General features: G+C 40.5%; 5 protein-coding genes and 1 long non-coding RNA gene across 7 annotated transcripts; 2 read left to right on the top strand and 4 right to left on the bottom strand.

The window, feature by feature from the left end:
• Positions 1 to 1,098: 1,098 nt before the first annotated feature.
• LOC145446875 (uncharacterized) lies at positions 1,099 to 2,030 on the top strand. Of its 2 annotated transcripts, XR_013917378.1 has the most exons (3): positions 1,103 to 1,393; positions 1,452 to 1,541; positions 1,806 to 2,030. It is a non-coding gene; the product is annotated as an uncharacterized LOC145446875 (long non-coding RNA). The 2 variants fall into 2 exon arrangements; XR_013917377.1 differs by having other exon boundaries at positions 1,099 to 1,541.
• A 15,337-nt stretch (positions 2,031 to 17,367) lies between these two features.
• LOC145446332 (uncharacterized) lies at positions 17,368 to 32,135 on the bottom strand. Its single transcript, XM_080324593.1, has 5 exons — positions 32,036 to 32,135; positions 28,010 to 28,918; positions 27,807 to 27,944; positions 26,804 to 26,912; positions 17,368 to 18,198 (listed from the first exon to the last, which is right to left on the bottom strand). Exons 2-5 carry the CDS (start codon positions 28,865 to 28,867, stop codon positions 17,987 to 17,989), a joined length of 1,317 nt encoding a protein of 438 aa, XP_080180719.1. The 5' UTR covers positions 28,868 to 28,918; positions 32,036 to 32,135; the 3' UTR covers positions 17,368 to 17,986.
• Positions 32,136 to 35,131: 2,996 nt separating this feature from the next.
• LOC145447210 (BTB/POZ domain-containing adapter for CUL3-mediated RhoA degradation protein 3-like) lies at positions 35,132 to 39,812 on the bottom strand. Its single transcript, XM_080325626.1, has 6 exons — positions 38,847 to 39,812; positions 38,638 to 38,778; positions 38,390 to 38,527; positions 38,145 to 38,319; positions 37,577 to 37,772; positions 35,132 to 37,136 (listed from the first exon to the last, which is right to left on the bottom strand). The coding sequence occupies exons 1-6, from the start codon at positions 39,037 to 39,039 to the stop codon at positions 36,888 to 36,890; spliced, it is 1,092 nt and encodes a 363-aa protein (XP_080181752.1). The 5' UTR covers positions 39,040 to 39,812; the 3' UTR covers positions 35,132 to 36,887.
• A 203-nt stretch (positions 39,813 to 40,015) lies between these two features.
• Positions 40,016 to 40,970, top strand: LOC145447216 (coiled-coil domain-containing protein 152-like). Its single transcript, XM_080325635.1, has one exon. The coding sequence runs from the start codon at positions 40,102 to 40,104 to the stop codon at positions 40,894 to 40,896; it is 795 nt and encodes a 264-aa protein (XP_080181761.1). The 5' UTR covers positions 40,016 to 40,101; the 3' UTR covers positions 40,897 to 40,970.
• Positions 40,677 to 50,001, bottom strand: LOC145447193 (elongation factor-like GTPase 1). Its single transcript, XM_080325599.1, has 21 exons — positions 49,830 to 50,001; positions 49,694 to 49,761; positions 49,036 to 49,120; positions 48,832 to 48,968; positions 48,393 to 48,530; positions 48,170 to 48,268; positions 46,671 to 46,783; positions 46,133 to 46,256; positions 45,975 to 46,054; positions 45,777 to 45,919; positions 45,559 to 45,681; positions 44,518 to 44,611; positions 44,213 to 44,459; positions 44,020 to 44,149; positions 43,275 to 43,406; positions 43,056 to 43,203; positions 42,851 to 42,996; positions 42,121 to 42,784; positions 41,908 to 42,047; positions 41,659 to 41,843; positions 40,677 to 41,207 (listed from the first exon to the last, which is right to left on the bottom strand). Exons 1-21 carry the CDS (start codon positions 49,915 to 49,917, stop codon positions 41,019 to 41,021), a joined length of 3,273 nt encoding a protein of 1,090 aa, XP_080181725.1. The 5' UTR covers positions 49,918 to 50,001; the 3' UTR covers positions 40,677 to 41,018.
• Positions 49,982 to 51,137, bottom strand: LOC145447213 (L-seryl-tRNA(Sec) kinase-like). The gene has a single exon (XM_080325631.1). The coding sequence runs from the start codon at positions 51,010 to 51,012 to the stop codon at positions 50,044 to 50,046; it is 969 nt and encodes a 322-aa protein (XP_080181757.1). The 5' UTR covers positions 51,013 to 51,137; the 3' UTR covers positions 49,982 to 50,043.
• Positions 51,138 to 65,559: the final 14,422 nt, after the last annotated feature.

Consider the following 65,559-nt stretch of genomic DNA (forward strand, 5'->3'; position numbering starts at 1 on the left):
CTTCCATAACCGCACCATATAGTATCAAGTAATGTTCCCCATGACCACCATAACCCGCGTCCGCTGGCTCCAATCGATTCGGTTACGAATATGATATGACTATGGTTACGAGACATGGGAAGTGATATTTGGGGTAAGGCGTAAAGGTGCCTAGCGTTGGACTTGCGAATCCCGCCCATTTTGGCAAAGATAGGTCAGCGATAAGAATCCGCTACGGGTAATGATGCTGATCAGTGGTCATGGGGAACATCAGTTAATATAGTGCATGTATCGAAGAAGCCCCAAGATGAGATTTTAGGTTGCGGCAGATCAACAGATCCTTTATTGATAGCCTACATGCTACGTCAACTCATCATTATAGTTTTCTCGACTGGTTACGTCTTTTAACGTAGGCACGTTGACGTTTTGACAGTTTGGCTTTGCTGTGGTTATAGCCAAAAAGTGAACACATGACGCATCACCAGAAAATGGAAAATATGTATCATGCTCATTTTGTTGAGCCTAATCAATGTTGCACCACTTGCACGCAACTGTGATTGATTGCAGGGTTCCCCTCAATATCCATTTTCGCTCCACCCCTATGAGCATTGTCATAAATATGTTTAACTGCTTCTTTCTAGAATAGTGCCGACTACATGGAACTTTGATCAATATGTGTCTATTCAACCAGCATTGTATTGATATTCCGTTCACTGCACGCGCACCGAATTTCAGCATACTGGATAAAGATCCAGAAGTTTCGGAAAGAAAAATGACATGACTTTGCATGAAGTTGTTAGTGAATTGCTATAGATGTGAAGCAATGTTCCCTCTAATTTTTGACGAGTCTGTGCGTACACTCAAGAACTCACTACGCAGACCCTCGGAAAACAGTGCGTAACGACTAAAAAAGGGTCATGACTTCAGATTTTCTGTGTGCATAAACCGTGTCAGCACTGCGCATTTGTGCATGTATGCAGCTTAAAGGGGCCATTGATGTGAAGTGATATATGCCAATAATATTCAAAGTGCAGTACATGCTAACGCTTCAGTAATCCAAATGTTTTGAGATATATGTCAATTCAACATTGATTTTCACAGATTTGCTACCAAGTCATAGTATCGACATAGCAGCATAATCAGTCCATGTAAAAATTATTATATAGCTGTGCAATGTGCCACCAGAGTGAGCTGCCGGCTGTGAAACAAATGATAGCACCATTCTTTTGGAACACAGAGAAAATCAAACGAGCAGTGATGTGCCAAGCCATCAAATAGGTATTTATCTATCTATCCGTATATGTGAGTGTGAATGCGCATACCAATATCCAGTTCCTTTTATATTAAGGTTTTTCTGAAAGCACTTTGCTCGAGCTTTATCCAGTTCCTCGCACCATGATACCAACACTGGGCTGTAAGTATGTCATTTCCATTCATATTTATACCATGCTTGATAAGTTGTTTTGTGATAGATGCTGACCCATCTGATGTGCCTACTTATGGAGTAGCAGTTGGGAGCTGCATCTGCTAGTTGTTTGGGCAACATTTCCAACCAGATCAAGGTAAGTTTGCATTCATTACTAGGCCATCAATTGTCTGTTTGTTATCTCATTATTATTGCTATTAATTATTATCTCATTATTATTGCTATTAATTATTATCTCATTATTATTGCTATTAATTATTATCTCATTATTATTGCTATTAACATTCGTATAGTTTGCTGATGCTATGTATTACAATAGACTATTGAGTTTTGTATGGATAGCAACAGTATAAAATTTAAAAAATTCGTTCGAAATTTATCAGTTATATCTCTACAACAGCTCACCGAAGTCCAGGCCCGAAGTCAACTATGAAGCAGCGAAGATTTGAAAATCAGTGATAAAGCAGAAGAGAATGAAACAAGTTGAGCATGGTCTCAACGTTAATAATTATAGAAGATGCTGAACAACATTAATTTGACGCTAGCCGAATCTAGAGTCAAAACATGTCTTTTGTACATTTGATTCAATTTTGTTCAGCCGTTCATGTTCGCCTGCTCCAGTTTTCCAAGCCCCTTGCAATAACTTCGCTATCTTGTGTCCAAATTTATGAACTTGAACTTACTTAAAGCCATAATGCACATTTTACCTCATTTTAATGTGTCACAAGAAATAAAGCACGAGTATGTTTTGGAATGTTCCTTGAATATAGCCAATGCGCGAGATATTTTCTTCAGCACAAAGCACTGAGCTCTGCCAGAGGGTAACGATATGCATGAAAACAATAGTGACTTTTTTCGGTCAAAGTTCTTGGGCATAATAGTGGCCTGAGTAATAAGTCCTCAGTGGATATTCAGCATCTCCAAGAGCATAATCTTCATCAATTAATATGCCAAAATGCTGGGCAGTTGTGTCTTCAAAAATCGGTATCACAGCCGCACTATTTCTTCGAATACTTTGCGATAACGTGCTGATCATTTGCCAGATACTTCCTCGGGGTTCCGTTCTGATCATCCGTCCGTAAATTTCAACAACTCAAGCAATTCCGTATTCCTTCACTGCATCGCTACCATACTATACGACATCAGCAAGCAACTCAAAACAATAACAACTGGCCTCGGTTCCATGTTGAACTCGCTACAGCGACGAAGTAGACAGTAATTACTCGCAACTAACGGACTTGGCCGAGCGCGGCGCCAAATTGACATTTGAAACCGAATTAAGACCGCCGACGTCTGGCGTCTTGAGCAAGTCAATCACTGGCCTTAAGCCAGGTCTAAATTAAGACAACTTTTTGAAACCCACCCTAAAGGTTGCTGTCTAGCACAATCAATTAATCATCAATCATTCACATTACAACATATAATACTGAGCAAGAAAAGTTGTCACATCTGAGGTATTTAGGGTAGATGTGTCATATAGGTCCCAGGGTCGTGTGCCATTGGACCCACCGAGTGGGGACCGATGACACGTTCGAGCAACAAATTTTGAACGTCCATAAATATTTGAAAAGACGGATATTCATGTATATGTGCGTGATAGGTAGAGCTTGTATCAAAGTGCTGAGCCAGCAAAAGACCTGCTGTTTTCGGCTGAACATTTTGTGGCCAGCGATCCTTTTCCAATTTTTGATCCATCGGTACCACATCTCCCCTACTTGAAACTACGAATATTAATCAAGAAATTAATTCGTGAATCTGAAAAACTTTTCGCGCTTGGCGCGATATAACCGATCCAAGTAATGATTCAACATGACCATGACCACTAGCCTATGTAGCGATTTCGGTGCGTATAGTAAGACGATATGACAAAGTAGATTAGTTCGGATTTCACGGTTCACCAAAAATGGACATGGAAACTGGACAGATTAACATGTTTGGTAGTTGCTTGTTCGCAACTATGTTCTGGAATGGGGCCGTATAGGCCATATATGCGTAATCGGAAGGCGGCCGTCAATAGCAAAAATGGTTGGCCACCACTGCTCTACCTGCAGAAAAACTGCTGCATATATTACATTTTCTGTTGGTTTCAATGTTTTAGGGCCCACCGGTCCGCCATCTTTTGAAATTTCACCGGTCCGCGAGGTGAAAAAGGTTGAGAACCACTGGCCTATGACACGGTTCGACAAACCCCGGCACGCGTGCCATTTGTGACACGAAAGATGATTTTTCATGGCACGCCAAATGATTTCACGAAAACGACATATTGAGATTTGAGACCATGTTTTTGCAAAAAGTGAAACAGAAGTTTTCAAAATATAAAAAAAACTCATAGGCGATCCAAAATTATTTCGTAAATCAACATAAAGTAGAGTCTTTTAGGGCAGATTTCACTTATCTTGTTTTGTTTTCTTCCGCGCCTCGCGCCATTTTCTGGATCCTGATGTCTTGATTATAATGTGGGAACCCTCATTAAATGAATACGATTATAGAAAATGTTTTTAAAAACTATGCATAATGTACAGAAAGGAGACAACCGTATTATATTAACCGAATATCGTATGAAACCGTTTGGATGCTTTAGTCAGGAGTGCTATTCACTGTGTACAGCAGTGGTTCCCAACGTGGGCGATATCGCCCTCCCCAGGGGGCGTTTAGGCGGTCCAGGGGGCGGAAATAACGAAGGGGGCGATAGGGGGGCAAAAATGGACGTAGGGGGCGATGGCGCGTTAAAACGGCTATATCCCAACGGCATCCCAAACTCCCCAATTGGGGTGGGGGCCCAAAATTATATCGTGAATTAGCAATAATTATAGAGTAATCTTTTAGAAATTCATGCAACTTTTTCAGAAATTTTTCGCGCTGCGCGCGATTCAATAGTGTCAAATATCTTGATTTTGGGGTACCCGTCACCCAACAAAAATACGCATGATTTATGGAAATGGGAGACCTCGGCGTCGGCCATTACTGCGCCACGACGCACCAACACATATGAAGTTAGAGGCCATGTATCATGAGACTCCGATAAGTGTGCCAGAACGATCAGCAGCGAGAAAGCTTCGCCGAAAAGGAATGCCCTTGTGCTGACCGAAAACTTCGATATATATAGGCTACATATATGTTTAATTGTCCAATGTTCATAGGCGCCTCAATGGCTGGCGTCGAATGTTCCTGTCCTGACGACCTTAACCCTACAGGACAAATGCCATCCCGCAAGGAAAAAATTATTTGCCAGTACAGAAATACCAATTTGAAATCATGTGCGTCTTTTAGTTTGGTACGTTTTGACGATTTCCATATCTTCTGACATAGCAGATATAGGAGGTCACAAAATAGCATCATGTAACGAAGTCATTATAACAGCGATTCCGCCCGAAGATGTTTATTTATTATTTAGGGGTCCTACCTTTTCCAGCACACCACACTCAGCTCTACCGGTAAATCTTTACGCGAGCAGAAAGAGGATAAAAAATTGATAGCAATATATATGCGATCCCGACCATATTGACCGATTCAAACATGAGTTATATATATTTGTCGCGCTTCGCGCGTTTAGGCGAAATACGGTGACTCACCAAACAGTACATGAAATAGGGTATAGCTGATATGTAGCGACAAAAGGCCCACTGGCTGAGGGCGGTCTGGGGTTTGGTTTATCACCCTATGGGGCCAAATACCAATGTTTTGGGGGCTGACGAAGTGCTGTTTTTATTTTCCTAATATTCGGGGGGCGATGATCAGTGTGGAGCTTCACAAGGGGGCGATGAGTCGAAAAAGGTTGGAAACCACTGGTGTACAGTGTGCAGCCTACGGGAGCGCAACTTGGAACGGGCATTCTGGCGCTGGGCATTTTCACGCCGTATAGAAAAGACACGGCCTAGACGGAAAGTTTCGGACAACATACGACGATGCGACTCCCATGCGGTGTATGAGTTGCCAAAATGATTGGCGGCAATAAAACCTTGAAACAAAATAACCGCCGCATGCTGGCCAAAACGTTCGACATTGATAGGTCCTGTCCACTGTCAAGGCGCCGAATAGTCCAGCGGAAGTCTCTCGGAAAGAGATATACTTTTGGTTTGGTCCAGTGAGCAAGCGATTCCATTATATCTGAAGCAACAATCTTTGCCGCGACAGGCAGGCCAATCTATAGTGTCAGACCGACCTTAATGTGACACCAAACAGACTTGAATGATACAATGGGCATATTTCTCATCATCATCAGACCAGTGTAGGGATGGCTCGAGTCATGACTTGACTCGAGTCAGACTCGAGTCACCTTTTTCGTATGACTTGACTTGAGTCATTTTGCTAAAATGACTTGACCTGACTTGACTCGGCGTATCAAAAATGGGGATTGACTCGTGACTCGGAGCAAAATTCACGAGTCAATTTCAAGTCATCAAGTAATCGGTGTCGACAAAAATCATTGTATCTTGTATATGGTCGGATTGCTCGCGAAACGCTCGTGTAACCCGTGACAGTGAATTATCATTCAATGATTGTGCGTTTCACTGTGACTCCATTATTCTTTCACAAATAAATTGTCCGCAAACGAAGTGATCGAAGCTTATAGCTTACGATGTCGAAAACTAGTATAGTAAAGTAATTTAATAGCAAAATGTATATTTCTGTTTTCTGTTCTTACCTTAACCAAACCAAATATGGTTTATATAGTCATCAACCATTAGCGCAGGCTCGAATTGTATCATATCAATCTGTAAATGTGTAATGTATTGCATTTTATCAATTCGTTTCTCTATTCTCTATTTTGGCTGGTAACTATAAACTGAGGCTATGCAATTACTTATGCAGTTTAGTCGTTCTACGTATATGTGAGCGATACAGCGCCTTCTTGCGTGTATATTCTACTCTTTATTCGTTCATTGGTTCAGATTCAATCACCACTCAATCTGTATTTCAGGCAGCTAGCAAAATGCAATGTCGTAATCATGCCCCATAGCCTACTTCGAAAAGGCAACTTGACTTGAATTGTGACTCGACTCGTGACTTGACTTGACTTGACTCGAGTCACCTCCGAAAATCGAGTGACTTGACTTGACTCGAGTCACCTTCGAAAATCGATTGACTTGACTTGACTCGAGTCAAAATGTGCAATGACTCGAAATGACTCGTGACTCGAAAGTAGTGACTTTGATCCCAACACTGCATCAGACCATATCATCGTAACACCACTGATTGGCCTGTCACTTATTAGATATGGTACCGAACACAGTGGACTTGGAAACGACTAAATCAACCACAGAAGAACGATCATTGCCCCATTGCGCGACTGAAAATAAATCATGCAAATATCACGTACATGTACGTGACAGGTCGGGCGCGGTAGCGACCAAAATTTATTCCCTTCGCGACCAATCAAAAATCACCGGCGTGGCGGATGCCGTTGCCAGCAGCAGAAAAACGGTTGGTGGTATTCCTTGCTTGAAACGCAAATATTAATAAATTGAATGTTTGGCACGCAAGCTGGTAAATAATTGACCTTTTTTGATATTTTGGCACGGTGCACTCGAAAAGTTGCCGGCCCCTGGTCTGTGGTACCAGAGTGAGAATTTTAGATACTACACCCATCAGTAGCATTTGCTGTAACTAGCAGTGTTGGGATCAAGTCTCTACCTTCGAGTCACGATTCATTGCTTTTTTGCTCGAGTCAAGTCAATCGATATTCGTAGGTGACTCGAGTCGAGTCAAATCACGACTCCAGTCACAATTCAAGTCAAATTGAATTTTCATAGTATAAGTCAGTGCTTGTCAACCTGTGTGATGGTTCGCACCTGTGCGAATGAAAAAAATGCTGTGCGAATGACGAAGGTGGTGCGAATAGTGCGAATTAAAATCATCCGGATCGAGTGCGAATGAAAATAGTGAATAATTCTTAATTTTTCTGACGTGGAATAATTCAAATAAACCTAATATCAAATGTAAGGTCAGCTCAACTTTCGTAGTAGCGAGTGGTGACACAATTGTAAAAACTTGTTTACCGTACGACTCACCACTAATCGTAGCTCTCACAAGCCGTAGTGAATTAATATTTTCACACTATAATTGTTACGTAACCAAAAGCCAAGTTTGAAAGCTGGTATGGTGCCAGACATACAGTGTATATTAGGGTTGTCCAAAATTTGAAAAATCTTACAAATCCCCCGTTGTAATGTCTTATTCTATAGATTATTGATAAAAAAACGACACTGAGTCTGAAAGAAGCTCACAGGAAGGCCGTTAAGATTTTGTGCAAAGCGTTTGAAAGTAGCTGCCGAAGAATGGGCGTGCCACCGACCATAGAAGGGCGAGAAGACTAGCAATCACGAAACCACGGCTCTTGATTGGGTAATCGGCTATGCTTCAATGACCATGGCAGCAGCATCTTGCTGTGTAGGTGATCAAAGAGTCTGCTACCGGCGGCGATTCTGAAAGCGCATTGTATGTAGGTTGACAGATAATGATTTAGGATTGATTCAGGGTATGTTGAGGTACGAAATACATGATGAACAAACAACAGCTGCTTCACAAAAACGTCTAAAGTGTGACCGCTTTATTGTGAAGGGAACCGCCGTAGCCTATATGCCTGGTTTTCAACGAGGAAAAGCATAGGCGCTTATGCAAGTAGCGACGGATTCCGGGTTTCAGAAAGAATATATCATTATTGAATACAAAGATTGTTTGCGATTGCGCATGTTATTTGTTCTTTATTTAATGTTTTTAAGAGGAATCAGTTTTCAATTCAACTGTCCTTTTTCTAGTTCGCTTTATCATTCTAATCGTCTCATTTAATCCTGATTATTTGATTACTGTTCTATCATTCTAATTGTCTGATTATTTGATTACTGTTCTAATTTCCTATTCGCTTGCCTATATATTTTCCTTGTTGCTGTTGCATCATTCTCCATTCCATCGAGCAACGGACGAGCAAGCACTATTACGAATCTCTCTCGATTACGCATCTTCATTCTTCATGTTTGAACCAAAGCCTTGTTCAATTCGGAGTGCTTGGTTGTGTAAGATTGAATACAAGACTGATACATAAGGTTTGCCTAGTCCACGGTAGCAGATTTTAGTGCAGCAGACAGGATTCGACGCCTGGTAAATCGGCACTCATTAGATCGGAGTGTCGCGTCGAAACAATTCGTAATAATGCTGGTCTGGAATCAATTCGCCATGGTGAGTCTGGAAGCAATTCGCATTGGAGCTCATTCAAGCCGGTCTCTTTAAGACTCCCTTCGAATCGGGCGCAGGCATTTAGTCTATATTCAGGACTCTGCTGCTCATCGAGGATTGGCCGACTCTCTGCTTGGCACCGAATCTGCTATATCTTTTGTTACATTCAGTTGAATGATGTCGTTTTCTATTTGAACGGAACGGACGATTGCGACCAATTTCCCAATCTACGTTTACCGTTGCGACAATCAAGATTCATTCGTTTTCGTCTTATAACGTTTGGTGAACAGTCATTTCGATTGACTGCTATATTCAAGATCGTTACACAGTTGGATGCTGTCAGCGCCGCCTCCACGATTGCGACGATGGATTCATCGTTTCAAACGGCAACTAAGTTTTTGCGACAGTGACAGTATTCTTCTGACATTGCTTACCGCTATCAAGCACTTGGGACAAACGTTCTCGTCGGAGCCCACGTTCTATTCCCCGTCATATAACGTTCTCAACGCTTGCAGATCTGCTGGACGCTTCTCTACCATTTTAAGGTGGTATATTCTCGTCACTTGTAGAGTTGCTGGACGCCTCCGTACGATTGCAGTTGATTTATTAGTATCACTAGTATAGAGTGCTGAACGCCTCTCTACGATTTTAAAGTGATTGGTTTTCATCACTAGTAGAGTTGCTGAACGCCTGTCTACCATTCAGAAGTGATTTATTGAACGTCGATATGGTCGAAGGTTGTATAGCTTCTAATACTATGGACATTTGTCATTTAACCTCGTGTGTATTGTATTGAAATGTTGTATTGAAATGTAACTGTAACAGTCGGGGATTGCATCATCTGTTCGCCACTTCAGACCAAATTTAGTCGATCTGGGATCGAGTCGCTTATCCCGATGGCTTTAATCGGCTGATCCACAGAACTATTTTGTATCGACGTGTACTGGATGTGATATAAGTATTACTTGGCTCTTTTTGTTCCGCTTTAAAAACCCCATGGTTCTCAAGAAGTTGTGACGTGACCCAAAGGAACGTGCCATTTCGAATTGACATTTGTATTGTACAGACGTCTTACCTGTGCGGTTACAGATTTGTGTACGCTTCTGAGTACTAACTCATCCGATCGTTTACATATTGGAGCGATTCTGTTGACTGGGTTCAGTCAAATGGGGGAGTGTTTGCGATTGCGCATGTTATTTGTTCTTTATTTAATGTTTTTAAGAGGAATCAGTTTTCAATTCAACTGTCCTTTTTCTAGTTCGCTTTATCATTCTAATCGCCTCATTTAATCCTGATTATTTGATTACTGTTCTATCATTCTAATTGTCTGATTATTTGATTACTGTTCTAATATCCTATTCGCTTGCCTATATATTTTCCTTGTTGCTGTTGCATCATTCTCCATTCCATCGAGCAACGGACGAGCAAGCACTATTACGAATCTCTCTCGATTACGCATCTTCATTCTTCATGTTTGAACCAAAGCCTTGTTCAATTCGGAGTGCTTGGTTGTGTAAGATTGAATACAAGACTGATACGTAAGGTTTGCCTAGTCCACGGTAGCAGATTTTAGTGCAGCAGACAGGATTCGACGCCTGGTAAATCGGCAAAGCTTAACAATGACACTATAATTTGTGTGATCTTATTGGGCTCAGGTTGTAGTACATGGTTGGAGTCTTGAAAGCTCAAGGATCGGCTGAATCAGCGGGTTACGCTTGGCATTTGTCAGATGCTTGCATCAAAATGTATTCACTTGCAAGTGTTGTCAAAGTGCTTGATGATGACGCAGAAAACAGGTGTAAAAGTAAGCACATACTATGCTGGACATCATATGTCAAAGTCCTCAATAGCGCGCAGAAAAGGGGTGTAAAAGTAGGCACAGACAATGCTGCATAGTGCATAGCATCCAGCATAGTTTGTACATCATATCAAGCATAGTCTGTGCTTGCATTTAAACATCGTTTCTGCGGCATCATTAGGGACTTTGAAAACACTAACAAGTTAATTCAATTTGCTGTAAACATCTGGCAAGTGCCAAGCCTAAGCGACGTTTGATTCAGCCGATCCCTAGAGCATTCAAAACTTCAATTATGTACTACAACCTGAGCCCAATAAGATCACACAAATTGTAGTGTCATTGTTAAGCTTTATCTTTGTATTCAATATTGATATAGCCTTTCTGAAACTAGGAATCCGTCGCTATTTGCATAAGCGCCTATGCTTTCCCTCGTTGAAAACAAGGCATATAGGCTACGCCGGTTTCCTTCACAATAAAGCGGTCACGCTTTAGACGTTTTAGTGAAGCAGCTGTTGTTGTTCATCATGTATTTCATACCTCAACATACCCTGAATCAATCCTAAATCATTATCTGTCAACCTACATGGATACAATGCGCTTTCAGAATCGCCGCCGGTAGCAGACTCCTTGATCACCTACACAGCAAGCTGCAGCTGTCGTGGTCATTGAAGCACAGCCGATTAGCCAATCAAGAGCCGTGGTTTCGTGATTGCTAGTCTTCTCGTCCTTCTATGGTCGGTGGCACGCCCATTCTTCGGCAGCTACTTTCAAACGCTTTGCACGAAATCTTAACGGCCTTCCTGTGAGCTTCTTTCAGGCTCAGTGTCGTTTTTTATCAATAATCTATAGAATAAGACATTACAACGGAGGATTCGTAAGATTTTCCAAATTATGGACAACCCTAGTGTATATCTATAGATAACTAACCTACGGGTACGGATCACTGAGCTATATAAACACGGATAGATACCCAACACCCGTCGTCACGCTTGCTTGCCCGGAGGAAATTACTGCTCAGCAATCTGAACGCAGCATTATTGCTAATCCCATAGCTGACGACCCGCGCGCCCAAATTCAATAAAGTTGATCTTATTTGAAAGCTACTGTCGCACTAATTCCGGAAATATACATTAAAATCTGATCAGGGCAATGAAACCCCCTTGAAATACACCTCAAAGTCTGAAAATCGGCATTGTTCTGAACAATCGCAGCGACGCTCACAATGACCCTAACAATGGTCCTTGCGTGGTTGCGATTGTTCAGAACAATGCAGATTTTCAGACTTTTAGGTGTATTTCAAGGGGATTTCATTGCCCTGGTGAGATTTTAATGTATATTTTCGGAATAATTGAAATCAAAACGAGCGAAAAAAGTTGCCTTTTTAATGAGACACCTTTTTTATTATTATTTGTTGATAAAATCATGTTTTGGTGCTTATAACAGCGTGGTCTTTTGCACTACAAGACAATAAATTCCATCAATAACACAAGCTAGTAAGACACCTGATAGCTTAAGCTAGTAGTCAATATGTTGCACATCTGAACAAAATGTTGCGAAGTAGGCTATCTTCATCTTGTTTTTGTATGACAATTTTCGATTAGTTTGTGCGAATGAGATTTATTTTACAAAAAAAGTGTGAATGGAGCTCAAAAAGGTTGAAAAGCACTGGTTTAAGTGATGGCGGTTCAAAGTCATTAGATATTTCTAGCTGTGTGAAAGACAGAATAATTGGCCATTTATCTTGAGTCAAATAACGAATATGCATACAAGAGGCGTTGTATCGCTCATGCACAGCACACGTATACCTGCAAATAAAATACCTTGACTCATCCGCTCAAGTTTGATGCGGAACAATCAAAGGCCATAATATCTGCAATTGGCAAACACTTGTTGGATAATCCCGCCTGTGCGAAAAATTATCGGGACGACAGATTTCCACGTCGTCGGAAGGGGCCGTTCACACTTTCATTTGCATGCCGTGGAGTCGACTTTCATCAAAATACACGAGCCAAGGCTGTGTCAACAAAAGAAGTTCGTGTACCATCTAAAAATAGAAGCCTAGTCTACATTGAACGCTCTAGTATTCGACATTTCATGCTGGTGACGTCATTTGTCGCGATACGATTGTTGATAGAGGATGTTCTTTTGAATTCTCTACTAGTTTCTGACGAATACCCTGAAGAGTGTGAGCCGAAAATATTCGGGTTCATCTCAATGTGAATATATAGGCCTACTATTAAAATAAAATCCGTGAGTAACTGTATAGCTAGAGCTACATATGCGACAGTCTGTTATTATCAGTCAAGAGGATCGAATACGAAGCCTCGAGAAGTTGAAACCAATCGCGCGGGCCCTGTGGATACAGCTGTATCACTCAAGTATCAGATCTATCACTCAAGTATCAGCTGTATCACTCATGTATCACCTGTATCACTCAAGTATCAGCTGTATCACTCATGTATCGCCTGTATCACTCAAGTATCAGCTATATTGAAACAAATTGACCCATGTATTGAAACAAATTGGGCCCAGTGGATGTACACTGTACAGCTGTAAAGGCTCTATCACTCAAGTACCAGGATGCATCACTCAGATATCAGCTGTATCACTCAAGTATCAGCTGCAATCACGCAGGTATCACTCAATGATCACTCTGTATAATAAACGTGAGCTTTCTACACCATATTTAACGTGCAATTGCGTGAATATAACTTTATTAGTTACACGAGCTTTCTGAGCTCTGCTCCTCCATCATCGCATATTCACAAGCTCCTCACTAGATTTAACATTTGCAAACATAATTTATCTCTGTATTGGTATATTGTGTGTGTTAAGAGAAATGGGAAATTTGGAAAATCGGGTGGAAATGCAAAACACGCACCACGGATTCACGTTGATCATACACATCCCACCATTGGCATTTGGAAACACAAACATGTCTTCGTATATAATGTTAATGCGTGTGCGTGTTCACTGCATTGTTGCATAATGCACGCTCCTGGATTTGGGTGGAAAGAGAAGAATTTCAAGCATGGATTCACATCTAACATCAATATAGGCGCGTTTAACATTTTCAATTAAAAATATCTTTTCCTATATATGTTGTTTATGTGATATGGAAGACTGTCGCTTTAACACCTGGTGAAGGAGGAGAGCTCCAAAAGCTCGTGTAACTAATAAAGTTATATTCATACAAGTTGACGTTGAATAGGATGTGGAAGCTATTAAAGTCTCACGTTTATATTAATATATATATCGTCTGCTATCGGCGCAATAAAGTATTCTGCAAAATAAGTATCACGTCTAGGCTACATCTGGGATGCGCGAAATAGTCAGGTATCACTCAAGTATCAGCTGTATCACTCGGGTATCAGCTGCATCACTCAGGTATCAGCTATATCACCCAGGTATCACTCAGTTATCGCTCTGCATCTGCATAATTAGTATCACGTCTAGACTACGTCTGGGATGCGTCAGGTATCTGGAGTCAGGTATCAGAACATAAGGGCATCGTCTCCTACAGTAAAATATACAAACAGGCCAATTGTCGCATTGCGAGCAATGTCAGGCGTAAACTAGATCCAAGACGCAGTATAGCAAGGCAACAATGATTTGTGCGATGATGAAGTAGACCAAGATTCACCCACTCAACAATAATCATTCATATAACAACTGGCCATCATGTTCGAACATATATCTCAATGTAGTATCATATCTGGACTGCGCTCAAACCTGCATTTAAGTTTCATAATCCCCACTACTCCTGTGCTTGTCTACATCCGCCTCTAGACCCAGATATTTACGATACTGTATTTTTCTCCTAAAAGGAATAAGTTTCATGAACGAAAATAACGTAACCCCGGAACGAAATTAATTGAAATCAATATCAATCTAACTAAAAATTGCTATTTGGTTTCTTTTTCGGCGGCTGCGGCCTGGTTTCGATCCAGCATTTTTATTTGGAGCCGTGATCCGTATAGCTTCCCGTCGGAGGAAACTTTCAAGTTAGCATCCGCAGGCAATTGCTTCCTCAAGAAATCTTGCAAATATCACATCTCTTCTTCCTCCTTCGATGTTTTGTCCCGTTCATATAAATGGAATTCGTACTTTAGAAATTTCTCCTTGATTCCTTGATTATAAAATGCCCTGTGTACAATCCAAATACATTGTCGTGACCATTTCATGAATAGCTGATCAACCAATTTCGTCAGTTTACATTTCTGCCATTGCGTCTTTATCATGAAATTCACTGCACTGTTTCGCAATTATTGTTTGTATAGATGTATACAGTCCTTCAGAGCACGAATACCGATTTAATATTCCATTCGACGCCCAAACCTTCTCACGAGCTTTCGCGAGTAATGCCTTATCCAAGTACGAAAGTATCTGTGGACAGTTTTCCTTGCAGTATACTTTTAATGCGTATTCTGCTGACGAGAAGGATGCAACAGGCTAGGCGACTTCATAAATTGCAAAATTTCTACAATTATGAATCTCCGAGTGTTGTCATTTGCCCCGACCATGATCAATTGATCAGAGATATTTTTTATGAGATTGTAACATAAAATGTGAGAAGCCCCCGAGCAGGCCATCTAATAAGCCATTATACCAGTGGTTCCCAACCTTTTTCGACTCATCGCCCCCTTTTCAAACTCAACGCCGATCATCGCCCCCCAGATTTTGTGAACTGAAAAATCGGTATGGTAATCATCGGTGGCCGGGTTGACTAAAAAAAGAGGTCAAATTCGGCTCGCTGTCGAATTTTACACTTTTACAACTAAATTTCCGTGGGTTGACTAAAAAAAATCATTTCTCCGACTTGACTCCTATATAGCCGTTTTAACGCGTCATCGCCCCCTTCGCTATTTTCGCCCCCTTTGTCCATTTTTGCCCCCCTATCGCCCCCTTCGTCATTTTCGCCCCCCTAGGCCGCCAAATCGCCCACGTTGGGAACCACTGCATTATACATTGCCCTCTCGTCGTCGTTTCCGATTGTTAGATTATCTGCAGCTGGAAATGCTTTTCTTACCGGCTTGCTTAAACTTGCCATCGAGTTTGTATGCGATTTTTAAACGGTTGCTGTCGACGCTTTTCATGTAATATATACTGTATCTATGATGTCGGCACCAAGATCCACATTCCACAATCATCGATGAAAGTATATTTTAGGCCGTTTTCCTTCCTACTTTTATTGATATAGTTTTTCACGACAAAATATACATTTTCTTTCGGTCCTCGCGGAACTTCTGTCAGAGGTTTGTCGCTCCGTGACAGCTCCTCGAAAACCTTTCGCCGTAAAGAAATGAGCCATGCGGAAGTAGTCTGCCATGCCCTATTATTTTGGCTTTTTTATTGCCAAGACTATATCTGGACTGGATTCCTTTGCCTCTAATTTTATGCGCTTTTGCTCTTTTTCTTCGTCAATCGAATCATTTTCATCATGGTCGTAGTCTAGACGTGATACTTATCATGCAGAAGCAGATTGCAGAGTGATATATGGGTGATACAGCTGGTACTTGAGTGATACGGCACCTGACACCTGGGTGATACAGCTGATATACTTGAGTGATGGGCCTACAGCTGATACAGCTGTAGTGTATATCCACAGGCCGAACAAATTGATATGGTACAATACACAACCAATCCACGCATCCGTGAGAATGTAACCGCATAAACTATATTCGCTCGATTTAAATCATACAAGATGGCTGTGAGCCGTCTAAGAAACAGAGTTACGTTGCTGTTAGCTTAATCTACTGCTACTACGACAACGTAAGCTGTGATCATTTCGTTTCTTGTTAACTAATTTCTTATATAATAATAATAGAGGATCAGTAAAACTATAGATAACTAAACTACGTAACTAACTAATTTCTTATATAATCTTAATAGAGGATCAGTAAAACTATAGATAACTAACCTACGCAACTAACCTAACTCGTAAATTTTGCTTCGAGTCACTAGTCAATCCGCATTTTTGAAGCGCCGAGTCAAGTCAATTTTGCAAACTGACTCGAGCCAAGTCAAGTCATACAACACTGTTATTATCTCGTGACCTTCCGTCTGCTATATAGTCAAAAGATTTCGGAATCGCTGAAACGCACCAGAACTAAATAACTTCTGTGCGAAGCACGCGACTCAATATGGTATTTTTTCACGCGATAACATTTCTGTACAGGGGCTAAGATTTCTAGGACAAGAATATTAGGCGCCTATGGACAAGGGAAGAATCGACAGTGGTTTCGGCCAACAGGAGGCGGTCCTTTTGGGTCAAGGTTTCTTCGCCGAAACGTCATTGTCATCGCCTTGGTGTGTCGTGACGCGGTAATGGCCGACAACGAAATGTCCATCTTTATTATAAATTAAGCATTTTTTCACAGTGGAAGGGGTACCCATATTAATATCAAGACAGCTAGGGACAATAAATCACGCCAAGCACGAAGAAAATTTGAAAAAAATTTCCCTAAATATTCGAAAAATACTCTTGTCCATTCTGCAACGCGATCCCATTAAGATTATTTTATTGATGGCGAGCCTGTCATTTACGATGTTATCGCACACCCTCTATCGATCTCAATACATCAAGAATATCTTGATTATATACAATTCAAAACTGATGACGCAAAGCGTAAACCTGTCAGCAGAGTAAAAAAAGTTTCCGGCCCCATCTCTGTAGGCAATGTTTCCTGTAATTTTTGACGAGGCTGCGCGCACTCACCAACTCTCTGCGGGTCCCTTGGACAACAGTTCGTAACGACTAAAAAAATTGGTTATCACTTCGGACTCTTCGCGCGCAGCTAATTTTCTATGTGCGCAGACACCATGTCAGCACTGCGCACGTGCGCTGCGCAGCTTAGAAGGAACATTATCTATAGACCCCTCCCCGAGCAGCAGGAGTACTCAATCGCTACAAAAGCAGTCCGCTGATCATGGAGACCAGCACATTCCCTAAATAACGATGTTAACCAGCATGTCCAAAGCAAGCACGTCATCGATATCAATCAATCTATTTCATTTGTCAGTGTTTGCAAATCGAATGACAAAACGCAGCAAGATAGCACTTGAACGTTTTCATTTCATTTCATACCAAGCGCGAATAGTTGATTACCAAACCTCGTCGGTCTACAGATACATTTCACGGACTTGAAAAACCAGTCGTAAAAATTTCACTGAATCACACTGCTTACAAGGCTACACACTACTAAAATGTCCGCAAAGGGTGAATGAAGAGGACGATAAATTAGAAATACTGCAGTACAACACTGCAGCGATATAAGCGACGATGATTCGGTAAACGCATGGCAGTTTGCAAAGTCACGATTTAATCACGGTGAAGCCTTGCTATAAAAATGTGTGATTTGGTGCAGAATGTAAAAAGAAAAAGGAATCTTAATAAAGTAAGTGTGTCAGAGAAATTATTCCTTTGGAATGCAGAAAATTACGCAAACGTCCCACTCTATACAGTTCACAGAGCCGCACGCTCAATCTGACGTACGAAGGATAGTAAGCGGTATATAAAAGATTTATGATAGTACACAGAAGTGGTAAAATTTGAAAAATGATAAATCGACGTTGAAGTAAGAATAGGTGACAAAAAGTTTCGCGGGCGTTCATTCCGCCTCTGACTTGACAGAAGGTCCGAGGTCTAAAGTCGGAGACGGCGCAGGCTCGCTGGGACTCGGTTGGCTTTGGTCCAAGACCGCCGCCGCCACGTTGTTGCTCGCTAGTCTGCGAGCGGCGCCGTACATTTGCGCAGATAACTCGCTCCAATCCAGATTTGGCGGAAACGAGAACAACCTCGCGCCCGGATCGTGGTCCGTGACTGTAAAAAGAGGAGAAATGTAGGAGGAATTATGATCAAGTCCCTATCAAAGATGGGGTTTTCGCATATGGATTCACTAAGGCTGGGAACAACAACTATATCGAGGTCGACTCCAGAATTCCTACCCAAGTGTTGAAGGTTTACCTAGGCTCCTCCTTGTCATGTCTTATAAAACCCCAGCAGTGAGCCGTGCTACAAGTCGACAGCTACAGAATAAAAATGAAGAATATCGGCCTGGTGTAGATGACCAATTGACCATGGTAGTCAACAAACACCATGAAAACAACAAACAAACCAGAAATATCGCCAGCCTATCCGGATTACATTAGAATTAGAATTGGAATTACACCTTTTTAGTGTTTTACAAATTAGATTACAATTAGAATTACCCAATTCACCAGAAAATCAAATTCAGTTCATATCAAATCAGAATTCTTTCCCATAAGCGTGAGAATGGCGAATATCAGTAAACCAAGCTTGGTTCGTTTTGCACTATACAGCTCTCTGGTAGCATTTTCAGGATAACAAGAAATTTGATGAGCAGGAAATCTGCGGCAGTGCTCAAAACCTGATATTCTTGAATATTGAACTGTTCAGGTACTCGATGTTGCCTAACCCCGCTCACTATCAGGACTGGGAATGTTGAGTAAGCGAGTGAGACTGGTCGTTAGGGTTAGGGTTGTTCAAAATTGACCTACTTCCAAAAAGTCCTGGTTTTCACTCCGTTTCCCATGCCTTATGCCCTAAAAACATATTCTACTTTTATCTGTAACTCATCGTTTGCATCTGTGTGTGTGCATGAGGAGCTGGAACAATATCGGCAGAAAATGGGCGATTCCCCTAAAATTTCAGCGCTGCTATCTTACTTGGCCCAGTGGATATACAGCTGTATCAACAGGCCCTGTGGATATAAAGCTGTATCAGCTGTATCACCCTGTGGATATAAAGCTGTATCAGCTGTATTTCTTGGGGAAGCAATATTGCCTGCTGATACTAACTTGCAAGCTTCTGCCGACGGAAGCTACGCATCACGGTTCCAAATAACAATGCTGGATCGAAAGCAGGCCGCAGCCGCCGAAAAAGAAAGAAAATGGCAATTTTTAGTGAGTGCTGTTTCGTTCCTGCCAACGGGTACACACCCGGAGATGTTTAATTAATTAATTATTATTCGAGGGGTCCTACCTTTTCAAACACACCTCACTCAGCTCTACCGGTCGGTAGCCTAAATCAGATTATGTGAGCAGTGAGAGGAAAAAAATTGATAGCAATCTATATGCAATTCCCGATCATATATTGACCGACTCAATCATGAAATATAGAAATTTCTCTTGCTTCGCAGGTTTAGGCGAGAAGAGGTGACTCACTAAATGGACACCCAATGTAGATGATATGTAGCGATAAACAGCGTATAGCCTGAGTGGGGTCAGTTTATCACCCTATAGTGGGCCCACCCAAGACCAACGTTTTTTTTTTTGGGGGGGGGGGGAATGACGAAGTGCAGTTACGGCCCTGGCTATAATGCTTCCTGATAATGCTAATAAACCAATGATGATGATGATCTAGTTTACGTCTGACATTGCGTGTTTGCATAATCACTGTAGGGGACGATACCCTTGTGTTTCGATACCTGACTATTTTGCATCCCAGACGTAGTCTTGGCGTGATACTTTTTAAGCAGAGAAAAACCTGGATGATAAAGCTGATAATTGAGTGATACAGCTCAAACCTGGGTGACATGGTTGATACTTGAGTGATAGCCTACCAGACTATTTCACGCATCCCAGACATAGTATAGACGTGGTACTTATTGCAGAGTGATACCTGGGTGAATCTCGGTTTGGTTTGTCTTATATAACATAGGAGCAGCGATGATTCTCAAAGTTGAGGTGATTAAAAAAATAATGATAAAAAAAATCAAGAATTGTTTGAACACAAGACACCGATTCCATACAGGTAGAGTGATACAGCTGATAGAACTGATACAGCTGATACAGCTTTATATTCACAGGCTGATACAGCTGATACAGCTTTATATCCACAGGGTGATACAGCTGATACAGCTTTATATCCACAGGGTGATATAGCTGATACAGCTTTATATCCACAGGGTGATACAGCTGACACAGCTTTATATCCACAGGGCCATATCAACAGATGTATCACAGTTGTATCAGATGTATCAGCCTTGTATCCTTCTCGTCAGCAGAAGACGTGTTAAAAGTATACTGCAAGGAAAACTGTCCACAGATACTTTCGTACTTGGATAATACATTTCTCGCGAAGGCTCGTGAGAAGGTTTAGGCGTCGAATGGAATATTAAATCGGCATTCGTACTCTTAAGAACTGTTTACGAACAATAATTGCAAAACAGTGAATTTCAAAATAAAGGTACAAACGCAATGGCAAAAATGTAAACTGAATAAATTAATTTGCTACATGAAATCGTCACGACAATGTATTTGGATGCACAGAGCACATTCTATAGTCAAGTAATTTACCGAAGGAAGGGAAAATTTCTAAAGTATGAATTCCATACGGTATATATGAATGGGACAAAAAATTGGACAAGGAAAAAGAAATGGTATTTGCAAGGTTTCTTGGTGAAGCAATATTGCCTTGCTGATGCTAACTTGCAATTTTCTTCCGACGGGAAGCTACGAATCACGGCTCCAAATAAAAATGCCGGATCGAAACGGGGTCGCAGCCGCCGAAAAAGAAACAAATGGCAATTTTTAGTTGAATTGATATTGATTGCAATTAATTTCGTTCCATGGTTACGGTATTTTCGTTTACGAAACTTATTCCTTTTATTAGAAAAAAACAGTATCTGGGTCTAGAGGCGGATGTGGGTACATCGCAAAAATCATCTTTTTTCCTTGCTATACAGCAGGGGCGGGCAACCTCTTGTGTGCAGCGTGCCAAAATGTCAAAAATGTCAACTTTATACCAGCTTGCGTGCCATGCATTCAATTTATTAATATTTAGCCTACCGTTTCAGGCAAGGAATACCACCAACCGTTTTTATGCAGATGGCAACAGCATCCGTTACGCCAGTGTTTCCTCAATTATTGGTCGCGAAAGGATTAAATTTTGGTCGCTGCCGCACCCGACCTATCGTTTACATGTACGTAATATTTACATAATTTATTTTCAGTCGCGCAATGATAGATCTTCTGCTTCCTCAGAGAACGCCCAAATGTCCTCTTTTATGAGAATTTGTCCTCTTTTTTGAAAATCTTGGTTAAATGTATGTTAAAATTCTACTGAGATATAGGAAATCAGTACTCAGTGATGGTCCGGCAGGGCTTTTAGGAGTTGAGCCTCCTTTTGCCTTTTTTTCATTTTTTTTAGTCAATCAATTACAAAGTCGCACCAAATTTAGCAAATTTTACTCCAGTATTGTAAGTGTGGAAATGTCTTGAAAAGTGTCCTCTTTTAAGATCTCAAAATATCGTAACCCTAGATAAAGATTGTCGTAGCTGCAGATATATTGGAACCACTTGCCACCAGTCGAAACTAAAAGAATATCTCCTTCTGAGAGACAAACGCGATTTCAAATTCGCATTTCGACACGGGGCTCATTATTTTCCTCAACCTCGACAGGTGTCATTTGATACATGCGGCTCAAGCTGCGGGCACTGGACCATTCGGCACTGGTCATTTCGGCGCCTGGAACTGCGGACATATCAATATCGAACGTTTTGAATAGCATACGGTGATTATTTTGTTTCAAGGTTTTATCGTCGTCAATCATTTTGGCAAAGCATAAATCGCACAGGAGTCGCATGTTGTCCGAAACTTTATGTCTAGGTCGTGCCTTCTATAGCGTGAAAATGCCCAGCGCCGGAATGCCGGTTCATAAGTTTCGCTCCCGTAGGCTGCACAGTGAACACTATTAGACTGAAGCATCCAAACGGTTTCATACGATATTCAGATGACGTTCTTTCATAACTGCTAATACGTTTGACTCATTTCTGTACATTATGCATAGCTTTTAAAAACATTTTCTATATAGGCTACATAAAAATTTATTTATTGGGGGTTCCCGCATTATAATCAAGACATCAGGTCCAATAAATCGCGCGAAGCGCGGAAATTAATTTCAAGATAAGTAAAATCTGCTGTAAAAGACTCTATTTTATGTCAATTTACGAAATAATTTTGGATCGCCTACGAGCTTGGAACATTTTGAAAACTTTTGTTTCATTTTTTGCAAAAAACATGGTTATAATAGTTTGCGTCAAATCATTTGTCGTGCCATGAAAAATCATATCGCGTGCCAGGGTTTGCCGACCCCTGCTATACAGCGTCCTGAATCTGAATCTAGTTTACGCCTGATGATTGGCGTGTTTGCATAATCACAGGTAGTAGACAATACCCTTTTGTTCTGCTACCTGACTATTTCGCATCTCTGGCGTAGTCTTGACGTGATACTTTTTATGCGGAGAGATACCTGGATGATACCTGAGTGATACAGCTGATACCTGAGTGATACCGCTGATACCTGAGTGATACAGCTGATATTTGAGTGATACCTGGGCGATACCTTCAAGTGATGCAGCTGATACCTGAGTGATACAGCTGGTACTTGACTGATACAGCTGATACAGCTGTAACAGCTGTATATCCACAGGGCCATTTTACTTAGCCTACTAAAAGTCCATATATGTCAGGGTTTAAGCAGCTGATGTGGTCAGGGGTGATGCAAAACCTCACTGTACATATTTTTCCGAGTTCATGACACCATTTTCATATTGCACAGTGCCTTGGAAATCCTCAAACATACCAAAACTGAGCATCATTTAGCACGATTCACCATGTAAAAGAATACAACTGTAAATGCACCCTATGTCTACAAGACACATACCCTCCTACCATGATTTGGGAAGTCACAGATTAGGAATGCTTGGCGGCAAAGATAAAGTGTTGAAAGTTAAAATCAGACAAGAATAAGAGTGAACCTGACTAGAACACGGTCTGCACCAGCATGAAGTAACGAAGGTGAACTTACAGCTAGAGCATATCTATATCTCAGTCACAGGCAGCTGACACCCCCATAGCAGGGATTTCGAATTTGCACAAAATGCGCAATCGTCTACATTTGCGACTCTGAAAGCTAATGTAGACCTATTCAATGACAGACAGAGACCTATGTCATGTTTTAATTGTGCATTTGATTAGTACATGACCGTGGTTCATATTGATGCTATAGCTGTGTAACGCCAACAGGTCGAGTCTTCCAGTGTCAGGATAGCATAGTGATCTGCGTTTCATGAGTGCTCGGGAATTCGTGAATAGTGGTCAAAAACTTAACGATGCAGCAGCACGTATTATGAAATTAAATACCGACCACGCTATGTAAATACCTGACGACAGAAAACACGAGACTGTCTCTTACAAGCCATGGAAGATCTCCGGCAAAGATTTCAAATTTTCGAGAAATCAACCCATTCATCCATCTAATTGGTATTGGATTTTTGTCAAATAAATCCATTTCTTTGTTTTGTTGTTTCGCTTCGTTATCCATTTCCCCTTTATATTCTTACGTTTCATTGAATAATAATATATTTACAATGTCGCTGTGCAATTGGATGGTGTATTTACAGTTATATTATTTTGCTAAGTTTTAGGTAAGTTTGAGGATTTCCAAGACAGTGTGCAATATGAAAATGGTGTCCTGAGCTCGGAAAAATATCTACAGTGAGGTCTTGTATCACCCCAAACCACAACAGCTGCGTAAACCATGGCATATATGGCATCATAGTGTCCTATATGGTGTCGACACAGGCAAATCTCACGCCTCAGTGAAATTGTATCACGTCACAACTTCCATTTGGCTGCAGGCAATTTGACGGTCATTTTTGACCAGCTTGCCGAGCATTAAATTTGGTAAAAAGGGTATCAATCGAAAGCTGACTCTGCACTGATTACGATAATATAAATTTTATTCCGATCGTGGCCCTGGAACTCCCACAATCAGCCTCGAATTTTTCATTGTTATGGAGATTGGCATTGGGACGCAACAATGCTGAACAATGCTGTCTGGCCTTTTTTCTCTTTGAGCTACTCTCTCGTTTCGCCAGACAGCATTGTTGCGTCCCAATGCCAATCTCCGTAACAATGAAAAATTCGAGGCTGATTGTGGGAGTTCCAGGGTCACGAGCGGAATAAAATTTATATTTTCGTAATCAGTGCAGAGTCAGCTTTCGATTGATACCCGTTTTACCAAATTTAATGCTCGGCAAGCCGGTCAAAAATGACCGTCAAATTGCCTGTAGCCAAATGGAAATTGTGACATGATACAATTTCACTGAGGCGTGAGATTTGCCTGTGTTGACACCATATAGGACACTATGATGGCATTTTAAACCATGGCATATATGGCATTTTAGTAGGTTAAGTAAAATTGTGGCACTCAAATTTTTAGGGAGTCCGCCGTTTTCAGCCGGTATTCTTCCAGCTTAACACGCACACAGATGCAAGGGATGAGTTACAGAAAAAAGTACCGTAAACCAGGGTAACTTTGGACTTAAGGGTAACTTTGGACACTGAGCAGTAAAAGATTTAAATGGTTATTGATGGAAAAGGGTTGCCGCTGGATGTCCAATTCTTTTTCATGAGGCAACAGTACCACAAGTAGTCTCGATAAAAGGCGGATTCATTTCACAGATAAACTTGACCCAACATTGAGAAATTAATGGCGGGGGTCAATTTCATCGAAATCAATGGCCATTTAATTCTTACAACCAAACATAGATAGCATGTGATTCATACATTCAAAATTTGGCAGTAGACACCTCTACGTAGTCTTAATCCATGGCAAAATTCTCAGTGGGCTCACCCTTAGATCAATACAAGAAAATGTGATGCCTAAAGTTACCGCGTCAAATTTTATCAGAACGGGGTAACTTTGGACAGTGGAAAATGTGAAATTTAGAGCTCTGGAAAGTGGCTGCTTCTTCTGTGTCAAAGTGCATCGTCAACTATATTCCTTATGACTGGCCTGATGGCTTCTTAAAACGGGTAGGCAATGAGCTGCGAGATTGTAATCGAGATTGTAATCGGATGTAAGCTACTTCAAAAACTTATCACATACTCCTAAAGATGCGCCTGCTGAATATTGGATATCGTAAATTAAGACAAATATATTCATCAGAGGACATAGGAAAGGGAAAGTGTATCTTTTAAAGAACAGTAATATATTTGATATCGGTAATAAATCACAGTAACATGCTTAATGTTTGCTTTCGATTGCTGACACCACCAGTGGGATACCCCTTATCACCATATGTAATTTATAAGTCCTAATTGGTGAAGGCATGAGGGAAAATTGAGATAAGGGATGAATAAGGGGGCATTAGCCTTCATAAACTACCTATTTATTTATTTTTTTTGGGGGGGACTAGGTAAAAATCATGCAATAGGCCAGACATATACTATTTTGTTTCAGTTTAACCCACTGCTCTCATGAACTCTTACCAAATAAGCCTCATTTACGAGGTTACATGAACAATAGAGTGTAAAGACATACAAGAAACTACATTGTCCAAAGTTACGCCTCATGCAGGGGCAACTTTGGACACGGATAATTTACAAAAATAAGGTACTTATTTATGACCATGAAGATTTTGGATTAGGTAATTCTAATCTTTGCTCCATGACCCATTAAAAACATAAAACTTGCCTCCCCTATACCCTAACAATTCCAAGATACAAAGGGGAATTGTTGAAAATTGTCCAAAGTCACCCCGGTTTACGGTAGCTAGAATATGTTAAGGCATAAAGCATGGGAAACGGACTGAAAACCATGATTTTATCAAAGTCGGTGAATTCTGAACAGCCCTACTGGTCGTGCATAACCACTGATAAATGACCACATGTGTGTTAGTGGAGTTTTGCGAACAGGAACTTTACCACGTGTCACAACAGGTACTGCATGTTGGTAACAATACCATAGAAGTGCTGTTCCCATGCGATGCATAACCATAACATGTTCTAATTATTGTCACAAGCAGTACAGAGAATCATGCTTCCATCTCACCCATAGGAATAAGACATATTAGTAGCTAATCAAAATAGCTTTGGCACTAAAAAATTTGGAAAGCTTTAGAGGCCATATTGTAATGACTGCAGTCTAGTAAGAACTAAAGTTATTTTTCTGTGCCAAGCTATTCATCAACAAGGCTTGTCAGCAGTTTAACAATGACAAATGTTATTTTTCTGTGCCATCAACGAGGCTGGCGATTTTGATAGGGTAGGCCTTTCCGTTATCGCCATGGGTGAGATAGAACCTCGATTCGCTGACATCAACAAAAGAATGTTATGCACGGGAACAACATTTCTATGAACTGATGACAAGTCTCCAAATTGAACAATCAATAGTCCCCTATTAATGTGCAGTAAATGCAGGCTACTTGATGCGAAATTGAAAACACTGGAATTTGTTAATCGAGCTCCAGTCTGAGATTTCCTGCCATAATTCGAATTTTGAAATCACAAACTGGCCAAAATTGCACACCAAGCCTGTTAGTTATCATCGTGATCTGACTTTTATCAGGATGAATTTGATAAGAACATTCGAAGACAGAGCAATCTGATCTCTCACCGGTCGTGGCTGATAAGTTATGCTGCGGTTTGGACGCCTTTCTCCCTTTCTTCTCTTTCCGAGTTCTCGTCTGCACGCCGTTCTTTTTCATCGCGAGGGGACGAGGCACCTGCGATAAATTATGCATATTCCAGAAAAAGTATCGTTCGATGCATCGGACGAGAAACATCTCCTTGTTCTTAATTTATCGAGTGGTGAATTCATGAGAAAAACAACACAGCGAATTGAACAGTTTATCAGTTTCTTATCAAGATATGCAAATTTTTCTGATAATGAAGTGATAAAGGAAACTCCCATCATTGAAGTATCTTTGGGGTCACTACTCGATTATCCTTCTCATCATCATTTTTTATAAATTCAACATCAAGAAAACTATCCGGTTTTCTTTATGTCAATTGTTATTCCAGTTAAGTCGCTCGATTAAAATGAACGACTGTGCAATTGCGGTATTTGCTAAGTTGAATTGCTAATAACTTGATAAATCACAAGCAATCAAATACTTTCAAAATCACCAACAAAAGTAAGGGTGAGAAAATGAAACGTTGTCACAGCGCATCAATCATAACAGTGGGCGTTTGTCGTGAGAAGCAAATCTCAATATAATATCATGGAATCGTTGACATAATGTCGAATTTACAACACAAAAGTAAACATTAGGCCTACTATGGTATCTCTTTGATTTATTCTGGCTCATAGGTAGAACAAGAATGAGAGAGAGTCTTTTGGCCTCTTCTGAGGGTGGGTCGAAACAGTGGATCAGTGTACAAAGATATGGCTGAAGTTCTATGCTGGATCCCCATTACTGCGGCTACCATACCCATTTAGCAAGGCTTGGGCTACTGGCTTTGCGCGACTGGATATCTTGGGAGACAGCCTAAACGGCACTCAAACTGCAACTGCAGACCTCTACAACCACTGAACTCGGGTGAACGATAAATGTGTGTATGGGTGGAACTTAATATTACCATAATATTAAAGTGTAACAACATTACAAGTAACTCACCCCGTGTAACCTGTAATAAAGACCGCATGCATTGCACACCAAATCACCCTTCATGCTCCTTCTCCACAACGTGGTCTGAGACGTGTGACAGTTGGCACACGTCACCCCGTTTTCAGCAGCCTTGCGAGATTCCTTCATCTGTTACATTCAAGTTAACATATCATGAGACAACATCGAGGGTAGTTTCATAAATTTCGTCTTACTTGAGCTAGCTCGTCCGTTAGGCCTAACTGCTGATGCGTCTTTGTCAGTTTGCTCTGCCACGGTAGTGTCCGTTTCATTTTTTTCACGGTCAGAGCTTGAAATGAGTCAGATTCGTGTCCCGACAGGACAGCCCCGGGCTGAGAAAGTAGTACATCATGAGGATTCGGCATGGAATCGGCCTTCTCCGCGTCCGCTTGCTGAGGTATGGTGTTAGAATGTACTAAATTTGTTGGTGAACTGCATGACGTTGAAGCCGAGCTTGATTTGTCCCCTTGCTGAGCAAAGTCATCATCCAGTAATCTTTCGGGCATGTCGTTATCACAGAAGCCGGAACCCCGCTTGATCGAATTTTTTTTCACGTTCGTGATCTTTCGGCCGAGATCGAATATTTTTTCTTGCATCGGCAACAACGTTGCCACCACTGACGACAGATCTGTTTGCAAACCGGATATCGAGTCGAACAGAGAGGTCACATCCAAATCATTGATTTCGTTGTGTGGCACAGTCGGGAAAATATTAATGTCATCCGCTACGAACTTCACATTCATCTTTGTAGAGCTCAGAAGAGATAATAAGTTGACCATGTTTTCAATGTTGTCCTGCCGGACTTGTAGACCTTCCCTCGTGAATCCGCACGATTCCGGGGCACAGTGAGCCCACAGTACTACTCTAGCTTGTCTTATCATGTCATCGGTGAAAGCTCCATGCTTCATGATGATATCGATCAGTTTACCGCGGGGGATGTCGTGTATTTTGCCCGTGAGGAAAGTTAATACATTGTTGACGACAAGCTTCTTTTCCCGCTGAGAATGTTGATTCCAATGAATATCTGGACTCGAAGACGTCGCCTCATTCATTATCACGCGGAGATATGGGGTACCATTAAGAAGAAACAACTTTCTGAATATCTGGAACGAGTGAAATGATGGTATCGTTGAGTAATTTTGTTAAGATAGATTTCTAGTCTATTTTTTATCAGTGCCATAATCTCAAACTGCTTACTTACAATATTTTGATTGTCTCATTTTAGCATCGGTTGATTTGTGGTTGGGACCAAGGAGGCAGTATCGCTAACAGCTAATGTACCAGAGGAAAGTAGGCCTATATATGCTATACTTCCTCGGCAAACATTGACAGGTAAAAACATACCGTGATCAATTATCAAAAACAAAAATATCACATTAAATATTAATAATTGAAAATATAAGATACAGAAATGACACACTATAGACACAGACTGTGAAGTCTCAGCCGTCAACACCGATACCACTATAGGGTTTCTTACTGAAAATAACCAAGGTATACGTTTAGCGTAATATCCTAGCAATGCTAGCATCACACCAGTGTGCTGTGAGCCAATATGGAATCGGTGTCTCGTGCACACCAAAGATTCTACTGACTGCACACAGGTGTGACGCCGAGAACCGCCTTGGCACACCAAAGATATTGCGCTAAGCGTACCGGGATTCCAACCTGGGCTGTGAGTAGTATCTTTGTTGTGCACAAGACACCGATTCCATATTGGAAAATAACATGGGCGAGCGAGAGTGCTGTGGTATGCGTTTTAGGGACATGTTGAAATTTCCCAAACAGCTTACTTGCTATACTGTATAGTGTATAAAATATCTTTTCGGAGTTATTTCAATTGATATATGACAGCGGTTCTCAACCTTTTTGGCCCGCGGACTATTCTCAAGCTCGCCTATATATTCGCGGACTCAAGCTATATATTAATGAAAATTAGTTTTTTTAAAATTTCTATCCAAGAGAGTGCGGTATCAACGAAAAAATCAAGCACTGTTTTTCACTCAACACACACTCAATTAGAGCCTTGTCCTTGAAATTGCTTGACAAGTTTATCGAATTCCGGAATTGTGGTTGGTTATGTAGGCTTACATCTGATGTCATCTACCGGTTGAAGTCTATTGCGATACTTCTTTTGATCATCGTCAGCGTTGAAAAGTCAGATTTTCACAGGTATGTGGTTGGAAATGGCAAAAGAGCTGTTGCAGCTTGCTAGCAAAGATCTGAAAGACTATGCTCCATCGACTGCACAATTGCCCAAAACTGAGTCAAAGAAGCCTTTTTAAAGTTGTCTTTCCATATCTGTCGGCTTTGCAATGCAAACAACTGTTCATGTTCAGTAATGTAGTCCATATTTCGAGTTCTACTGTTAATAGACAACTTTAGATTGTTTCTGTGATGAGCCCATGTCCCTACGATTTATCAATATCCAAATAACGTCTACAAGTGGACCATAAGTCTCAGCGTATATCGCGCCGAAAACGCGTGCATACGTGTGTATGAAGAGCTGTCATAGGGGTTTATACCTGGCATTTTCGGTATGTGAATACTCAGCGTCAAATTCCGCATCCAAGCGTACCAAATTCAAGTCAATCCGTCCAAAATTGTACATTTATAACCAGGATGGAATAGGTTATGACAATTTTACCAATGGGCCACCTCGGGCATAAATGTAGGGCATTTTGAAAAATTCCAGTTGGCGATAATAAGGGTTTATAGGCACACCTGACATATTTGGTATCAAGCCAGGAAGATGCTAGCGATGCGCAGAGCATACCCGTCTTGCCTGTGACACTTGCAACCAAATGGATTGCCCAAGACACAGAACATTTCAGGAGAACGAATATTGCTTGGAATGCTGAACAATTTGTTGTAGAGCTTGATGTTTCGTTGTTCATGCGTTTGAAATATACGTGGCGTAACATCGCTTATTGAGGTATCTCTGATATTGCTTTCCAAACTACATTCATTGTAGTATAATTTATTAACTTGAAGGCATTTCGTATGACCCTCATCAAGAGTTAACGGCACAATAAGAAGCATACAACGAAAACCAAATTGGCAAGATATGACGTAACAATGTAATAATAAAAAGGAACGCTAGCTGGCCAGAGTCAGCTGTACCGGTAGTCTAATAAAGGGACAAGAGAAAATAAAATTATACAATACACAGAAGACGTTACACAGACAATTAGCGGTATATATTTATGGCATACTTAACGATTGTAGACAAACTCTTTCTCCTTCTTATTGTATCTCTTGATAAGGGGAACGCGAAAAGTCTTCGAGGTAATAAATTCTACTACAATGAATATAGTTCTGAAAGCACTATTCAAGCTCAGTACCACTAGTCACATATTTGGGTATCTTTGCATTTTATATGACAGCTATTAAGGTGACTAACAGTTCAAGAGTTGTATTTTGCGAATCACCCATCAAGGTTGAAGCCCAAGTATCAAATCTGAATTTGACGAACCCGGACCAGTACGGGGCTCATGCACTTTCGGACCAAAAAGCTATTTTCTCCGTAAGGTTGTGATGACTTTGGTCCGAAAGTGAACGAGCCCCGTAGGTCCGTCAATTTCATGTTCCGAAATCATATCGGAAATTGAAGAAAAAACTCTAAATTTCGATATTTTATGTGGATATTCGACATGCTCAAGCTAAGACTATGTCCGTGGACCTCCAAATTAAGATCTATGATCGTTTGGTAAGGTTTTATCAATATAAAATCATCTAATATAACACATTCAAAATGAGACTTCCGCTTTTCCATTGAAAAACATGGGGAAATATCAGGTTGACAATTTGTCAACGTGTGTGTCGATTAATTTACCGAAAATCCCTGTGCTCACGGACTCATCCATGTCCTTCCACGGACTCATTTGAGTCCGCGGACTCGGGGTTGAGAAACACTGATATATGAGGACGAGGACGATTTCAAAATAAATGGTTCAAAGCTAAATGATACCATTCTCAATGAATGAATCACTGTCTCCAATGAACCATGGTGCTATTCTTTTATCGAAAAAACAAAACCGACCGGCAACCGAATATCTTAAGGGTCACAATTTCCTTCAATACAATCCATTGTTATTCTCCGACAGCGGAATGCAAGCACTATACCACAGATGTGAATGTCGTACCGCATACGAAAACGCTAGAGCATCGATTGCTTATGGTCATCACGCTTTAATTGATCCTCGTGATCTATAGTACACCTGATGATCCTGCCATCTCGCTTTGATGTTATTTCCTTGAAGGTAGACAAGTAAACATACTCCCCGTCTATGATGCGCTTTCAATCGTTGTTGTTCCTATAGCTAAATCGCTCATCTCTTCTCCCTCGCAGATATTTGAAGGGGGTTCTCATAAACGAATAGGCTGCACAGTTACACACCATCGCCGTTCTGGTGTATTCTATCATATCCGTGAAAGATCGTCACCATATACTGACACTGTATTTGTGACCTACATTTACTACGTAATTGATTATGCTATACTATGACTGAGTACATACACCCCGAATGCACTGAAAGATTTCCTAACGAGTTCTGACGATACAACGGTCACTGATTGAAATATCACTACCTCGGCTTTCATAGCGCTTTTTCACGAATAACAGCTGCCCTCACATTGTCTTCCTACTTACCAAGATTGCGCGTGTCGTTATCCGGTTATCTGTGCGATATCATTAGTTCGGACAACTCACGACCCCTTGGTCTCTAGTAAAATACATTCAAAGAAGGCGAATGGTCGCTCGAACGTCACGTTTGCTGGTAACGAGTGTAAGTGCTCTACATCAGATAAGCTGATGTATTTTCCCATGACAGGCTTTCTCGAATCGGGAGTAATGCAAACAAAATGTAAATGGAGTAGATAACTGACTCAACACAGCGCGAGATAAGGCCCATTTCTTAGCGATCAAATCATTCCGAGATATATATTCTGTGATAAAATCAACAAATTTGGTAGCGTTCAAACGAGATAGATACATCATCGAAGATATATCATACATATTGATGCGCAGTGATTGGTTCCCTTATCTATATGTTTGACCTTCCACATTCAGTTGAGATAACCCGCGTTCGAAAAAACATCACATGCGACATGTGTTTCGCACATTTCCCATTTGGGCACCGACCGTTTACAGTTTGATTGGAAGCTCGATAAGAATGCTTTCATGATAATAAACACGCTCGTACAGAGCTGTCTCGCAGTCCTGACTGCGAGCGGCGCCAACCTTATCGGCTTTACGTTTCCTCAAGATAAGATCATTGGTGATGGATTACGTTGTGTATCACGCCGGGCTGACGGTCACACAAAAGACGGCGCTTTCACACAATGTTGCGTAATTAGGCTGCAATTGCTGTCTTCATTATTCATTACACCTCTTGTGGTGATAATAGTTACGCTGCTTCACAGCACCAGTTACTATACGCGACTTGTATATGCACAATGACCCATCGGAATAATGATAATCCAAAAGACTATTCACAGCATGGAGACTGCTGTCGCTGGCGACAAACCATATCGACATTTTCAATCTTTTCATCACTAGGCATTTCGATTTTGCGCATTTTTCATTTGATAAGCATGAGTAATGATTAGGGCGTTTTTTTTACCTAAAAAAAGGAAAATTTTGACCTAAAGAATCTAAATTTTGACTTTTTTTGACCTAAACAAACTGAATTTTGACCAAATTTTGACATGACGTATGCAAATTAGGTGTTTTCCCACATCATGTTAAAATTGTACCACTTATCTTCATTTTGGTTGGAACTGACTGTCCTAACAAAGTAGTTTGGCCTGAAAAAACGTTTTTGGCTTAGAAACAGGCAACTTTTTACATGAAAAAAACAATATTTTAACGAAATCTGACCCTATGACGAATTCCAGTGGTTACAATACGTATTTTGGTAGAAGTAATCAAAATATTTTGCAGTACAACGAGAGATACTTTCCTATATTCTTGGGTAGAAAGTGCCTGTCCTTACTAAAAAGCTTGCCAAGGACGTTCAACAGCAGCAGTTGTTGGCTGACAACACTCAAGTTGTGAATACACGGCTGGTGACACACCGTGTTGCTTCATTCTGACAATGTTGTCTACTACTCTACATCACAATTTTTCATCATGCGCTTCTTAATATAAGAATATGATGCAATGCCCAAGAAGTCTTGCTTCAGTTAGGATATTGCGGTACGTTGCCCTACTTGACCATACCACCATGTCTACCTATTTGTTATATTTGACCGTTTATGCTTCGCAATGAGCAGACAATCAGCCGTTTACAACGCTAGGCCTATAAATTAGGCTACAAGCTGTAAAATATCAAATGATGAGTTCACCGACAGTGCAAAATCTACGATACAAACGAAATGCAGACGTCAAAATAATTTTGACTTTATGAACAATTTTGACAAATTTTGACCTAACGCTACAGTTTTGTCATAATTTTGACATGTAAAAAAAACCGCCCAAGTAATGATCAATTGACGTGGCGTTTGAAACCACCACCAATATCATTGTCCTATAGCAGTGGGCGCTGTGAAGTATGAACACGAAGCTATGACGTGACGTGACACTGTCATTCCAAACAATTTTCGGAAACCATAAATGTACAAAATTCGTGATGAAGGACAGAATATTTTATTTTATAATTGTACGCATTTTCGAATTCGCAATACCATTATGGTTTCATTGCGGTTCAAAACTGCAGTTAATCAAAAACCTCGGGTCCTACTGGTTGGAATTTTGGAAAAATAGTTTCTTTTTTAAACCGTATTTCACTTAGTGTATCTGTGGATTATAGCGGAGAACGAAATATTGATAATACTACTCCAAGTAGATTTTGACTACTTGAACTACTCCCTCAAGTGGTTTAGACTACTTATACTTGACAGTTCTCCAGTCAACACGAGGCCTATAATAATTACTTTTTATCTGCTTGGATATCTGGCTACTCCTACTCGAGCCCCATAAATGACTACTTTGACCACTTCTGACTGAAAATACCAGCAATCACTTTCAGCATCACGATGACCCATGACCATGACCAAAGACGTTCAAATGACTGTAAAATTATGCTATTTCACAAAAATGTTCAATGCAAAATCTTCTCAGGCTCTTAAAATATCAAGGATCGCATCACGAACACAAATAGAACGTTCACACCATCCCAAATACGCAATGAATTCGTTCGATTAAATTGAAATAATTCCTTACACCGACATGACTGTATCTTGCAAGAGCTTGTATAATCTGACACTATCAACCGAAACTCATGTGCGTTCTACCTTACCCTGTTGTACACGCCTTGTCATTCATCCGTTTATTATTTCAAAACATCAGAACACTGAAAAAGTTGAGAGCAAAAAGATATGCGTAAGTCAACCAATCAAACCTGAAGGCAAGCGCAAGTCACTCTCCGTTTTAGTTATTTGATAGGATTGTAAAGATATTTATTCATCACACATACAGCCCTAATGAAAATCCTATTGAATTTGTACTATTGTAATTAGAATTCTCAACTGATAATAAATCTTTTCCGAAAGATTATCAATCTCTATGTACTAAAACAGTGGTTGCCTCCTGGGCTTGATTAAGTGAATACAACCTTCGATACCACGGAAAGTAGAAAGAGAACTTTGACATTAGTCTTTAGGGGGGCGACAATAATATGTTGAGCTTGATTAAGGGGGGTGTTGAGTCGAAAAGGTTCACCCAGTGATATCAAGATGAAACAACACAGTCACTGAATCTATGGGGTCTGAAGCAGGGTTGTAAACAAGTTACAAGGCTCCGAGCAGGGTTGCAATGACTCGAGTCACGATTTTCTGATGACCCGACTTGACTTGAGTCATTTTAAAAAAATACGGAAAGGACTCGACTCGATCTGTATATTGACTCGAGTCATTGCGCACGACTCGAACCAAGTCATATGACTCGAGACTCAGACGGCCAAGACCAACATTTCAATGTAATTTCGAAAAATAGTAAAAGTAACCACACTATTGGGAATTCGTCTATTGGTACTAATACTTGAAAATGCGACCAGAAACTGCCAGAAGTCAGGAATATTAGTATATTATAAATGCAAACCATTCGATATCACAAACCAGAGTGATAAAAAGTGGGTTTACAAGAATTTAACTGGAAACTGAGCTGTCAACACAATGACTTGGACTCTAGTCACAACACCATGACTCGGACTCGACCCTCTGCTCGCTGACTTGGACTCGGCTTGACTCTGTGGTGAATTGAAAGTGACTCGACTTGAGTTAAAACTATAAAAGTGAGACTTACTTGTGACTCGGAACCTTGTGACTTGGTTCCAACCCTGGCTCCGAGTCACAAGTCAATCTCACTTTTATAGATTTGACTGGAGTCAAGTCGAGTCATTTTCAATTCACCACCGAGCCAAGTCCATGTCCAAGTCTGCGAGCAGAGGGTCGAGTCCGAGTCCAAGTCATTGTGATGACTGCTAAGTTTCCAGTTAAAGTCTTGTTAAACCCACTTTTTATAACTCTGTTTGGTAATATCGAATGGTTCGCATTTATAATATACTAATTTTCCTCACTTTTAGAAGTTTCTGGTCGCATTTTTAAGTAGTCTTGACTGTCCAAGTCTCGAGTCATGCGAAATGATTCGAGTCCAAGTCGAGTCAATACACAAATTGACTCAAGTTGTATCATTTCCGTATTTTGAGAAAATGACTTGAGTCAAGTTGAGTCACTAGAAAATCGTGACTCGAGTCATAAAAACCCTGGTCTGAAGTACTCTTTCGATCTGATGGCTGGTTGAAGAAAAATAAAACTGCTCTACTCATTGTCAAATGATCCATTTCGAGCTTTTCCAAGGCACTGGCTAGTGGATACGCATAAAAAGCTATAGCCCCATCGAGTTGAGAAGCAGTTCACCGTGATGAAACTCGTGGGCCAACATCTCCGTACTCAAGAGCGGCTTGAGTAACCCGTGCAGGTTTGACATAATAAATCGTAACACTATTCAAGGGCAGTATCGATACAAAATTTGGAAAACGTTGCCAAGGCAAAGGAATGCCACCACAGCGGTCAGGTCGGGCGATTGCTGTTTACATGAATTCGACGGACTCTATGCATTCGCCCATCTTCGAGCGTTTCATCGTCACTGGGCCAATGGTTCACAACCATGCTATGACCGGACTTGTTCAAGACAAAGTCTGCCCCGGCACCGCAGCAGCAGTCGGGACGGTGCCCGCTCGAAGAGACCCCAGGACGATCTTCCTCGTACAACAGTATATGCAGAGTTTCTTCAAAGATTCTGGTCTCGGGAAATTCGACCTGGTAGGCAAAAAAGTCGGTCGACTCATTAAACGATAATACCGTAATTCGTAGCAGTTAGAATTATTGCTGCCAGTGCATCACCAGATCACAATGTGTCATGTTCCAAGAAAGCAAAAAAAACAGCTCAGAGCAAAAGTCACTAATATAGTGATAAAATGATATTTCAGAAGATACCCGACAACCCATACAGGGCATTAACATCGCCATTCAACACAATTAATTCAGATATTCTCCTGGCTTTATAAAGTTGATTTCATGACATGGATTAATTACCACGTTCATGTGTAGGGAGAATTACGTTAATATAGGAAAACTCTGAAGAATATCTAGAAGTATACGTACACGTTAATTAAAATTTTGGACAAGGAGAGTCATTGCTGCTACCCTGGGTGATCTACGAATCGAACAGATCAATGTAACTGGAAATTTTTTCTCACCTTGGTTTGCTTTTTTTCAGTGGCGTAAACAATTGATGTGCAGCAGATTTCGGCGACCTTTCGTTGCCTTCCGTAAAACGACCACTGACATATCTCGTCCCCGATTGTGTCTTTTATGAATAGTATTCTCCTGTTGAAGCGCAACGACAACTTGTCGAATAATTCGATGTTTCTCAACATATTGTCGTCTGAAGAGCTGAAAGAGTAAAATTGGTTAGATTCATCAAAACCGAGTAACAAGTGAGCGTCGGAGTGAGATCATTTCCAAAACAGAGCACACAGCACCTTTTCAATCTGACGTCACAACTTTCAAGACTCCAGAAGTAATGCGAGTTCAAAGGATACGCTCAATTATATTCTACCGCAACTGTAAAAATTATATGACAACAACTGTTATGCCACCCACAAGTGTACAAATCAGAGCTGTTGCAAAGAAGAAAACAGTCAAACAGCATTTTCAATTGGAAAGTTAGCAATTCCAGATAAAAAAGTTGCATCGGCTGTTGCTTGTCTATGTCTGCTCTAGAGTCTCGCGAAAACTGTGCCAGCAATCTTCAAATTAACTAACCTTGTGTACGAATACTTGTTGTTCCCACGATTGTACATGAACTTCACAATGGGTTTTGTAGATCTTTTAACAAGTTCTTGCTCTTCCTTTACAGAGGTGAGAAGGGGAACCCTGCACATTGGATCGAGTTCCAAACGTTTTTGTCGTAACGCGAGATTACATTGGGAAATCAGACCTTCAATTTTAAAACCAACTCATTTGTACAATGCCAGTGAAAGACGGATGTCACTTATACCATACCGTACCTTGAATAAGATAATATTCTGCTTCAGCTAAAAGTTCCGCTACTTCGTTGTGATTATCCGGTAGAACGACAGATCCGTCTCGCAGAAAATTTAAGATGGTCCCAAAGTGCTTACCACATCGGTCAATCAGAATCCATCCTTAATTAAATTAAAATGACTTGTTAATTTTGAAACAGTGAAAATAGATCAAGCATGTCCAGCACAGACAATGACTTCACCAGGTTCAAAGCTCCAATTTTTCATCTTACCTTCACTGTCAGTAAGTACCTCCATCCTTCCACTAAACATGGCACGAAGCATATTATCTTCTTTGGTGAGTGTCCCCATCGTGGTGTAATGCAAGGATCCTCCCACATTCAATTTGACATATTTGCTGGTGTGGCTGGTACCTGACACGAGACCATATTATGATGTCAGTTAGTATGTCCAACAAACGGCTATAGTAATTAGTAATTACCTTTGGCAGGAGACAGCTCCGTGCTGTGACTTGTTTTTACAATGATAGCAGCATTAAGTGGAGCTGGCAAAGAAGTTTGCAGCGATGCTGGTGTTGGTCTTTGAGAGATTGATTGGGGGCCATGACTGCATTGACTATCCGATAGTGCTACAATATCAGGAACATCGGCTGACATCTCGTGTGGATTTAGCATTTCTAAACCTTATACAATAAAGAAAACACATTCGTCGATAAATTTTCTTTCATTATAATATAGTATATTCAAATTGTGACATTTGCCATGTCACACAGTTCTTTCATGCAAAACACAATTAAATATTATTTTTCTGTTTGGTTTAGACCAGTTTCAAATCACCCAAAACATAACAGAAATATAGCTACCAGCGGTAATTCAGTGTCACTGCCAGTTCAGAGTGGAATTGGTGGCAACGTTACACGAAACTTTCCGTTTAATTACTTAATTATTCTATGCCGACAGCAAACACTGTTTCCAAGATTCCAACCCTGGATGTCAAGGGGCCACATTTATGATTCATCTCATCACAAAATTTCTCGATGTCAGACAGACTAAATTATAATTCGCATGCGAAATATCGACAACCCAATTGGAATCTACCGTACAAGTTCAACATAAACATTCGATTTGCGGCAGCTGGTCCATCGGGCCTCACTCATGGTACGTATACGTACCGCGGGGTACCGGTACCATATAAAAACGACTCGAATACTAGCTCCGATGTAGACACAAGTATCCCATTGATTTCAACGACATTGAATGATACCTTCTTACTAAAAACTCAACTGCAGTTACATTATAAATTACTCTCACTTCGCACTCCCACAATCATAACCCTGCCCTAAAAACGCCAAACGATATTGCCAAGTACGGAAGATTGTAAACAAGCGAATTCATTGAAGCGTAGCGCTGAGTGAGATGGAAGGAAGACGATAACTAAACCAATATTAAATGACAATACGGACGTCAAACGATACTCAAGATGCACACATAAAGAACGATTATGCGACTTGACCACAATGTTAGGATAGGAGGGACACTCTCTGTTCTTACGGCTACGGCATGTCGCGAGTTGAAATATTTGATGAACGCCTGACATTTTATTTCAGCATTGTTACGTAAAAATTTGGTGGAGGCGACCCTGTCTAAAGAATTCTTTGACCCTTTCAATGTGGTTGGCCAACCTAGTCACAAAAAGTAACTTTTGTCTTCGTATAGTAGTTATTAACACGTACGCACATGGATATCGACAAGCTTGTATCTGACGTGATGCTGAGAGAAACAACATTTATGAACATCGTCCAAGAACGCGACGAATTACTGGCTACTACATCTTCCTTGAATTCTTCCGTCAAAAGATTGACGGACTCACAAAAGCAACTATGTACCGAAAATGATCAGCTTCGGGAATCCGTATGTAGCCTAGAAGAATGTTTCACTCGTAAATACGACTACAAAAGGGAGTGTGAGGCGTTACGAGCAAAGATCTTAAGAATGGAGAAGGAATCTACCGAGGCTTTGCAGTCGTCCGAGAACAGAATTGAAGAACTGCAACTTAAGCTGCAAGCTCAAGAGCGATCGTCAAAGGCAGATGCTGAGAAATCGCATGCAGAATTGGAAGAAAAGATAAGGGTAATAAATGATAGAAGGCAAACTGAAATCGAAGAGTTGCTTCGCACTTCTCAAAACGAAAAGCTTAAACTCGAGGAGGCTATGCGTGAAAAAAGCGCGGAATTCTCCAAACTGAGGATTGAGTGGGACGCTAAGAGGAGAAAAATGCAAGAATTAATCATCAAACTCCAGAACACCGCGGGTTCAAATCACACTGGTACTGATATATTTAGGCGAAAACTGCAACACCAACGTGAAACGGCTGCTAGAAGAATCGCAGAACTTGAAGCGCAAGTCTCTGAACTAAAGGCTAGACTAGAAGAGAGCATCAAACAACCATCTCAATCCTTCATATCAGGATATGCCCTTCACATTGCAAACACCACGAAAGGCACAACATCAAAAAGAAAAAAGCCCAATTAATCGTTATTCGGTCAAATGAATAACTTGGCAGTTTTGTAGTATAATGTCAGGCAAAGCGAGACCCACCAACTCAATGCATAGTATTATTTTATAGAACCACAACACCAGTTCTAAGAACATTATTATTTATTCTTAGTCAATGTTCTCTGTTTTTCCGCGTGCTGCACCGTCTTTTCTTCTACAAATAATCCTTTTCTCCTTCTAACAGCATTCATATACTTGGTTGCTTGATTTTCGAAGTCTGCCTTTTCGCCATAATGCTGAATCTCTTCTTCCGTTGTCGGCACCCAAAACGGGTCACTAGATATGACCTACGGGAAAAACTCAATTGTTAGATGCCGGTAGCGTTAATCTTTAACCGAAGGCAGGCATTAGTCGAGCAGAAGTGATATGAAATTCAGAACTTTCAGGTAAAAAAGGGATTTGATGTATGCCATAAGCAGCAGTATTTTAGGGGCTGTGATTACTTTCATGAAAACAGAACAACAAATCACATGATCTTGGTTTGCACATTTTGACAAGTTGGAAGCATTCCAGTATAAAAATCGTTATAGTGTAGTAATACAAAACCAAGAAAGGTTGAGTACTCTTTAGTGGTTGCTGGTACTTGGTTGGCAAGTTGAGTGCTTGCTTTCCACATTAGTACGCTTTCATTATAAATCAAAAGCCTACTACCGTAGATATCAAAAGTGATACCTATAATGGGGTGTAACACTGAGAGCATGCATTACCCAACTAAATTGTGCGTTCAATATGAAATACCTCCCAATGACTGAACACCAACTGAGGACTCGCAAGGCCACTGGTTTTTTTCCTTATCTCCTCTGCAAATCCAAAGCTCTCGGCAACCGGGAGTGCGGCGGTAATATCAAACACATCAGATCCTTCTTTCATCTCTTCCTTAACAACTCTGCCTTCTCGTTTACCCAAGACAGCATAGACTTTACCTGCAAGGAGTGAATAACTGTAGAGGAATCCGTTACAAAAATGAGTGCACGGCTGTTGGTATACCTAGCACTTCGGCCGTGGCTTGGACGTCACAGGTATACATTGCGGTCATGAGGCGCTGTGGTTGGTTTTGAAAGGTAGTTCGGAAAGCCTCTTTCATAGTCGAGATCAGTTGACCAGACAGCGAGCCTTTTGAGGATTTCCTATACGAGATCAAAGATGGTCATTGAAGACAGTAGTCTGAGAAGGGTAATAAGAATTAGTAAATGATCTCACTTGAATGATTCTTGTAAATCAGTAGGCTCATTACTGATTTCCTCTTCACCTCTGTTCCACTCTTCCAAAATCAATGCCACACCTTGCATTGGTTCTTCACAAAGCGGACCGGCCAGCGTAGCTAGCTGAAATCCACTGACTATGCTTTGATCCAATTCTCTGTACTCCTTTTCGTGTGGGCATTCTCCCAGCAAAGCTGACCACACGGACGGTCTGCGGTAGCCGTTGACCCTGTTTATCAAAACGTTACACCCATTTCGCCTGGGGCCAAAGGACCAGATGTTGTCACAGGCGCCGACCCATGTTTTTCGTTTCGTTTTCTCAAATTCTTCTTTGATCTTGAGGTAGAGGTCCGTCAATCGTTTGGTTGTGTCGAGATTGATTTTAACATTCTCAGATTGCTCATCCACGGTTTTTATGTTATTTAACTGGCTTTTTCTGTTCAATTTCTCTCGAAACTCCACATCGCGGAGGTCCAATATCTTCAGGTCATCGGCGTATATTTCTAGTAATTTTGTAACCTCTTCCGGAAGAGGCGCAGCCCTTAGAACAAACTCGTGCTCGTTACCAGGAGTGATGATCCGAACACAGCCTTTCCTTTCAAAGTAATTACGGCGCTTGCTCTTTTGAGCAGACTGATCGTCTTCAATCATATCGTCGTCTTCTGTAAAAGGATATGAAACGCGTTTTTTTTTTATGATCAAATCATGTGCATTACTTGGGTATCAACCTGGCGCTTTGCTTTTAAACCTCTGCATGAGATCTTTATCCTGACCGCCAATCAATTCGTTCATCATGTCTACTTTCGGGCGAGGTATTACAGTTTCTCGAAATGGCACTATCGGAGCCGACACGTTAATTTTTATTTTTGCGAATCTTGAAAAGAATGTTATTTTACTTCAAGATGTTCACTGCGACACGCATAAAATCAGTACCTGTCGCGCAAGTCATCCAAGCAGCGTTGCAAATGAACTTCCCCCGCACAGACTATCACATGCTCGCCCGTTTCTTGTACAAGTACGCGCACACACGGATCGGCTTGATTCAGTAATTTGAGACCATCCACCAACTGGTTCATTTGACCTGGTTACATCAACTGATAACTATTGTACAGTGTACACACACGCACTCTGTGATAAGCTGTTGAAACATACTCAGCAACTTGGGTTCCACGGCCACTCTGATAATTGGCGCGTTGTCTTTTGACAGCGGGTTGAATGGAGGGCATGCGACTGTTGTCGAGAGGGTAGCTGATTTTAGAACTTGGTCTTCGAGCCCCGAAATACCTGAGACAAAAGATGTCGTCACAATACATTTCAGTGTTGGGATCAAGTCACTACTACCATTGAGTCACATTTCGTTATGAGTCAAGTAAATCGGTGCTCGCATATCATTATTTAGTTGCAATCCTGCACAGAGCCAAGACGGATACAGGCATGTGTGACACACAGACGTTAAATTGGTTGGCGCCTCTGTTAGTTTCACGAAAACTATACTTAGTTAAGAGATACCTTCTGGTTGTAATGATAACATAATGGCGGGGAAAAGTTATTATAACGGCAGTTACGCACTTGACAAAGTTGCTTTGTCTTTGATTTCGCTGTTGAGGGAATTAACCATATCGAAACACAAATTGAACTAGCATCCTATAAATTGGTATTAGTGACTTAATCATTTCTAGTGGCGCAGAAAGGTTCAGATTGCATTGCGAAGGAGAATGTTTGATGGATACTGAACTGAAAATTTGCCTGTCAATTTACAACTGTTACACAAGTCTAGTCGGAGCCATTCAAAGAGCACTACTCGAGTCATCCCGACACTGCGTCAATCAGTAGTGACCAACGTTACAAACATATTACTTGTAATATTTTGCAATACACATGATCTTATCCAACTTACCTACAATATTTCCTGGAGGAACGTCGCACAGACTGGACAGTTCCCGTCCCATCAACAAATATAAATCCCCGATCGTCACTTCCGAGATGTGTGGATAGCTATGCAAATCATTAACGATTTCATCATCACCCTACGTGAAGAACCAGAAATTTCATTTACCAACGTCAGTAATAAAAATCGGCATGATATTTACTTCTTGAATGTGAGAAGGATCATGCTTTGGTCCGAGCATAAACAGTTTCTGTCCCTTACGCAGAGTGCCACTGAATACACGTGCAAAAGCGACAAAATGTGGTTCGGATTCCGTAATGTCGTTGCTTTCTGTAGCAGGTTGGGTTGCAACACCGTTTGTCTCGGATGTGTCAGCTGCATTTTGTTTATCTAGAAGTCTCTGCTTTGCCGCTTCCCTTCTTTCCTGTATCTCTTCATCAGTTAAGGTTCTGAAATAACGAATATAGATTGATGAAAAAAACAACACGAAAAGAAAGGCATTCTTACTTTTTCTTGGCTTTGGGCAAATGACTTGGATCAATGGCAACCATTTTAGAGACGAGCACGATCACTTTGCCAGAGGGGTCGCAACTGACGAAGTCTGAATATATGATAATAAAGAGGCTCTTGAATGTTCAGAACTTCAATATACTATTGTGGCATTATATATGACCGATTTGAATAATCGAGGCATTGAATCATTTCTATTCATCGATTACAATTGGCTCTGAATCTTCTCACTGCGCAAGTGCGCATCCAGGACACAAGCATTCCTGTTGGACATAGTTACGTTACACGCAGTGTGTTACAATTTATGATTAGGGCGACTATTTTTGACATGTCCAAATAAGTCCAAATTTTGTCACAATTGTAGCGTTAGGTCAAAAAATTGCTTACAAAGTCATAAATTTTTTGACCCCTGCATTCCGTTTGTATCGTAGATTTTGAACTTATCATTTGATATTTTACAGCTTGTAGTCTACTCTATAGGCCTACCGTTGTAGAGGGCCCCTTGTCTGCTCATTGTGAATCATAAACAGTCAAATGAAACAAATAGGTTGACATGGCGTTGTGGTTAACGTACCGCAATATCCTAACTGAAGCAAGACTGCTTGGGCATTGCATGGTTCATATATCAAGAAGTGCATGATGAAAAATTGTGATGTAGACAACATTGTCAGAATGAAGCAACACAGTGTGTCACCAGCAGTGTACGCACAGCTTCAGTGGCTGTTGAACGTTCTTTCTCCATTCTTGGCAAGCTACTTAGTAAGGACAGACACCTTCTACCCGAGAATTTAGGAAAGTATCTTTCGTTGTACTACCATAATACGTGATGTAACTACAGGAAAAATCGCCCTATTCATGACATACTCAGAGAGGCGTAATACCATTTACGTACCATGTAATTGGACACCATAAGGAGCCATATATTGCAAAAGAATGAAGAATTGGGGTGAAAAAAAGAATGGCTTTATCACGATTTGAACAAGTTTAATACAACACATAAAATAATTACCAACACATAACTGTACCTGTATTACATACCTGTTTTTAAAGCTTGTGTATTAGGAGGAAATGCGTCAAAGCTGTATGTTGAACCGCACATCAGCCCTTCTACTCGATCTCCAGTAATGTTCAGTGGACTAGGCAGGTGCTCACATGTGCCAGCTACAGATATTAATAGGAATCTATGCGATACGTAATGAGTGTTTGCTGAATCGTAATCTTTCAAATTCAAATCCTATATATTTTTTCAAGGATACATAACACAGCTTGAGATAACGGGATCCATTGAGTGCACAGCGCTTTCAAGTAACCTTTAGGATCAGTTTGTATAAGACGTTTGTCTCTAGCCGATACCGAAATGCCAAGAGATTGGGTGATCTTCTCACACTTTTCCTTATCTCTGCAAAGCCTTTGTGGTTGAAAAGATTCATGAACACAACAATAATTTTACATACCTTCTTGTCAGTATTGTATCGTATAGACTCCAAATATTGTCCAAAACAAATTGGGCAAATAACGGTCTTTTACCTTTTGCCTGCAGTTAGGAAAGGTAAACTTCTTAGTTCTGACAAACTGTATCAATACAGACTACATAGATTTGATTGTGCCACACCTGAGCTCCTTTCAGTATCTTTTTTGCTTTAACATTAGCATAGTAGTCGCCCCACAAAGTCTTATCCAAAATGCGTTCATGGATTCCCAACTTTTTGGCGTAAATTTTGGAGAATTGCTGAATTCTGAAGAGTAAATATACTTAGGGTGATTACTTTTACATGGGCTGTGATATAAACTCAACATTTCTAAACATGGAATAGTCTATTGCATCAAGTTCTTGACAGTCAAGACTTTCGATTTATCAACTCCACTGCTCCTATTATATCACATGTATCAGCGATAGTCGTCATTGTACCTATCCACATGATGTTTATCACTATCTGATGTTGTAGTATGATTGAGAAAACCACATTATTTGAAACTCTCATGATACAGTCTCCTAGCAACCACTATATCATTTTGGAATATGTGTTCAAGGTAGCAAAATAAATGAAATCATGATTAGTTGCAATTACTTTTCCATGTTATTGCAATCAATTTCATTGATGCAGTAATCATCTATTTCATGTTCACAAAAGGCATTTTCAAAAGGTCACCTGAATCCCCATCCATCAGTTGCGCTAGCAAAAATGACGTTTCCATTGTTGGGGGTGAAGTACAGATCAGAATCGTCAGAAAATTCCAAACCAGCACTCCAATCATAAACAGTCTGAAACACAAAATTCAGTCACTTCATTTTAACAACATAACAGGATTTCACAAGCATTGCAATTTCCGAGCGAGATAGTGTAATGGTTATGCGTCCGGCTTTTCGAGCGGCAGGTCGTGGGTTCGATCCCCGGCCGGGTCATACCAAAGACTCGAAAAATGGTATCCGCAGCTGTCCTGCTAGGCGCTCAGCAATCACGGATAGCATGGAGGAGAAAAAAAAACGGGGGCGCAGACTAGATGACCTCATGGGGCCGTATCGCAACTCCGTCGTCAAAGCATCTCGATGGTGCAGGCGAAAAAGAATATCATCTCTCTCTCTCTCTCTCACTCATATCCCAGGTCAAAATTATTCCAAGTAAACGTCAGAAACTAAGGATTACAACATTAAAAACAAAACCGTGCGATACGGCTGATCTCATCTGTACCTTTACGTACCAATTTATCGCCTTACTAACGTAAGCATCAAATTTTGCGAGTTGATGAACTATATCGCTTCAAAGTATCAAAAGTTGTTCACAAATATTTTTCCAATAGTCCGCCTCCTGTGTTTGATGACTTTCTCATACCTGCTAAACATGTCCATTCCCATTACACGAGATGCTCGTCTAAAGGAAACATCTACTTACCCCCACCCAATAGCAACCTAACTAAGAGATCTATCGACTACTCGGGACCTATCATCTGGAATGCATTACCACCACATATCCGTGAATTGCCCTATAATAGATTCAAAAAAGCCCTACTTGATCACCTCTTGTCGTTACACTAACACTGTTGCCCTACCTCGCCCAGACATTGCTTAATTGATCATTTACTACCATTGTTTAATTTTTTTTTCTATTTTCCTTTCTTAACTAAACATTTTTTACAGCCAGACTGTTCAGAGTCAAGTGTACCTGTTTGATGCTGGTGTGATCAGACTAGATGACCTTCACGGTCTTATCGATCATTCCTATCTAATACCGAATACTGTGCACGCATGTTTTCTGTACCACCATCACTGCCGCTTGTTATGTATTTTGGTTCGATGAAAATATGGACTCTCTCTCTCTCATTAGACAATTGCTTTTATATTGTGGCGAGGGATCGTGTGATTGAGTCAGCCAATCGGCAACAAAAATTTTCCAACACATGTCTGCTGTGACTGAAGCCAATATGCCATGTCACATTGGGCTGGATTCAATGATTTCAACCAGTCTCAGGTAGGATTTATGAAGGTTCTATGAAGATAAGGATTTGAGCTGGAAAATAGACACAGTAACCTCTGTGATACTGAATTCAAGTTGGTTAATTACTAGGACACACATGCAACTTCTATTTATTTGAAACTATTTATTGCATTCGTACTTCAACTGTATTATTCAACTGTAGCATAAATACTAACCTGTTCCCCTGGCTGTAGCACCTTTTCACTGGAAGTAGTTGACTTTGAGAATTTTTCAAGCACTTCCGCAGAGAATAGACTGCCAGTTACTGCATTCACCTGCCCACAAATAATATATTAATTTCAGTAATCGATCAGTAGCTTCAGAAAAAAAAAACAGACTGATAAACCATGTGTCGAACAGAAGCAACAGTCCCAGTTTTGAAAACAAGGCGGTACATACTTTTTCAAGTAGTTGCTGTAAATGAATAGCTGCTTCATCAGGACTCATCTTTAGTTCAGTAATCAAACGGTCGATTTTATTGAAAACAAGAATCGGTTTCAATTTTTCTAACCACGCCTGACGAAGAACAGCTTGAGTCTGGAAGTGAAAAAAATTTATTATCTGAGCGACAGCAGGGTATTATTGCTTACAATTCAATACCATCTGCTATAATTGGGCTAGTATTTTTGCAAAGGAGCGTGATGGAGTGTAGATTGTGACTTATAAACCGTTCCAAGATCAATTCGAAACTGCAAAATCAATCAATTACTTTGTCTAAAAGAATGTGAAATATATCGTTCACATTCACACATTGCAAAAAAAAAATGAAGGCTATAATTTGGGCTTATCAGGCGGGAGCTAAAAAACACAGAATATATGTGCTTGTGCAAGAACATACCTGAGGACAAACGCCCTCAACTGCATCGATGACAACAATAGCTCCGTCACATAGCCGGACTGCTGTTGAGACTTCACTCGAAAAGTCAACGTGCCCAGGAGAATCAATCAAATTAATCAAGTATTCCTCATCCTCTTCTAGAAAAGACGATATATTACCAGGCTATGAAGAACTGTATGTTAATTACCAGACGGTAAATCTAACCCGACTTGAAGTATAACGAAATTGCACTGGACTTCATGGTAATTCCTCTGATTTGCTCATCTTCTCTGCTATCCATATAACGAAGCTGAAAGTGGTCAAATGAGATTATTCATCACTGCAGAAGCGTAAAAAGGGCAATTTGATACTTTTTCACAATACATTACCCAGCTATGGCAATAAAGCTTTGCATACAAATATTTTATAGTTATGCCAACCCCACAATGACGATACATAAATAGATAGAGTGACATAACAGAAAATAATATTATCAATTCATGGCTATACCTATGATAGCTAACCGAAGAGTTTATAGAGATACTTCTAAAATATTTCAGTTCTTTTAAAAAAGTGTACCTACTTTAACTGAACAAAATGCAAGACAAATAGGAAGTCTGGCTCCTAAAACCCTTCAATAATATACCTAACAGTCATGCTCGCACCACCAGTAATTAATAGCTCTGAATAGCTGGTTTGTGGTGCAGAGCTTAAATATAGCTTTCAATACAACATCCATTGTAACAGAATATTTATTAAATTCGAAGACTTTTTGGGTGCCTCTTTCAAGAGCGAAGTTTCATATGCTATTAATGCACAAAGAAAATAGTGATGATAGCACACTGGGATTTTGGATTTGTTTTATGTAAGTATGCCTACTCACCTTGCCGGCTAATCGTGGAGAAATAATGCCGTTGCTTGCAATCAAACTATCCGCTAGAGTGGTTTTTCCTGTTGAAATGAATAGAAATATGAAGCCTGGGCAATTTTGATTGTAAGATTTCAAACTAACACATTACCATGATCCACGTGTGCGAGAATACAAATGTTCCGAATATTTTGCGGATTTCTTTGAAGTACTGACACGAGTTCAGTCTTGCTTGACATTTTTATCACAATATATTATGGCCTATAATGTATTCTATAAGTAACAATCATTAAATCTGGCAAACTAGAAAACAACAGATGTAAAGACTAAGATATATACGAAATATTTGTGACTGAAAGATAGATTTACGAAATTTCAGACGACATCAAAGATACAATTTTAGTTTCAAGAGCATTCAAATCCAAGGCATTTGATTCATCTACAAAAATACTTTCATCAACATAACCCATCTTTAAATACGACGAAACAGCTTTCTTTGCAGCCATTAACTTTCGAGAGGCGTCATTTAAATCAATGGGATTCACACCATTTTTGAAGTGGGTCATCTGAGTTGAGACAAATTTCCTCATACATATATCAGCTTGATGTGAAAAACTTTCCCTGGATTCACGTCGTGCAGCCTCTGAAGCAGCATGCTCAACTACTTGTGATACCACTGGAGGGTTTTCAATACTTCTGTTGACAATATCAAGAACCTTATAAAGCAAGACCTCAGAATTCGTAATATCATGAGGACCCAATGTACAAACATATTGCTCCCAATTACTTTTAGACCACCCAGGAACTTCCATTTGAACGTCAAGTTTCTTTATGACATCATCATCAAGAGGACGTGACCTGCATGCATTATTTTGTATGCATTTCCTTACGTGTATATCAAAATACGCAATGCTAAATCCAATAGAATATTGACGACATATCTTATAGTATTCAAACCGCATGCCTCGGTATTGCATGTTGTCATCAATTATAATAATGGTACGATCATATCTAGAAACATTAAAGAATTCATGGCATATTGATTCGAGTTTAGAAAAATCAATGTGCTCCTCAGAACATGATTTGAAAAATGTTTTCACCGATTCTTCATGATTTCCCAGGTGCGATATTAGGAAATTCACAAAATGAACTATTTGGCTCCTAGTCTCCTTCCAGATTTTCAAGTTATTGCTGTGATCGACGAATTTGATCAAGTCATCGTAACATATGTGGACGAACTTGTATCCAGCTGGTGATAGGTCTTTCAATTTCACCGCAGCAGTTGTCTTTCCAGCACCTGGTAATCCACAGAGTAGCAGGATGGAAAGCTTCATTTGATATGTTACCTATATTTCCAGCTACAGAACGCAATTCATGCGGCGATTCATCACTTATCCATTCATAACAACACTATTTAAACAATCAACCATGGAAAACTTAGGGTATTGCGCAATACCGTCATCATCTCAAAATCACCGACAAGATAGCGTAATGGTTAAGCGTCCGGCTTCTTGATCGGTAGGTCGTGGGTTCGATTCCCGGCCGGGTCAGACCAAAGACCTGATTAATAACACTGGTATCCATGGCTTCCCTGCTTGGCGCTCATGCATTACTGGGATAGCATGGAGGGGTGGTGCATGACTTAGAAAGCCGTAAAGGCTATATCTGCACTTCCTTGTCCAGCGGCATATGCACATCATGCACTCATGGTATGCATATGCGCAGATCGTGTGTATGTGTATCATGAGTCGGTGTATATACCGCAAAAAACATCAAGGACAAAAATAAACTACGTCCTTTCCTTTCCTTCCTTCACTGGTCCATAAAGTACATTATAGAGAGAGAAAGAGAGGGTATCATTATTTGTCCACATTGCAAGTAAACATCATACGTACAACAAAAATGCAATACGGTGAAATGCGAACCTGCAAAGTATACGGGAGGCTCGATATGACACCGTCTTCAAAGCCGAGCCATCCAGGCCAGGAGAACTGATCACAGTTTGATGATTGTAGAGGGGGGAGATCATAGTATCAGTTTTCATCATTTCAAAAACAACAAAACTGCGATACAATGAATAGATAGGAAGGTGTCGTAACGAATCCAAGTAGTCTTAGAAATCAGGCACCCACCTTGACCTAGCCGAAGTAGAGAAGAGTCATGCACACTGAATGAAAAGTACAGCAGAGAATATAAAAGGCAAGGGACAAAATGAGGTGGCATATGGCGGAAGGCGAGATGGATGTTAGGTAGGGTTACCATACGTCCTCATTCAGGAGGATTTGTCTTCATTTTCCGTTTTTTTTAAGATGTCCTCCGAGGACGCCTAAATGTCCTCCTTTTTAGCAATTCGTCCTCCTTTACATCTTTTAAAGCTAAGATATTGGAGTGATTCGAGTGGGAAATTCGTGTTTCGAACGACTGTGACGCGACCAACGAAAAATGTGAAACAAAAACTGCATTTCGGGAGTTGAGCCGGAAAGGTGACCTTTTTTATTTTTAGTCAACCAACCATTAAATCGGGGAAATATGCCACTTTTCTGGATTTTACTCCAGAAGTCTAAAAATTTTGAAAAAGTGTCCTCGTTTGCCGATTTCAAAATACGGAAACGCTAATGTTAGGGTCCGGTAATCTTGAACGCTGACTAGTATTCATTCAAAAGAAACTGTTTGTATTTCGACTCAAATGCGGACATGCTCGACGACTGACAGAAAGCCGGCGAGATGCTGTTCCACAATTGGGGTCCAGCATACTTGATAGAGAGATGCGTTTTTTTTTGTATTCCGTCCTGATCATATGATAATTGTTCTTCGTTGACACGCGCGTGCCGTACTTCTGCGCTTTTGACTCGGGGTCAAGAAGTCGATATTACGTAGTACTGGCTACGTAAATATTACTAGTCGCGCAGACCCGGTTCGATTCCTATCGGAGGTTTTTCTGGATTCCTATCGGAGGTTTTTCTGGACTCCTCTTCCCCCGCCGTCGCCGTTCTTATGGCGAAAAAAGTCCATGAAAAGACCCGACGAAGGAGATCACTCACAAGGAATGGAAAGAACTATTGGGAAGGGCTGCGACTTCAAACGATCAACATCGAAAAGAACTGGCGTTACATCGGGCACTCTGGGTCGAGGTGGATGTCAGCCTAAAAGACCGCAACTGCTTGTCGTTCGGCTTCCTCCTGTCTGTTCATTACATCGCATTGTGTGTTATCGCAATGTACCTTGTGTGTGTGTTGTTCAGATGAAAATATAACTCGACGATTATTGATAATTGATAAATAATAAAAAGTAAAATTAAAAATTATCGAGACGACAGATTTCGTGTCGTTGGGAGGGGCTACTTGTTGCTGACGGCAGCACCGTAACTGACGCACCCCAAACCCCCCAATTGGGGGGGGCCCGAGCTCGAAGGGGGCCCAAAATTATTTCGTGGATTAGCATAAATTATAGAGTATTTTTTGAAAATTTATGCAACTTTTTCAAATTTTTTTCGCGCTGCGCGCGATTTCAAGTTGCCACATATCTTGATTTTGGAGTACTCTTGCCCCCCCCAAAAAAATAAGCAAAAAAAAGATTATTGAAATGGGTGTATTTGCGTTGGTCATTATCGCGCCACGATATACCAAGACATATAAAGTTTCAGGCCATGTGACATGCGACTCCAAGAAATGTGCTAGAACGATCGGCAGTGAGAAAACCTTGGCCGAAAAGGACCGTCCTTATGCTGACCGAAAACTTCGTTATATATACAAAATACATGTAGGTTTAATTGTCCAAAAGCGCCTAAATGACTGACGCCGAATGTTCCTGTCTTGGCAATCTGAACCACACAAGACAAATACCATCCCGCAGGGGAAAATTATATACCAGTGAAGAAATACCAATTTGAAATCGTGTGTGTCTTTTAGTTTAGTAGCCTACGTTTGGGCGATTCTATATTTTTTGATATAGCAGACAGGAAGTCACGAAATAACATTATGTTACGGAGTCATACCAACGGGCCCTACAGTTTCCAAGACTCCTCACTCAGCTCTGCCGGTAAATCTGATTACGTGAGCAGAGAGGACAAGAAATTGATAGCAATATATATGCAATTCCCGATCTTATTGACCGATTGTATCATGAATTATCGAAAATTTTCGCGCTTGGCGCTGGCTCACTAAACAGTACGACTAATTTCGTGGCAAAGCGAACGTCATTGGGGGTCGGTTTATCACCCTATGGGAGCCCAAGACCCAAGATTTTTTAGGGGTCTGACGAAGTGCTGTTTCGTTCCTGTCAATGGGTATACGCCCGAAGATGTTTAATTATTATTGAGGGGTCCTACCTATTCAAACACGCCTCACTCAGCTCTACCTGTGAATCTGATTAGGTGAGCAGAGAGAGGGTAAAAATTGATAGCAATACGTATGCAATTCCCGATCATATTTACCGATTCAATCACGAATTACAGAATTTTTCGCGCTTCGCGCGTTTAGGCGAGAAAAGCGTACCCAGTCAACGGAGCCCCATGAAAGATGATAAGTAGCGGATAACGGCGTTCAGGATACAGCGTGAGGGGGTCTGGGGGGCGAAGCCCCCCAGAAGTTCGATTTATCATCATATGGGGGGCCCAAGACCAAAGTTTTGGGGGGGGCCTGGCGAAGTGCTGTTACGGCCCTGGCTGACGGTTACCTCTGACGAGTGTCAGCCGAACATATTCGGGCTCATTTCAATATGAATATTCTATTCAAAAATAATAAATATCAAATAAATACTAGGAACATAAACACTCATAGATAGAGCAGTTATAAATTAAATAGGGCCATTCGAAATATAATTTAGCGGTAGTTAGAGATCAGATAATCGAAATATTTTCGAACTTACCAGAGTCTAAATTAAGGGGATTAAGGGGTAATTCATTCCAAATATTGACACCAATACCACTGTTTGAATTTTGCACAAGACAGGTGGAGTGGTGATGTACAGACAGGAAGAAGTTGGATGAAAACCTGGTGTGATGTTGGTGGATATCGGTGACGAGCATCAAGTATGTGCCACAAAGGGTACAATTTTGGGTCGACACGGTGCCAGAGCTATATCTTATTATTTATGTAATATTAAATAGGCTTTTCGAAGTACAGAACTTCAATATTGCAGCAAACAATAAGTCCATGTTGTTAAATTTATTCCAATGGAAGCTTTTCGACTGGCTCTCTTCAGCAGTGAACGCCAGTAAATGAGGTACTTGTCCTAATTACGTCACAACGACAAAATTCTTTCTATATTTCGAACTTGGTTAACCTCATTCACTGGCGTTCACTGCTGAAGAGAGCCAATCGAAAAGCTTCCAGTGGAATAAATTTAACAATATGAACGTATTATTTGCTGCAATATGTAATATTAGTTCATTTTATTACAAAAAGTCCCGCGATCGTTTTTACATATCCATGGCCACTGTCTTGGATACTAATAGCCAATAAGCAAGACTTGCAGAAAACATGACTTAATCATGAGAATCTGCCAACATTTGGTGTGAATTCATGATAAAATTTGTCCGACTGTTTTTTTCTTTTTTTTTCTGTAAAACATGGTCGTAGACAGAGGTGGTCAGTAACGAAGTACTTCTACTTTTTGGAAGTACTCAAGTAGTTTTCCTCTACTTCTGGTACTTACTCAAGTAGATCTGATTTTCGCTACTTCTAATTCTACTTCCTAATATTTTGTGATCTACGTACTTACTTTTTGCTATTTTCAGTTTGTCAAGAAGAAGTAGTTTAATACCCCAATTCGAAAGGTAGCCTGAGGAATTTCGGGGCTGTTTTCACGGAGTACCAACATTTAATATTCATGAAAGTCAAGTAAAGCCTAGAAATTTTGTTGCGCTTCGCGCACAGTAGTTATGGAGTGACGAATATGTTTTCACGAAAGTGTCAGTGAATATAATGTAGGTACCGGATTGCTTGGATTGTCGCCCATATCAAATATTTCAAACGTTTGAAACTACCGTTTCGCAATCTAGCAATTACCTATCATATCGCAATCTAGCAGCTCATGACGTGTCCTGCTAATCTGGAAAATCCCGATTTTTTTAACGTTACACCTGTTTTAGTAGATCACCTTTGAAGCTTTATGGACAAAGGACATGGAATATATTTCCGCTTTTTAGAAGTGGTATTTGTATTTCACTTTCAATTCCGAGTGTCATACTTTGAGTTCTAATTACTTTCAGTTCTTTTGTCTGCAGAACATACATGTTGAAGCATAAAGCAAGTGTAGTAATGCCTCTATTTTCCGAAAACATAACTACACTAATTATAAATTTTACGATCTACGATATTTGTTATTAGCAGATACTAATCGTGCAAAGTGTTGAAACCGTATCCGATACAACTTCTCCGTATTGCTCTTGGGGCCTTGTAATATGGGGTAGGGCGCCATGCCATGATATTCTCTAAAACGGCGTCTTCTCGTAAAGTGTTAGTATCGCATTTTCACATCAATACTATAAATTGCATCCCATGATGCGAAAAAATGCTTATTCTGTCGAAAATTGATACCTCCTGTGATGCATCAATACGAATCAAGCTCGCTGCACCTTCCGCATAGCTCAATTTGCAGCTTTTGACAGTCCATGCGAACGAATTAAGACTGTTTTCAAAACTACTTACTTACTTGAGTAGATTTAAAGTCAGTCAATTCTACTTCTACTTCAAGTAGTTTTAGGTGGCATATGGAAGAAGTACTTCTACTCGTACTTGAGTATATTTTTTCGTCGCTACTTCTACTTCTACTTGAGTAGCTGCCTTGGCTACTTTTACCACCTCTGGTCGTAGACCGTTGGGATGAAATAGTGTAAGGGCTTGCTGCGAGCGAGTTCAGGCCTATGAGACTCGTTCATTTCGAGGTCAACCCCTTCTGCATCGGGGCACACAAAGATGTAAAGTTTTGGTCAACGTACCGTTGATAAAATGCGGTGCCAAAACATCAGCAGCGACAAAACCTTTGTCAAAAATGACCGTCGCTGGACGGCCAAACCTTTTAATATGGATATGCTACGTTGTCGGTCACCGAATAGTCCCGTTATTGCAATCTGAGTAGGCATAGTACAAACTACAAATGCGACACACATAGGAATTTAATTCAGACTAATTTGAAATTGCGTGTGTCAGACATGTTTCGTAGAGCTGTGATGGGTACATTTACGGTGTGAGCGTCCAGCAAAATCTGTTGCATACTACTGTAGTAATAAAAATTAATTCTTATTCATGAGTGAGCCTCGGGTCGTGAGATGCCACAAAACTCATATTTTGTTCGTATCGTATAAAAATCTGAATTTAGGTTATTGAACTTTTGTGAACTTTCAAGTTAGATTGAGCTAAAGAGCCGAACCCGCGGTATCTTGACTTTCTTCGCTCTTCTCATTTACTCGAGAGACAGAAAATAAGAAATCTACTGAAAAAAAACAGAACAGAAGTTGGAGCAACGTATCATAAGTTAGCGAGCTCTAATGTGCCCATCCACTCTCCATGATCGTTTTGGAGCTTATTTTCCAAGCCTAAACACAAACATGAGGATTTTTACCCTTCCAACAAACTGGAGCCTCTGGGACCTTTGTAGGTTATCATCTCTCAAAAACGATTTCTGCCAGCGAGCATTTTCACTTGCGGAAAATACGCTGTACTTCGAATAGGAGGGAAGAACAGGTTTAGGACCTGGCCATCCAAGCAATGGCAGACTTTCTTGTACCAAACCCAACAACTTGTTGGAGCAAGAAGGGTTTTATTGAAATAGTTAAAATCAAAACGAGGGAAAAGAGTTGGCTTTTTATTGAGACAACTGGCCTAAAAAGCTATATAGTATAGCCAACTTGCTGGGCATCTGAACAAAATATTGTTAAGTATCTTCATCTTCTTTTTGCATAACAATTTTCGGTTAGTTTGTGCGAATGAAATATAATTTCCAAAAGAAATGCGAATCGAGCTGAAAATGGTTGAAAAGCACTGGCTTAGAGTTGATCTTGTGGAAGCGCATCAGATAAATTTTTATCCGGTATAACTAGAATTGTCTAAGATGTCTTAAACCAGGGGTCACCAACACGCGACCCGCGAGCCACATGTGGCCCGCGAGGTCCTATTTTGCGGCCAGCGAGCTGATTTGAAATTTCGGAAGAACGCTTGGAAGAGTACTATAAAATGGTGAAATTGATTTCACTTTAAACATATTGTTGTTTTTGTTCAAAGTAGCCTAAGCTATTTTCTGTGCCCAATATCACTATTCGTCACTAGGTGATATGGCCGTGGCGACGGTAATAGGCTGTCATTCCATGGAGGAAGAATTTGCTGATATGAATTGGCAAATTCAAACAGGTCACTTTTTACACGACAAAAAAAATATTTTAACGAAATCTGGCCCTATGAAGAATTCCAGTGGGAACAATATGTCTTATGGTAGAAATAATTTAAAAAAAATTGCAGTAGAACGAGAGATCTTTTCCTACATTCTTGGGTAGAAAGTGCATGTCCTTACTAAGAAGCTTGCCAAGAACGTTCAACAGCAGCAGTTGTTGGCTGACAACACTCAAGTTGTGCGTGCACTGCTGGTGACAAACCGTGTTGCTTCATTCTGACAATGTTGTCTACATCACAATTTTTCGTCGTGCGCTTCTTAATATAAGAATGATGCAATGCGTAAGAAGTCATTCTTCGGTTAGGCGTTAGGATATTGCGGTACGTTGACCATAACACCATGTTTACCTACTTATTTATTTGACCGTTTATGATTCACAATGAGCAGACAATTAGCCGTTTACAACGGTAGGCCTATAAAATAGGCTACAAGCTGTAAAATATCAAATGATAAGTTCACTGACAGTGCCAAATCTACGATACAAACGAAATGCAGACGTCAAAAATTTTTTGACTTTATGAAAAATTTTGACTTAACGCTACAATTTTGACAAAATTTTGACAAATTTTGTCATGTCAAAAAAAAACCGCCCTACTATTCAGTAATCATATAATCGAAGCGACCTCGTTGATGGCGTCGGTTTCGACATGCTTGCGCTGAGAAACACCATCTCATCTCTTGACCAGACGAACCAATTCAAGTTCTACTTCTCTCAATTAAATTGTATTTGCACGCATATTCGTTTCTTTTTGATTAAAACTTATGCCCGCGTCTGAGCAAATTGTGCTCGCGTTGCCATTGCCGAATCTAGGTATTTATGTATGACTAGAGCACCCTGCAAATGTAATTATTGCGGGTTTGCGGCATGTCTGCAACTTCGTTATCAGCGCAACCATGTCGGCCGATTGTACAGTCCGATATGTATTTCGCACAGCGTATACTGATGCTGATTTCAGCAAACTAACTATCCTTATTAGATGCACCAATTCGACCTCATCGTTAGAAACGTAGATTTCATTGCGCGCTCTAAGAAACACCACCATCTCCTATCGCGATTTGACGACCAAATATACGTTCACCTTTTACTAATTGAAGTGCATTGTTTGCATCGATGAGGGCCGCAAGCCGCGTATAAAATATTTCGTGACCCATTTTTGAGATAAATATTCTCGCAGCGCTTAGTTGAACAGTCTTTTATTTTGTGTGTCTTCTGGTTGGAATTTATTCCAGTGCCCATAATATTAATCCAATTATGCTTTGCGAACGCAAATCGGAAATGCAGCAATGCAGTCAAAATTGGTGTTTTAATCAGCAACCAATTGTTGCGATGCGAGCTACTCAATACTAAGTAAAAACCTAGTGTGTTGGCGGAAAGGGATAATTATTAGGGCAAGTTTTTGCAACTTTTGCAACTTTTTTTTACAGCTTCCGGAAGCTTCCTAAGTAGCCTACTCGTAAGATATGAACTTTTTCGATTTCCCATGAAAGTATTTTTGATTTTGGTGAAATACACGGCCAAATTCGACTGAAATACCGTAAATCAGCACTGAAGCAACGCTTCTACGGGTATTTCGGGAGCTGAGCCGGCAAATTGACCTTTTTTTAGTCAAAATGGGCAGTTGACCTTTTTTTTAGTCAACAAATGCAACTTTTTACTGCAACTTTTATCAAAAATAAATGCAACTGACCACGGATTTAACTACAACAAAAGCTTGCCCTAATAATTACTGATTGGCCGCGCGCGTTTGTAATCATCATTCTTGTCTGTCTTTCGTGCTCCAGAATTGTCGCCCCGTGTTACTGCTCAGTCCAACGATGAATGCCGAGTGCTCGGCAATCAATGATTAATTTCGCGATCATCTCATCGGGAGATCGCGTCGCGTTACATTGTGCGACATTCGTGCACAGGCGAATCTCGCTAATTGGTCGCGGCCACGCGTAACACTGATAATGCGACTTGTTGAATTGCAACTGAATATTAGCATCAGAATTGTCATTTGAAAAGGACGGGGTTTTGCGTTTCAAAAGGAGAGGGTTTCGACACCTCCTGGCTACGCGCCTGCCGCCACCCCACGCAAAAAAAATTCGGCGCCTATGTTTTGTTGTATTTGTATTTTTTCAATATAATGATATTTCTTTTGTGGTAACTATGCCCGTCGCTCAGCACAGCGTTGTACTGACGTAGAGTTATCAAAACGTGATTGTTAAAGTGCGTTGCCAATTGCTATCTCGGTTTTGACGTCATGCGGCCCGCGACCTCTACGAATTTTGAAAAGTGGCCCGCGACCCGTTTTGAGTTGGCGACCTCTGTCTTAAACAGTGTTTTAAACATGGGCTTTTTTAAGTTGTATTATTAGCCTTATTATGTTTCATTATCATTAGCCATATTTGTGTAAGTACTTTCCAAAAAACATGTAGTGTGACCCTATACGGACGATTTACACCCAGGGCCGTAACTGCCGCACCCCAAACCCCCCAAAGGGGGGGGGGGACAAGCTCGAAGGGGACCCAAAATTATTTTGTTAATTAGCATAAATTATATTTTTTTGGATATTTATGCAAATTTTACAAAACGCGATTTAGTGTTGCAAAATGTCTGGATTATTGGGTACTCCCCCCCCCCAAAAAAAAATAAAAAAAATACGCACGATTTATACAAATGGGCATTTAGGCGTCTGTCATTACCATGCCAATACACACTAAGACATATACAATTTCAGGCCATGCAACATGCGACTCCAAGAAGTGTGCCAGAACGATCGGAGGCGAGCAAACCTGGCCCGAAATGGACTGCCTTTATGCTGACCGAAAACTTCGATATATATACATAGGCCTTGTCCATAGGTGCCTAAATGGCTCGCGGCGTATGTTCCTGTCCTGACAACCTGAACCCCACAAGACAAATTCCCACCGACAAGGAAAAGTTAATTGTCAGTGAAGAAATACCAACTTGAAATCGTGTGTGTAATCATGTAATGAAGTTATTATACCGCCCGAATGTGTTTAAATGTCATTTGAGGGCGCCCTACAGTTTCCAAGACACCTCATTCAGCTATACCGGGAAATCTGATTACGCGAGCAGGGAGGATAAAAATTGCTAGCAACATATCTGCAATTCCCGATGATATTGACCGATTCAATTATGAATTGTTGTACGTTTAGACGAAGTAATGCGTCTCATTAGGCATGACAATAAATGTCGGTTACGAGTCGCGGCAAACACGAGTAACCTGTTGGGGTTTGGTTTAGCACCCTATGGGGGCCCCAAAACTAACATTTTTTAAGGGGGGAGCTGACGAAGTGCTGTTACGGTCCTACACGCGATATAGCCGAAGTATACAGTATATATACGATATGCAATGGTTGAAACAATCAAAACAGTGTGCTGAACAGCTATAGTACGTAGATATGGATCATTGGTACGGAATGAATGTTCTGATGATGATGACCGGCGACCGTAAAAATGCTGCTTGACGATATAGTCCTGGTTAGTAATATTTTTGGTCCGTTATATGACAGTGGTTGGAAGCCTATCTCGTTAAAGGAGTTATATTTTCAAATGTCAATGTCAATCGACAATGACGCCACAATTGAATATTCGTGACGCCATTGCTTAATAATGACCTTGTTTTAAACATGTTTGTTTTCAATAGATTTTTGTAAGGTATAAATAGGCTGGTGTCTTCAACAAACAGTGTGATGCCATTGTCAAATATATGACCAATAACATTTATGTTAACTATGAACAGCAGGGGTCCGAGAACTGTTCCCAGGGGTATGCCGGTGTGTATCGGTAGTAATTGTGAAGTCATTGCTCCAATTTGAACAAATTGTTTTCTATCACTCAAGCACGATTCGAAATACCTATATAAGAAACTTGGCCTGGTGTAAATTACCGCATAGTAGTCGAAAAACACCATGGATACCACAAACAACAGCTTAGATTTACATTCACGATAATTTTTTTTTAATTTTTGTAAAATCAATACACTACAAGATTAAAATATAACGAAAAGATAGGAGGATAGATAAGATAGATTATACAAAATCGTCGGATTATATTTTTAGACTCGAGCATGTCCTGGAAGAGTCGCATTCATTCGCAAGAAAAAAAATTATCTCGAAACTGTGGTCCGTCTGATACTCTTTAAATCATCATTTCAATCAAATTTGCAATATGGGATCTGCTGGAGGGCTGCCTGCGTTAGCGCACTGAAGCCACTGCAAAACTACAACATCAGGTCATCCGTATCATAGCCAGGGCCCCAAAGGTACCGGGATAGGCGTTCAATAAATCGCTGTTCAGAGGATTTGGTGTCCTAAACATAAAAGATATGCGGAAACTAAAAATTGCCCAGTCTATGTATCAGTTCCGCTTCGGCCACTGCCCCGAAAATTTCTTCGAAACCTTTGCCACAGCAAAAACTACAACCGTGCTCCGTAAGTAGTATAGTAGATCGCTCGCGAACTAGCGTTGTGGCTTATGGGCCCGCTCGCACGCGGCTGGGAAACTCGTATTGGCACGCGGCTCCTTATGTCTTATGGGCCCGCTCGCACGCGGCTATTGCGTCTTATGACCCCTCTCACACGGTAACTCTTTTCAGTATAGCGATCGCTCGCACGCGGCTGGGAAACTCGTGTTGGCATGCGGCTCTTATGTCTTATGGGTGCGTTGGCATGCGGCTATTGCGTCTTGTGGTCGCACGGTAACCCTTTTCAGCATAGGGATAGCTCGCACGCGGCTTCGTTGTTGGCATGTCGTACTTCGTGTTGAATATGTATCAAGTAAATAGTCATGTGATTGGTCCTTAGGTAATGTGTATATTCCAAATTACGGTGAATACGACAATGATATATCGTTATTCTTATGGACGCGGCGACATGATAACGTTACAGGTATAGGCTGTGGTGGTGATTCGCCATGTGTTCTTATGGGTGCGCTCGCACGTCGTACTTTCAAGTATAGGTATCTCTCGCACGTCGTATTGGAAACTCATGTTGGCTCGCTCACGCGGTGAAATTTTAGTAATCAGCTTGTCGCAGAACTTGATTTCGCTGGTAAGATTTAATAAGTAACGACTAACAGAACCGTCAGTGTCGGTAACTTGAATAGCAACAAATTGCCACTTATTTCCGTCCTAACCCTAATCCTTTGTGAGGTTACCGCATACTCAAATAGGTGTGAAATAATTGTAAAATCCCACGATCGCTCACAAGGTAAGGAATAACAGAACCACAACGGTAACTACTTGAATACCCACAAATTATCAATTACTGGTATAACTCGAATCTTTTAAAGAGTATAATCCTTTTGAAACTGAATATTACTTGACTTGACCAACTTTCAACTCCGTTTCCGGATCATTCACACATTCCACGCCGCTGTTTTAACACTTATAGAATCAATACCAACTATCTCTAACCCGATAATATTCAATCATTTTGGTATTTGTCAACTTTAAATCCGTTCGTCAGATGTACTACAGGTAAACTGAGATAATCCAGAATGAAATATTTTGACTTGACATAGTGTGAATTGAATTAGGATTGACAAACATGACTACCATCTTTCCAAGTACCATTTCAAGATTATACTTTGAAACAATCCTTGAAACATTACAATTCTATTCGCAATCTGGCTTTCCGTTTGCCAAAGAGACATTTTAACATCTTACCATACTCAAAAGAATTATTCACAACATTAACCGGTGTTACAAATCTAGTTTTCACTTATTTGATCATATCACTACAACTCGCAAACTTGAATTAATTCATCTGGCTGTATTCATAGGACCGATAATTTTTATCCAACTGTAAAGGTCGTTATACTATTCTGTAAGACAGAGTATTTACTAATCGGTACATATGCGACTTGACCATAAACCAATTATATTTTGAGTATACGAGATTTGAAGGCCAGAACAATAACTGAAAATTAAATTATCACAATTGAATCCGTATATGACAGCGTAAAAGATATTGGAATGTCAGCAACTCTTTACGGTCATAGTTACAACCACACTAATCTACCCAGGCAACACGTCATGATCATTCCTGAAATCAACACGTACGCGGCAACTGACTTGAGTTAACCACAAAACGGCATCGAGTTTTAAATCCGCTTGCAGCTGACGGATTATTCGAATGCATCGATGGAGAATATTATTGAACTCGTCGGTATTGTTACTTCAACAAATTTTCGCTTACACCGACTGCGAAAGTTAATATCGAATGGTAAGACTTGATCACATATTTGTTGATCACAGACATGAAAAAAAAACATTACCGAGATTTTATAAACTAGTCATATTACTCTACACATCTATCAATATCAAAATGCGAGTCATCCAATTTTTCTACTAAAGTAACATTTCACTTTCGGAATCGGACTCGGTGTAGCCATACAAATTGTATTAAATCCAACATCAAAACAAAAGGACATTTTAGTTCATTGAAATCAAATCATTCGTCTTGACTTGTGCTTTTTTAGATTGCGACAATTCGTTTCGAATGAGCTGTAACCAAAGTTAAGAAATCTTTGTGTCCACAGATATGGAAGATCAATATAGCTAACAAAAACACGAATCGACGTTTCAGAGTATTTCACGGATGTAATAAACTTGTTAGTGTCGCCTATCTAAAAGTATGCAGGCGTTCGATTTCCATACCGACTGTTGCGATGTTTAGGATTCGCTTACAATGACCAAGAGTGAGGATTTAACATCAATGTCGTTACTGGCGGTATTCACAGCAGAGAATCGAAACATTACACACACAGTGTGAAAATATATCTTTGATATCAAAGCACTATCCCAAGTACACGATTAATACTCAACTCCGTTCACACTTTCTATAGAACGTGCTAAATGTAAAATATCACGAGGTTGCACTCTAAGACTTTGATCATTACAAAAGTAAATTGGAATATGTTTGCTAGATGCATTCAATCAAGTTAGAAATGTCTGGTGCACAACAATCGTAATATCAAGGAAGTACTTGCTACACTGTAATTCACTTGACGTGTTTTGCATTGTTGTTCATTTGTAATATTGTTTTTGAACCCTCAAATAATAATTCCCGACATGAAACTAAGCTGCTGAAAGTCGTTACCATCACAAAGAAACAATTTGCACGATGTTTGGCAAATGTGTCCTATAGTTAGGCGTACTGGAATTATTTGTAAAACACACACACGATCAGAGAAATTGAAAATTTTCCCGTTGTTCGCTAAAGTAAATACCATCACAATACTTCGTCGCTAAAATACCTTACTTGTATGTGATTGAATCCCTAGCAATTACCTCACTATTCCAAAGAAATTTTACTCACTCGACGGATATGAAACAGCCTCGCTTAATCGGTTTAGATCGTTTTTCTAAATGCAAATCATATCCATCCAACAGAAAACAATTTTCACTCACTCGAAATGAAACCAATGTGATGGTCTCCATTCGATATTTTGTTTGTGTCAAATACTTTGCAATGAACACATT

This window comes from Botryllus schlosseri, chromosome 9 (genome assembly GCF_051294905.1).
Source record: "Botryllus schlosseri isolate E-star chromosome 9, Bs_hap1, whole genome shotgun sequence".
Classification (NCBI taxonomy): Eukaryota; Metazoa; Chordata; class Ascidiacea; order Stolidobranchia; family Styelidae; genus Botryllus; species Botryllus schlosseri.

Excerpts from the sequence above, each read along its gene's own strand:
- LOC145446332 (XM_080324593.1), bottom strand. The coding sequence starts at position 28,867 with ATGAATGAGGCGACGTCTTCGAGTCCAGATATTCATTGGAATCAACAT. Across the intron at positions 26,913-27,806 it reads TTTATTACAGGTTACACGGG|GTGCCTCGTCCCCTCGCGAT; the intron begins GTGAGTTACTTG and ends AATTTATCGCAG. Across the intron at positions 18,199-26,803 it reads TAACTTATCAGCCACGACCG|TCACGGACCACGATCCGGGC; the intron begins GTGAGAGATCAG and ends CTCTTTTTACAG.
- LOC145447210 (XM_080325626.1), bottom strand. The coding sequence starts at position 39,039 with ATGCTAAATCCACACGAGATGTCAGCCGATGTTCCTGATATTGTAGCA. Across the intron at positions 38,779-38,846 it reads GGAGCTGTCTCCTGCCAAAG|GTACCAGCCACACCAGCAAA; the intron begins GTAATTACTAAT and ends GTCTCGTGTCAG. Across the intron at positions 37,773-38,144 it reads AACAAGTATTCGTACACAAG|CTCTTCAGACGACAATATGT; the intron begins GTTAGTTAATTT and ends TTACTCTTTCAG.
- LOC145447216 (XM_080325635.1), top strand. The coding sequence starts at position 40,102 with ATGGATATCGACAAGCTTGTATCTGACGTGATGCTGAGAGAAACAACA.
- LOC145447193 (XM_080325599.1), bottom strand. The coding sequence starts at position 49,917 with ATGTCAAGCAAGACTGAACTCGTGTCAGTACTTCAAAGAAATCCGCAA. Across the intron at positions 44,612-45,558 it reads TACACAAGCTTTAAAAACAG|ACTTCGTCAGTTGCGACCCC; the intron begins GTATGTAATACA and ends TCATATATTCAG. Across the intron at positions 44,460-44,517 it reads TTGCCCAAAGCCAAGAAAAA|AACCTTAACTGATGAAGAGA; the intron begins GTAAGAATGCCT and ends TCGTTATTTCAG.
- LOC145447213 (XM_080325631.1), bottom strand. The coding sequence starts at position 51,012 with ATGAAGCTTTCCATCCTGCTACTCTGTGGATTACCAGGTGCTGGAAAG.